At 35.0% G+C, this 72,089-nt stretch overlaps 1 long non-coding RNA gene across 1 annotated transcript; it reads left to right on the top strand.

Moving 5' to 3' along the window:
* Nucleotides 1–31,521: 31,521 nt before the first annotated feature.
* On the top strand, nucleotides 31,522–48,192 carry LOC141488172 (uncharacterized). Its single transcript, XR_012468599.1, has 3 exons — nucleotides 31,522–35,544; nucleotides 41,418–41,444; nucleotides 44,099–48,192. It is a non-coding gene; the product is annotated as an uncharacterized LOC141488172 (long non-coding RNA).
* The last annotated feature ends 23,897 nt before the right edge of the window (nucleotides 48,193–72,089 follow it).

Here is a 72,089-nt window from a genome sequence, read left to right as displayed (position 1 = left end):
GTCTGTGATGGATACAATATTTTTCTTGTGTTGTAAAACAATTATGATTCATCAAAATAAAGTATATGAAATGGTATTACTGTTAGGATGTTGAAAATATAGCAATGTGTTTTGGGGAAATATGAAACAGAATGCCATTACAAAGAGGGAAAATTGGACTGTTTGAGGAGCTGAGAAGAAAAACAATCTAATTATATGGCATATGCTATTTAAGTAGTTTCTCTGCTAATTACTTGTGGGTTAAAAAAAACAAACTCAATAGATTCAAATGCTAACTCTATAGATGGTTTGGACCTTTAAAGTCCTCTTTGGCAAAAATGCAAATAACAGATGCATTGTCTTCTACTGGTATAAAGCTGCTTATTTTCAGCATGTATCTTTTTGCTCCAGGTACGTTATAATAATATTAGCCTTTTTTAAAAAAAAAGGATGAACATTAAATTTTATTACTGTATTTAAGAATTATATGGAATGAGGGGGCAGCTAGGTGGCACAGTGGATAAAGCACCGGCCCTGGAGTCAGGACTACCTGGGTTCAAGTCTGGCCTCAGACTTGATAATTACCTAGCTGTGTGGCCTTGGGCAAGCCACTTAACCCCATTTGCCTTGCAAAAACCTAAAAAGAAAGAATTATATGGAATGGAAAGACAAGGTGATAAATGTTATAACTTTACAAAAAAAATTAATTTTGGATTTGAGACCACTGCTGGATTGTCCCATAATCTGCAGACTAGTTCTCTAGAGGATGACCAAGGAATAGTGTTGGGTAGGTTTATAAGCCCTGATCGTTTTTCCACTAAAGATACTGACCAGGATTCTCCACTAAATCTGAAAGGGTCATTTCTTTTTAACTAAAAATATTTTTTTTGGCAACGAACAATTGAACACTTGGCTGTCTGAACTCTACTGAATAAATAGAAAATTTGTTTCTAGAGAAAGAGAAAAAAGTACAAGCTTGTTGACTTTCTAGGAAATTTCAGGTCCAGTGTTAGACATGCACATCCAACTCTTGTCTAAATTGAGAACATAAGCCTTAACTATAATCCTTAATAACTATTATTTGCCCTAAGACATCTCTTAAAATAATGCTCCTGGACCCAGTTGATCAAACTATGACAAATGACCATGAAAATTTGTTGAATATAAAACAGACAGAAAGGTGAAAAAAGTTGAGGGCAGAAGGAGAATGAGAAAATATGCAAGGAGATGTATTTGGGTGACTGATTTCTCCTCTGTTGCTCAATTTTCCAGAGAGGGTGTGAAGGCAGGGACAGTTTGGTGGCACAGTGAGAAGAGTGCTAGACTTGGAGTCAGGAAGATTTAAATTCAAATCTAGCCTCTGTCACTTGGGAGCTGTATAACCCTGGACAAATCACCTAAAATGATTTGCCTCAGTTTCCTCATTTATAAGATGAGCTTGAGAAGGAAATAGCAAGCCATCCCAGTGACTTTGCCAAGAAAAACCCAAATGAGGTCAACAAAAAGTCAGACGTGATTGGGAAAATGACCAAATAATAATGGATGAAAACAGCGCTCAGATGAACTACGAACCTTTAAAGTCCATAGACTACTTCAGACTACACTGGAAACATACTAGTGAGCCCATCCCTATTTCTTAGATTTGACTCAGGATTGGAACTGCCATTCTATACACCCTCTATGTTCCAAGTTTTAGGTCAGATCTGATGGTGAGTTGGGGGCATCTTGCCACTTTCAATGGATGAATCAGTTATAATCTAGAAGAATTTAGCCTGTCAATAACAAAATTTCCTCCTCAGCTCAGCCATATGACTGCATGCTCACTTTCACTACATCTACTCCTCTGCCCATAGTCTGGTGAGCAAAGGACAGATATTTATGGCACTCATTTCAAACAGCTAGAAAATTATCAAGGGATCAGTTGCAATTATGATAATTCTAAGCATAGCTATGTAAGCAGGCTTTTCTCAGGAGTTTCCTGGGTATAGGAATGACTATTACTGACTCAGAGCTATTCTCCCTTTTTAGGAGGAAAGGGCAGAATGGTTTTTCTCAGACTGTTGTAAACTTAACTCCTAATATATGTAACATTTTTTCAGAATTTCAGAATATCAAAGCTGGAAGAGACCACAGGGGTTATCTAATCCAGTTCCTTCATTTTTAAAAGATGTAGATATGAAACCCAGAACTTCCCTGAATTCATACATATTTGGATATGTGTAGACCTCCTTGGAAGTAATTGAGGGAGCTTTCTCTGTCAGAAGATCCTTTCTTTATTCTGAGAAAAAGTAAAAATGTGAGTAATGTCATATTTTTCTCTTTCTGCATAGATGTATATACAGAATATCAACATTTTTCTTCCAGATATCACCTGTTTTGCTATGTTCATTCTCAGTACTTTAAAATATTTGGGGCTACTTATGGTGCCAGTTATCATTCTTTACCTCAGGTAATGAGTTAAGTAACCTCAATCTTGGAGTTACCATATATATATGATAATTATACCTAAGTTTCTTTCATAGCATTACACATCTTATTCTTGGTCAATTAAGCCATTCTTTCAACATTCTGAAAATCCTGACAATTCCTGTTGTGGTGCTCTTGTGCTCTCAGAACTGTTGTTGCTTCATAGACTTACTCTTTTTTCAATCAAAACTTTCCAAACAGCATAGGTAACAACTATTTATTCAAATGGAGGCATTTTCGATGTCAAGGTATTCCCAAGAAATGTCTTTGTAACTGTGTATTCCAGGCTGTAGTCATATGAATTAGCTTTTCCTCATACCTGGGTACAAACTTTCTAAGAAATAATCTGGGACTGTCCTTTCTCTTTGAATGAAGAGATTGATCTTTATTCCTCTCTTTTGCCCTCCACAAAGCCTACCCAGTGCAATCAAAGTAATCACTTTGTTAAGTAAATGAATGAATAAATTAATGAATGAATGATGTTTGTCCTTCATTCTTGAAAAAGACCAAGATGATGCCATGGCAAGCACATAAATTAGATTTGAGTGAGATGGTGCTGTTCCAAGACACCAGCCTCACTATCTCCTCCAGAGCCATCTGGGTCCAATGGCCATATATAAATAGGGATGACTGGGGATGGCCCTACATAGGAGACAGTCAGGGTTAATGAATGAGTGACATTTCTGAGTACTTGCTGTAAATCTGGATAACAGTTGCTTTCTTAACAACCCTCACTACTTACATAGTTTTAAATGAATTCAAGAATATACAGTTCAATTGACAGATAAAATTCTTGAGTTCCTTTTATTCTTTTAGTACTAGTACTTATCAGGACATTGTAATAAGATCTCTTCTAAGCATTCAAGAAATAAATTTGTAAACAGAGCCATAACTACCCTACTGAGGCATTTGGGAATATTAATACCAACTTGGGAATGCCAAAGCTTATGGCGGGCATTATTTCTTCCTGCTCCTCTATACTGTGCTGACTCCATGCATTTTCTGTACCTTCTGACTATAATTTGGGCTTTTTTTCATTTGATCTTGTGAAGGAACAAAGGGAATTGACTAATTTCAAGAGGAAGCATTTTTTTTGAGGTAAAGAGCTCTTCCATAATAAACCAAATTGCCCCATCTCTTAAGATTGCCAAATGTCACCATAATGAACTATTCAAATAGTGACAGGTTCTCACATGAAATGTCTGGAATACCAGCATCCTATTTCCCTTTTTTTAAATAAAAAGAAACGTTATTGATTGTGTCAATAGATAGTTATTATATGTAATAAAAATATTTTATCTGTGCCTTATTTTAATATTGTCCAAGTGCAAAACTCAAGTGTTATTGGAGGCACAAATGGATATGTCCAAACCACTGATGGCTCAGAGGCCGCTCTGTTACTAGTAGTCTATATCAGGCAGTAATCATCAATGATCATCTCTGTTTGCTTTTCATTTTTTCTCTCTGATTAAGATTGTCCTTTTTATTAGTCCTAGACAATGAATGTACAAAAAAAGATATTAGATCTGGAAAAAATAATAATTTCCCAGAGGTTTAGTCACCTCCCTCCATTTCTCTGCTCCCTTTCCCACCCCCTCATCTCTTTCTTTTTGTGCAGATTTCCTATTGACTTCAAGTATGGAGATAAAGGGGTGAGGAGGTGAACACATAGCTTTTGAGGAAAAGGAATATCAACACACTCTCTAAAATCTCTAGTGTTCCTAGAGAGCACAGAAAAGAAAATATTTGTTTCATGTACTAGTGACTCATATGTTTCTGGTCTTCCCCTTTCCCTCTTTTCATGTTTATATTTCAAGTTAATATAAAAAAACAGAAATGGGTAAAAACATGCTTCTAATGTCTGAAGGAGAAGCCATGCACAAAACTGACACTGAGTGACTCCTGCTGTTTATATCAAGGTAGTATAGAAGTTTTTGTTTTTCCTCCTATGACTTAGGAGAGGCAGAGTATAGGGGGTGGCAGAATGTGAGAAGCCTAAAAGGAAGGCAAATCTAATTCAAAGATGCCTCAGAGGGCATCTAACCCAATTCTTCCATTTTACAGGGGCTAACACTGAGGTCTAGAATTGGGTAATTCCCTCAGGTTCAGACAGGTACTCAGTATCAGAAGCAAGATTTTAACACAGATCCTTGATTTTAGAACCAGTGGGTTGTTTTTCCCCCCACTATATTCAACTACCATTTAAAAAAAATCTATTATATAATGAACTATCTTAAAAGAAATCTACTTAACAGGCTTTTCTAAGGGGAAACTCTAGGGAATCAAAGGACTTTTTCCAATGATCTGGCTGTTTGAAGATTGTTATATAAAGCTAATAGTAAACACCATTTTGCAAAATAGGATGCAGTTGCTTTAGAGATAAATTATTTGAATATTTCTGAAACTTTACTCTTCAGTATAACAGTGTGGGCATTCCCTCTACCAACATATTGCAACTCCAAGATATGGCAGCTGATTTTCCGAGTTGATCTCCCAAACTTACCTCACTGATATCAATCTGGTAAGAAGTTCCTCTAAATTGTGTAAAATACATCTAATCTATTGGCTGACAATGGTCTTTTCAGCCTGGTAAGATCTTCCTAAATTGTGCTTTGTGCACATTAAATTCAAAGTAATTCAGCAGTTGTTAAGAATTAACTTTATGCAAGGTTTTGTGCTAGAACTGGTAGCATGGCTAGGCAGCAGTTCATCTCAGACAAATCTTGGGGATTTTAGTAAGGTCTTTATGTTAATTGTGTGATTTAGAATGAGAAGTCTAATATTGTCATAGGGTTCATTGAGTAGTCAAGAATAAAGAGGTGATTGTCTCTCTCTCTGCTCTGTCCTTGTCAGATCACATCAGCAATATTCTGTCTTGGTCTGTGCATTCTTTTGGGAGAAGGATCAGTTAGAAAGTATCTGGAGGAAGACAATCAGGCCACATTGAGTAATGGCTGAAAGGGGCATGTTTAGCCTGTACAAGAGAAACCTTATGGGGAATATGATAGCTGCCCTCATTCATCTGAAGCACTGTCTTGGATGGCCCCAGAATCCAGAACTTAGAGAAGTGGGAGAAATTTCAAAAATGTAGGCTCAATGCAAAGAAAATTTGTCCAGAAATCTAAGTAGTGTGACTTCTTTGGAAGGGAGTAGATTCTCTTTCATTAGAGATCTTGCAGGACTGGATGACTTCATATAATGTTTATTATACAGAAGATTCTTGGATTTTTCTAAATGATTCTGAAGTTTTGTGTTTTGTGATTCTGTGATATTCAGCTGACAGACACACATTCCTTTCTTGGGACCATCTTAGAAGTCTTTCTAATTTGGTAAGCCCTGAGAGAGTTTGGATACTGAGACCTTAAACTTGGAGAATCCAGGGTCACTGCTCTGCTATGATGAATCAACCAGAAGTTCTCCTTAAGTCCTCCCCTCTTTATTGTAAACATCCCTAGTTCCTTCATTTAGTTTTCTCATGGCAGTATTTAAATCCCTTCACCTTGATTGGTGGATTTGTGGCAGATTGCAAACATCCTGTCTAAAATATGACACCCAGAACTGAAGAAAACTCTTCTGAATGTAGTCCCACCATGGTAAAGGTCAGCCAAACCATTATCTCTCTTTCTTGCTTTAGGGAAGCCTAAATGCACATTAGTTTTAATAACCACACATCACATTGCTACCTATGGTGAGCCTGCATTTCCAGGTCAACATCAAATTTATAAAGTTGCCTGAGACATTGATCAATGACTGAGTTAAGATCAAACAAAACCCAGATCTTCCTACCTTCAAGGCTATATTACATATTTTACTAACTTTCATCTAGCTTATAACTACATTTCTGTTGTTTAATCATTTCAGTAATGCTTGGTAACCCCATTTGAAGTTTTCTTGGCAAATATACTGGAGTAACTTGATATTCCTTTCTCTAGATTCTTTTATAGATGGAGAACTGAGGTAGACAGGGTTAAGTAACTTGCCCATGGTCACCTGGCTAAAATTGGTCTGAGGCTGGATTTGAACCCATGAAGAGGAGCCCTGTTCTATCTACTGCATTGCATTGTTTATATGGGACTTTCTAAGGCTCATCTAACATTTTACTCAGAATAATCCCACAAACAAGGTATATGGCATAAAAAATATTTCCAAGGGATAAGAAAGTAGAATCTCAATGAGTTTAAATGGAATTATTTTGTACTTTTCAGGGACTCTGTTAAACCCTGGTGATACAATGTTCAATGCAAAACAATATCAAGCCTCACAGTGATTATATTTTAATTTATGAGATAACACATATACATAAAAGCATATACTAACTTATACAGAATGACTGTGAGGTAGTTTTGGGAGGGAGTGAAATTGCAAATGGGGGAAACCAGGAAATGGTTTGCTTAGAAAATAGAAAGATAAGTCTCTCAGTGGATAGAGTGGGCATGGAGCCAGGAAAACATGTCTCCAATATGCACTAGCTGTGTGACCTTGACCAAGTCACTTAACCTCTGCTAACCTCAGTTTCCTCATAAGAGAGTCTACCTCCAAGGATTGATCAAATAAGATGCTATTTGTAAAACACTCATTCTTGGTACATAAGAATTCCCATATCTACCCCCATCTCCATTATCACCCCTTGAAATCATACTTGAAGGAACTTTCCAGGCCTGGACACACAGTCAGGGCAAAGGCATGGAGATAAGATGCAGGAAGTTGGGGGTGTGAAGAGTGAAAAGTTAAGTATGGTTGGACCTCAGAGCATGAGGAGGTGGATAAAATATATGAAGACCAGATAGGCAGGAAAGGATTAGGTTGTATGGTGAGGGTTAGACTTCTCTTTCCAGACTACTTTTTGGCTCAGGTCAGATGATCAGATCTAAACCCACCCAAACAGACAGTCACATCTCTCTATCTTGCCTGCAGGGATATATGAAGAGAATTTGTTAAATGTCTTATGGAAATCCACTTCATTCTATTCCCCGATCTACTTGTCTGAGAATTCTGTCACAAAAGGAAATGAGCTTAGTCTGGTTATGACTTGTCCTTAATGATCTCATGCTGCAAGAGAGTGATCACCTCTTCCCCTTCTATGTTTTCATAATTTTTTCCCCCTTTGGAACTGTGATTTCTTTAATGTAGGGTAAGCCCAAAGTAAAAACTTTCTTTACAAATTCATAACTGCTGATCTGCATTGGTAAAGGGAGTTTTTACACCAGTAATACCCTCCTCCCTCCAAATCAGAGTTCTGATAACTGCCTTCTTAAAGGTGTTACCTGGAACAATGAGGGGTCAGATAATTTTTCCATGATCACACAGATACAACTTGAGTCCAAGCCTTCCAGATTCCAAGACCAGCTCTTCACTAACAATTGTCTCTAAATTCTCAAAAATATTCCTTTAATAATACATTCTCAAATTTTACCAGGTATATGCATCAGGCTCACTGAACTATTAATTGAATTATTCATATACTTCCCCTTTTCTGATAATAGAAGTATTTATTTAATTCTACTGAGCCATGGAAGTCACAAGTGAGAGCAATGTGTGAAAGTGGCAAGAGGTAGATTTAGGTTCTCTATAAAAGAAGTTATATCAATAAATCTTTTCAGTACATTTTTTTATTTGACATGTGGAAAGTAACTAGATGACTCAGTAGATAAAGTGTTAGTCTTCAAAGTCATGTTTTCAAATCCTATTCCAGGAACTTTTTAGCTGTGTCCCTTTGCACAGTCACTTGACCTGTTTCAGTCTCAATTTTCTCATTTATAAAACAAGGGAGTTGGACTTGATGGCCTCCAAGGTCCCATCTAATTCAAAATATGTGATCCCATAGACTTTCATTCTGTAATTGTCTGATTCATGTCTTTTTGTTTGTTTTTGGTTTGTTGTTTTTTGTTAGTTTGTTTTTAACTATCCCACCACTGTACTATGTCTTTTTTTCTCAGCCACAAGTTAGGTGGTGATGGGGGGGGGGGGGGGGGAAGAGTCAGCCCCAAGGTAAGTTAGATGGGATTCCTAGGTATTAAAAGCTCTGAGTCCAAGCAGTTCTCTATTACTCTTGGGCATGACTCAGTTTTGACTGCTAGTACCCTGAAACATTCTTTGTATTGGGTCACTTGGCCTAGCACCTGAGCAGAGAGAACCAGTCAAAGAACAAATATCTTTCCAAAAGCATGCAGGTGATACTTTCCAATCGCCTCTTATTCTGAGAGGTGCCAGTCAAAGGAGATTTGGGGCACAGAGTTTCAGTGATTGTTGGGATTCAGAGTCCCCTCCCAGCTCACTCTCTAAGGCTGAGAATTCATCATGATTTATGTCTTTTCTGGAATGGACCATATAGACCATTACAACTTCCTTCCATAGTGAAGGATGTGGATTTGGCTTCTCCTCTCGGAAATTAACTCCTCATGAATTCTATAGACGTTGAAGTGCTGTACTCATGTTGGCTTCTTTCTGCATTATCTGTCTTTAAGCTGTTTCTAGGGACAAAGCTTTTTACTTCCAATATGGAACAAAAAAAAATTAACTTGACCTTTCAAAAATAAAGTTAGTATTCTATTCAGAAATGGTAGTTGTTAGGTTGGGCACTGCTATTATCCAAATCCCCACAAGATGTTTTTTTTTTTTGCATTAGGGATTTCTTGGACAATATGGTGAAGTCTAAGCATTCCTTTAAAAATAACACTTTTAAATACCTAAGATTAAAATACATGGGATTACAAAGAAAAGTTTAAAAAATTAAAATTAAAATGTAATTGTTATTCCTGGATCCAAGTTCACAAAACCCCTGAAATATATCTACTGACTAAAGGATCTGTGGATCCCAGATTATAAGAGAAAAAAGGGCAAGTGAGAAGGAGTGAGAACTTAGTTCTCCTGTGTGCTCACTGTTGGCCCACATCCTCCAACTCCCGAAGGGAAAAAAAAAGCTTTCCATCAAGCCCCACCAAATGTTAAATAATAACAGTGTGCCAAATAGCCTTTGCTTGTTCCATCCTCAAATGACTTCACAGGCCCTTTAAGTAAGTCTGAATCTTAGGTTTATGTTTTAAAAATTAAGTAGAGCGATTTATTTAATGTAATGGGAAAATGTAAAATTAAAAAAATCTATACAACAGTAATTTGTACAAATTTTATAGTTTTGCTGGTAAAGACTCGGTGTGATTTTTTTTTCCCTCCTGTAATGGTTACCGAGTTAAGTTCATTAAAATTATGTTAACGATGTGAGCATAGTCATACATGAAAATAGGAAAGAAGAGACAGTGAACCTAGGAAATTGATGCATAAAGGTTAATTGACTTGCCCAGGGTGATGCAGCTATTAAGTGTCTGAGACAAAATTAGAACCCATGTCTTCCTCACTCCACTTTCCATGTCCTATCTACTATACCAAGAAGGCTCACAATAATAAAAAATTCTCATGAGTGTACTGAGTACATGGGTATATAGGTATATACTTTGACTATGCATAATCACCATCTCCTGGACCATGAACTTTGTGAATTAGGGAAATATGAAGGGAAAATTAGACTCAAACTATCCAACATGGACCAGAGAAACTGAAATATGAACACTACTTTAAGACTAGTTCTAAGGGATCTGGACAAAAGGTGTATTACCAACTTGGGCAATGACCCATCTATTACCTGGTTGACTACTAAATATTCCCACCATCAGAAGGGTTGTCTCTTTTAACCCACTCCCAACTTTTCGAGGACCAAAAAAAATTTCAATTAAACTACAAACATCAAGGCATAGATAAATGTTAAGACTAATTTAAGATGACCAAAAAGATTCTTCACTGGTGGTTGTGATGGGAGGGAGAGGGAAGACATAATGGAAAGGGAAGGAAGAAGAGTACTATAGATAAAAGAAAACTAGAGATAGGAAGTAAAATTCGTCCCCAAGGATAAGTAAATGTAATAACTTTTTTTAGATAGACAATGTGGCATAGTGGAAGGGCTAGATTTGGAGCCAGGAAGACCTGGGTTCAGGGCCTCCAACTGGTTGTACAACCTTGAATAAGTCTCTTAATCTCTTGTACGTCCCGGGGCTATGCTCTATGCCTGGAAAGATGAATTATCAATCATCATCATTCTGCACTGATATAATCACAAATTTTGATCCAAACCAAGTAATTTTATTCCATAAAGTTCAAGGTGTTGGTCAACCTGATCAGGAATTATTTGTATAATTTTTACTTAGCAAGTACTTACTGAGCACCTTCTGGAATATTAAGTCTTCATAGCTTAAAAATGTTAAAAGCTTTAACAGACTGCTTTTGGGACACTAATGAGGAGCATATGATCTTGTTAGAAAATAATCAATATAGATAGCACATTGTCAGAGCATCATCATCACATAAATCACCATCATCACTATAAACCACCATCATCACCATTACCACCACTATCATCAACATCAACAGCATCATCATCAACATCATCATTACCATCCTCAATATCATCATCATTATCACCAATTTCAGCAGCAGCAGCACTGGCATTATCATCATCATCATCCTAATGGAAGCAGTTAGATGGGTATGAGTTCAAAAATGCCTCCAGACAATTACTAAATTACTAACTGTGTGATCCTGTCCAAATCACTTAACCCAGGTTGCCTCCCTGCCCCCCAAAATTAATGATAATGGATTAATTTGATTTAACATTTTAAGGTTCACAAAGCCCTTTACAATTATCATTTCATTTGATCTTTACAACAACCCTATCAGGGAAGTTTCATTTTACAAAGAATATAAGAGGTTAAGTAACTTGCCTCTGATTACACAACAAATAAGCATTTGAACAAGAATTTGAGTTCAGTTCTTGCTTCTTCAGAGTCCAACATGGTCCTTGATGCCATATAACCTTGTATTTGCTTATAGATTACTTTATGAAACATTATGAGATTAAAAAAGTGTCTAATATGCATAATAGAAATTTTACATAAATTGCTGGGAGAGATAGTATGAGGTAACAGAGCTAGTCTTAGAATCAGTGGCCTCAGGTTTGAATCCTAACTCCAATCATTTAAGTCTGGGTAATTTTTATTATTGCATAGGCTTTTCTAACATTGAACCTAAATCTGCCTCTTTTAACTTTGAAGCATTACTCCGAGTAGAATGAAACTAATTTCTTTTCCATGCCCTTGTTGTTGTTTAATTTTATCAGACTCTTTGTGACCTAAGTCCATGGGATTTTCTTGGCAAGCATACTGGAGTGTTTTGTCCAGTGTTGCCCCATTTTACAGATGAGGAACTGAGGCAAATAGAGGTTAAGTAATTTACCTAAGGTCACACAATCAGTAAGTGTCTAAGGCTGTGGCTGAACTCAGATACTCCTGATTCTAAGCCTGTTAATCATCCAATGTATTGCCCAACTGACCCTTCCAATTTTGCCACTATACTTCTTACTCCTCTTGATGTACTTTATGATATAGTGGCACTAACTTCCTTGTTATTTACACAAGATATTCCCATCTCCTGACCCTACATTTTCACTGGTCATCTGCCATGCCTGCAATACTTACTTACCCTCTTATCTCTGCCTCTTGGCTTCTCTAATTTTCTTCAACTTTCAGCTAAAACTCAACCTTCATCAAGAAGCCTTTCCCCATCCTCCTTATTTCCAGTGCTTTCTCTCTGAAATGATCTTCAATTTATCTTGTATTTATCTTATTTGTACATAATTTTAAATTTTATTTATTTCACAAATATTTCCTAATTACATGTAAAATATTTTGAACATTTACTTTTTAATTTCACTTTATGTATTTGTTATTCCAACTACATGCAAAGTCAGTTTTCAGTATTTTTGTAATATTCTGAGTTCCATTTTTTCTTCATCCCTTCTTTCCCTCCTCTCTCTCCTTGACAGCAAGTAATCTGATATAGTTAACAATCTCTTTTTAAAAATTCTGAGCTTTAAATTATCTCTCTCCTTCCCACCTTTCCCCACTCCTTGATTTTGATTACATATGCGGTCCTACAAAACATATTTTCATATTAGCCATATTACAAAAGAAACACAATCTAAAAACAATATGAATTAAAAAGTGGTATGCGTCAATCTACATTCAGAGTTCATCGGCTCTTTCTGGAAGTGGATAGCATTTTTTGTTGTTGACTTTTTTTGTTGTTGTTTTTGTGGGGTTTTTTTAAATCAAAGGTCCTTTAGAATTGTCCTGGATCATTGTCTTGATGAAAGTAGCTAAGTCTTTCATAGTTGATCATACTCCCAATATTATTGTTACTATTGTACTTAGTTGCTTACATGCCTCCCTCTATTAGAATGTGAGCTCCTTGAGGGCAGCATCTTTCTTTGCCTGACTTTCTCATGGTATCCAAAGTAAAAGAATGATCAGTATGGCTGAGTCAATCAAGGGTAATGAGCATTAACCTTGTACTTGAACAGACAAATGAAAATGAATTATCAAAAAAGGAAGCAATAAGTTGTACAGCCTCATCTTGCCTCTCCTGTTAACCAGTTATGAAGTTTTGGGCAAACAACTTCATTTTTCTAACCATCAACTACCATGTTTGTTTTTTAATTTAAGGTAATTGGGTTAAGAGTGACTTGCCCACTGTCACACAGCTAGATAATTATTAAGTGTCTGAGACTGGATTTGAACGCAGGTCCTCCTGACTCCAGGGCCAGCACTCTATTCCACTGCACCACCTAGCTGCCCCCCATCAACTACCATATTTACAAAATAAGCAGCTTAAATTAGAGTCCTGTAAGAATTCTCACAGCATTAACTATGATTTCTTTTAATGCTTCCTGAAAATCTCCAAGACTAAGGAAGGTCACCTCCTAGGTTATACCTTAACTCTGGAGTATTTGACTACATTTTTGGACAGAATAAAAGGTTCATCTTCGTACCACATCAAGATTGTGTCTAGAGGATAGCAATGTAAAGATGAAATTTATTTATAAGTCACTTAAATACATTATATCATCTGAGCTTCACAAAAATCCATGAAACAGTTACTACTATCCTTGTTTTACATATGAACAAACTGAGGCATAGAGAGACATCACCCAGGGTTATACAGCTAATTAAAGTGTCAGAGTCAGGATTTAAATCTAAGTTTTCCTGACTCCAAACTCAGCAATCAGTTAATCAATGTATATCTTTTAAGCCAGACACTGTGCTAATTGCTTGGGATATAAAAAGAGGCAAAAGACAGACTTTGCCTTGAAGAATCTTACAGTCTAATGAAAAAAAAAAGACAATATACAATCAAATAAATACAAAGCAAGCTATATATTAGGATAATTAGAAATAGAATATTTGTCTTTCATTCTTGAAGAAGACCATGACTTCAGGGAGGTAATGTCATGACAAGCATATGAATTGGATTTTGAGTGAAGGGATGCTGTGCCAAATCACCAGCCTCACTTTCTCCTGTAGAACCATCTGGATGAAATCCCATATTTTATTTAGATGATCACTCTTAATTTTAATATCTTCCCTCTCTTAATTGGGGTAACTAGATGGTGCAGTATATAGAGTACTATGGGATTTCATCCATTGTGTCATACCCCCATTAAATTAGTCTCACTATGAGTGTCACTTCAAGAGTAACTTGTGAAGGTCAGTCTCTGTTGTTGGCACCCCCATGAAAGTGGCCTATACTGGTTCTTCAGATTGTACATTGCTATCAGAACCATCCAGAAACCTTACTGTCACTGTGCTTATAGACAGTCGAAAACTGACATCTAGAGTGACCACATTAACTTTAAAAATTGTTTCTTTCACTTCACTATTTGAATCACATCTTTGATGTGCTCAGGACTCTTCTTTTTACTTTAAATACTTCTGTTCTCAACTTCAATTCAACTTATGGGACCTCCGTTGAAGATGACTTGAGCCTTCTGATAGTCATTGAAGGATCAATCTAAAGCATAAGTTTTTGAGGGTGCACATAGGAACTCCTCAGATATAAATAGCTTATAAAGAATGAAAAAGAAAAATTGAGGAAACTATAAGAATTTCTTTTGTGTTTTGTATTTGTCACTTTTTCTTCTATCAAAACTATTTATGATATTTCTCCATTCTCCATTAGATTGCAAACCTCTGGTAAGTCTATTTGTATATTCCCAATGCCTATTATAGTACCTCTTAATATCAGACACTTAAAAAAATCATAGCTGAATTGAAATGAACAGCTCATTCTTTGATTAATAATAAGACTTCAGAGATACATTGAAGTCTTGCTTGAAATCTTTTGTGTTGTCAGATTTTCTGAATTATCTTATACAAGTCACTTGACCTATGTATCCCTAGATATTCACTTGCCAGTAATTTTATCTAATAATAATTTTCTATCTTAAAAGAAAATTTATAAAGTATATTTGAAGAATCTCTACATTGAAGTAGATGAGAATTACAGAGCATAATCCCTCCACATATAACTTCTCTGTGATTCTAAGTAGAAAAAGATAGGAGCAGTGGTTGGGTTACTTTAAGAGACTGAGTTTGTGTGATACTGAAACATCTGGATGAAAGATGAAAACTTCAGTTGATCATAGTGATGCTTAGTGTAAAACATATTGCATGTGAATTTTTGGAAATATTTGGATGATTTACATGTTACAGTTATATGTAGAGTTCAAAAAAGTTATCTTTCATATAACATTTTAAAGCTTACAAATTACTTTTCTCATATATCATTTGTACGTGCAGCAACCCCGTGAAGTAAATGTAATTTTTCTCCCCCACTTGTTGTCATCTATCAGTCATTTCAGTTATGTCCAATTATTCATGACCCCATTTGTGGTTTTCTTGACAAAGGTACTGGAATGGTTTGCTATTTCCTTATCCAGTTCATTTTACAGATTAGTAACCTGAGGCAAACAATTAATTGACTTGCTCAGAGTCATATAACTAGTAAGTGTCTGAAAGCAGATTTGAATTCAGAATTCCCTTTCCTGCTCCCTTTTCATGTCTGATTTACTCTTTTTAGGTTTTTTTTAGGTTGTTTTTTTTTTGCAAGGCAAACGGGGTTAAGTGGATTGCCCAAGGCCACACAACTAGATAATTATTAAGTGTCTGAGACCGGATTTGAACCCAGGTACTCCTGACTCCAAGGCCATTGCTTTATCCACTATGCCACCTAGCCTCCCCTCTGATCTACTCTTTAAGGTCTAGTTCAAAACCCATATCTTTGATAAAATCATCTCAACATCCTTTAACCTCTGTGTCTCTGTTCTCCATCGTACTTATTATTACATATATATGTTTTATATATATATATGTACACATAAAATTTTATCACTTATTCGACAACTTATCTTATTTCCTTTATCATATGTATATAGCTTGTCTTTAGGATAATTTCTTAGGAAACTTTTATACACATATAACTTTCTGCATTGTGGGTATGCAGTAATTCCCAGATGAATTGGATCAAATATGTTCATCCACTGATTTAGACCTTTTCTTTTCCATGATAACAGAAGTACCAACTCACATAGTAAACACATTATATGTTTCTTCTAAATATTTATGACTTGCTGTCTCTAAATCTGGTGTCCAATAATAGTGCTTTAAGATGTAGACCACATTTTGAATTCTACTTTAGAAATAAAGTTGGCAGAGATATCTGGTAAAGTATGTACAATTATCTTTGCTTTTTAAAAATGATTGATTTTGTACTGGTTGTGAATTGTGATACCAAATTTTATATCAATTTTTTTGGGCCTCTTCCTGGGCATATGAAGATTACTTTGGAAATGAGACATGTCTTAACCAGCCACTGAAACATCTTGTGAGAAAGAAAGTTGCCAGTGTAAATACTTCATATGAAAGACTTGTGAAAAATGAAAATATAAGTCTCCAAATTTTCCACAAGCTTGTGACTGAAGCCAAAAGGCTTCCAGGCCATAGGACTTTAAAAAAAATCATCTGTTCCATACAGTCTTAGAGTCAGATGGCTTCCCTCGCATATGTGCATATATTTTATCAAGACTTTGCAACCATTTTGTGGTTGCTGCTCCAGACAGCTGGAGTAAGCTTTCTATTCCTTTCAAATAGGCACGCTCCTGAATTTTTTTTTTAGAAATTCCTCTTTATGTTGAGAAGACACATTAAAAAAATACAGCATATAATATTCCCATTGTTGTTTTCTGTTTTTCATTAAGAGCAAATCCTTTTTTTTAAATTTCCTTATCTTTTGCCAAATATCTTAGGGCACCTTTTCTAAAATATGTATGTTAGTCTTGTTCTATGGAGTCACAGAAAAAAAGTAAAAGTTATTTTAATATCCATCATTCAACTCTAACTTTAACCCTTTTCTTCTTATTCTAATGTCCCATATTCTGATCTTCCAAACAGACCCTGAATGGGGTTTAAAATTGGGAATGCCTGATTTTCCCAGAGCTCCTTTGTGCTTTGTAATTAGAAAGGCCATGAATAATAGAGGAGATTAAGTATTTCAGATGCATCCATCTAGACATAGGTTACAAATGTCTGTCCAGAACCATTGACCAAAACATTTTGGTCAGACACATTTTTGCATCTATCTACATAATAGCAGTCCATAATATTTTTTAGGGCAATAGCCCATTTATTGAGGATATATGTACCTGCCTCCTGAAAATGTGATGTGTTTCCATGTCCTTGAAATCCAAAGAAATTTTAGAGTTTAGGGATGCATTCTGGGATATTGAAGGTTATTTAAGGGGTGTTAGGTATGATTTTTCAAAGTTATGGAGACCCCTTAAAGGAAGCAGCCTCAATAGGTTTCAGTTTCAAGTACTATCAAAATGGCTAGTTCAAAGTGTAACCTAAAACAAAAAGGTTTACATAACAGGTTAAACCAATCTGTTTTTTTTTAATAGAGCTAAAAAATTGTTTTCTACTAAAAATCTTAGCTATGAAATCATTAGTGACATGTCTTTATAAAAATTTCTAAAAAAAATAACATTTAATCAACCCAGGAGACTTTGAAAAAAAGTGTTGGTTTTCAAAATTCCTTCTAAGATCCAGTGTTAACCTTGGATTACCTGTCTTCTGTTTTTCCCTTAATTGATAAGATATGATCCCAAATTCTTGTTGCTTTGTGACTTTGATGCAATTGAGATAAGGCTTCTCTGGTGAGAAAACAATCTATATATGTCAACAAATGAGTATTAGTTTTCAAGGGTTTTTTTTCTTGATTAGCTATAAGTATCAAAATGATTCAGTAGCAAGAAACGAGACTAAACATTTAAAATATTGATGCCGTTTTATATATACATATATATATAGTTAATATATAAGATTGGAACCTTTTTAGAAGTCATAAGAATAAAAGGCTGTTGAAGTCCTAAATGACATCTGAGTCTATATGACTATGACACATTCAACTGCAGAGATAATATATGAACAAACAGCAGAAGATTGACATTGAGCAAGGGACAAAAATATGTGTTTAACAAATATTTTCACTAGTGTCATGGAAAAATGATGACTCTTCTAGCCCTGTTTCCTCATTTGAAAAATGAAGTTGATGAACTTGGTCTAATGAATTCAATTCTGACTTCAGATGCAAACTGATCCTATGACCCTGACCAAGTCATATAACATTTTAAGTGCTCTACACAAGTTTTTAAGACTACAAATTGCAAAGTAGGTGCTGGTTTGTAGTGATGGTAGCAATTTTCTCATTGAAAGTTCCAAATCCTAATGAGATCATAAGTTGGGTCTATAGAAAGTAATACTTATGTTATCTACCTTACAATTTTGTTTTGAAAAAAATGCTTTGGATAATTTGGGGCATTATATAAATGTGAATATTGAAGACAACATTGCTGATTTTCTACATGAAGTTCAAACCAAAGAAAGAGAGCATGGTTATCCAAATGTTTTTAATTATATATGACATTTTAGAAATTGTATCAGCTCCTGGAAAGCTAAAATTATTTTTTGTGAAATCCATAGATTATGAAAAAAGAATAGTCTAACCATTCATACTAAAAAAAATAGCTATTAGAAATACATTGCCTAGAAGACATGCAGCTAGATGAGCAGGCTATCAATATAACTCATCAATATGTAAATCATAAATGGACATTGCCAATGCATAGTGAGCTGAGTTCTTATATGGGCAGGGGAAAATATAATTGGATTACATTTGGACAACAATACAATACTTTCAATGATTTTTCATTGTTTTTATCTTTCTGTTCACATGAAAAGATCATCTTTTTAGCACTAACAATACCTACAGTTATTGGTAATAAATCATATAATATTACAACCTTGGATTAAAATTATAAGTAAATCTAAGGTTGAATGAAATATTTAGAATGGGAGTAAGATAACTGCAAAATGTAACTAGTGATGTCTTGCACCAGACAAATGATCAGGGGCATATATTTTTGGAAAAGGAGTTAAGCTGCTCAAGAAACAAGAATCAGAGAAAAGGTAGACAATTTGAGTGTGACAGATCCTAAAGAAGATTCTAAAAGAATAAGAGGAATCGCTCTATTGCTCTAGGTAGGTCCTCTATGTAGGATGTAGTTAGAAAAAATGAAAAAGAACCACATGAAATGCAGTGATGAAAAGATGGCACCATTTCATCAATTGCCCCTTTTAAGTTTATGTATTACAAAGCTAGAAACTGGAAAAAATGTTCTATTTTTTCCACATAAAATATAAAATAGAACTTAAAATATGAAATATGTTCTACTTTCATAAGTAAGATGTTTCTGAGACTAGTCACCTAAAGAAATGGAGAAAAATGTAGGGGATTCAGATTTCTTTCTTCATGTACACAAATACATAAAAAATGAATTTGATTGTAAAATAATATAGTCCTTCCACTTTTGTCAAAGCAACCATTTTAATAAATTTTGTGGCCTAATCCATCCTTATGAATGATTAACAACAAAAATAATAGGTTAATGTCTATTATGGAATAAGAATTGACCATCTAGAATTTTTTTTAAAATCTTCCTTTAAGTTGGAGTCTAAATGGAGTCTAAAAAGTTGGAGTGTAAGTTGGAGTGAAAATCTCTTCATCCTATTGCTTGCCAACCTTTTCTCATCTGATTGCGCACTTTGAATTATTTGTGTTTATCATAGTGACCTCCTCTCTCTTAAATACTGTGTAGATATTTTACATTTTTATGAATGGAAAATCTCTCTCATCCTGACCACCATAATGAAACAATAAATGATATGCTTTTCATTATGCTTTTTGTAAATACTGTCTTTTTATTTTCCCATCCTAAATTGCAAGCTTCATGAGGGCAATGCATTTTCTAGGTCAATACATTATTTGGTAGAATTAATTCATAAATTATTCTTAAATTTTCAATATTGCTAAGCCTGCCCTTCTAAATTCAAAGAATGCTAACAGTGGTTGAGGGAGTGTCTTTTCACTACAATAGCTACTAGTTGAACAAATTCAGTTCAATTCCAAGTGAATTTATGAGGCAGAGCAGTGGGTTAGTCACTAGGTAGGTCAAGACCAGAGGAAAAAATAGTATATGCCCTTGCAAAAACTCTGATAAGATAAAGTATTTCAAGTTCTCAAAAACCAACATGCAAAAAAACTCTCATATTTTTCCTCTGATTACAGCCCTCTTCTACACTTCCCCATTTTGTTAAGGGGGGCTACCATGCTTACAATTCACCAGTTTCATAACTTCATTGTCAGTTTTGGCTCTTCTTTCTTCTTTTGACCTCATCTCTCCCATATATAATGAGATTCCAAGTTTTGTTGGCACTGAAATTAAAAAAAAACACAATAGCATAAAAAACACTATAAGATCAGATGAGGAAAGACTGGCAAGAATGATAGTGGAAAGTTTTCCTCTTCCTCCTCCCCCAAATCTGTCTATTTACATGGCTACCATGGAAGCATCTGGTGGCCAAATGGATGGAGTACATAATAGTCTTGGAGTTAGAAAGACTTGATTTCAAATCTCATCTCAGAATAGTTACCAGCTGTGTGACCCTGAGCAAGTAACTTAAACTCTAGTTACTCTCGCTCTCCCCCTCCCCCAAACTGAGATTTGAAGCCCTTGAAGTCAAGGGCTGTTTTTTTTTTATTTTTATTTTTATCTTTCTGTTCAGATTATCTAATAAAGTGTTTTGCATGTAAAAGCTTATTATAATTTATTGGATAGATTTACAGGTAACTATTACACGATATAAAAATTTAAAAACAAAGTGTTACATGAGATAGAGGGGGGACTATTTTCAAATGGAGAGATAAGAGATAGTTTCTTAGATTGCTTTTGAACCAAATATTAAAAGCTGGCAATCATTCCTGGAACAGGGAAGAGTGTGAACGAAGACATAATGATGGGGAGTGTTCTAGGATTGACAATTTTATTGGTGCATAGAAAGTGGTAGGGTGTGATATTAAATCGGAGTGAAAACATAAAATGACACAAAATTTCAGAGGGCCTTAACTGCCAGCAAAGGAGTTTAAGCTTTATTTAGTTAATGAAATGGAGGCACTGAAAAATTCTAGGCAGGGGATCAAAAACCTAGGGTTTTGCAGGATAGATGAGAGAGGGAGAATAGAGAAGGAAGACTGGTCTGGGAAGCTATTGAAAGAATGTCTGTAGGTGAGTGATAAGGATAACGATGTCTGTTTAGGGGCAGGGAGCAGTGGAAGGTGCAAATGATATTGCAGAAAATGAAATCAATTGAAATTTGGAAGTGATTGGATATGGAAGGTGAGAGTTCAAAGAGACAAATCAAGTTTTCAAATGTACAAGACTAGGTGGTATTACTGACAGAAATGATGATGTCAGGAAGAGGAACAGGTTTTTAGCGGGGGATAACTGTATTTTTGACTAGTTGAGTTTGAGATGCTGGTTGACAATCATTTGAAAATCACTTACTGAGTGTTTTATGTATATCAAACACTGTGCTGAGAGCTGGGGATATAATGAAGCAAAAACAGCTCCTGTCCTTGAGGTATTCTCTCATTCTAATGGGAAATATGATATATATATATATATATATATATATCATATTTTAAGATATGGATTAGTACCTCTGAGGGAAAGTACTAGATAGAAGAGAGGCGATGTCCAGATAGGACTGTGAGAAACCTCTTGCAGAAAGCAGAGTTTGAACTGAATCTAAAAGGAAGTCATGGGAAATAAGAGGCAAATACGAGGGAATAGAACAAGTATGGGAGACAGAATTGCCAGGTTTGAGGAAATACAAGTTGGTAATTGTAACTAGTTCTTAGAGAGCTAGGCAGAGTGAAGTGTGAAAGAACTGGAAAGGTAGGAAAGAACCAGTTTATGAAGATCTTTAAAAGCCAAACAGAAGTTTTAGATTTTATCCTAAGGGTAATAGGTACTAGAACTATTAGAGGGGAGGAGTGACATAGTCAGATTTATACTTTAGAAAATCTTCTAAGCAACTGAATGGACAATAGATTGATGCCAAGAGAGACCTGTAGGCAAGGATTAGAAGGCTATTACAATAATCCAAGTGAGAGGTGTTGTGGGTGTTAGAGGGTTATGGCTGTGTGAATGAAGAGAAAGAGACATATATGGGGCAGAGCCAAGATGGCAACATGAAGGGATTGAGTCTTAGGAGCTCTCTGATAAAAACTCATAAGCTAAGGACTCTAAACAGAACCCGCAGAGGGACCCAGGGAGGCAGTTCTCCTACTCAAGGTAACCTGGAAAAGAGCAGAAAGGCTCTGCTCCCCGGGGCCGGAGGGGAGGCTCACCAGAGGGGTGGACCGCCAGAGCGAAAGAACTTCAGCCTCCCCGAGGCAGCCCCAGGGCTCTGGGAACCACGGCTCACAGCAGCGGGGGAGTCTCCTGAGCTGCACCCTGAGGAGCACCGGGCACAAAGTGGGGGAGCAGTGGGGGACCTCTGCCAGAGTGAGCACATGGAGCCCAGCCCTCAGGGCATATAGTTGGCAGCTTGGTCTTCCAGTAGCCCAGACCAGGAAACAGAAGCAGGCAGAGCCAGTAAGCAGGAGCCCCCAAGGCATGAGCCCATAGAGCTGAGGGAGGGGAGTGAAGAGAGAGAGACTGCCAAGCTCTGTCCTCTGCCCCTGGAAAAGGACTCTGGGGCTCTGACCACATTCAGATACTGATCGCAGTCTAGGCCCCGCCATAGAACAGCAGGGCCCCCCCACCTCAGTCCTGTGGCAGAGGGAGGTGCTTATGGTCATTCACAGACCAGGAGGGAGGACAGAGCCTCACACACTGAGACCCTTGTGGGAGTGTCCCAAAAGCTCAGGAAACACCCCCAAAAAACAGGCTTAGGCTGGGAAAATGAGCAAGCAAAGAAACAAGAGGAAGACCATTGAGAAATATTTTGCAAATGAGCCCAAGAAGGATCAAAATACTCGGTCTGAAGATGAGGAAGCACAAGCTCCTGCATCTAAAGACTCCAAGAAAAACAGAAATTGGGCTCAGGCTATGACAGAGCTCAAAAAAGACTTTGAAAATCAAATGAGGGAGTTAGAAGAAAAACTGGGAAAAGAAAGGAGAGAGATGCAGGAAAAACATGAAAATGAAGTCAGCAGCTTAGTCAAGGAAATCCAAAAAAATGCTGAAGAAAATAGCATGCTAAAAACCAGCTTAGGTCAAATGGATAAAACAGTTCAAAAAGTTATTGAAGAGAAGAATGCTTTAAAAAGCAAAATTGGCCAGATGGCAAAAGAGATAAGAAAACTCTCTGAGGAGAACAAATCCTTCAGACAAATAATAGAATTCAGGGAGATTGATGAATTTACCAGAAATCAGGAATCAATACTTCAAAAACAAAAAAATGAAAAATTAGAAGAAAATGTGAAATATCTCATTGAAAAAACAACTGATATGGAAAACAGACTTAGGAACGATAATTTAAAAATTACTGGAATACCTGAAAGTCATGATCAGGAAAAGAGCCTTGACATCATTCTCAAAGAATTACTACAGGAAAATTGCCCTGATATTCTAGAAGCAGAGGGCAAAATAGAAATGGAGAGAATCCACCGATCCCCCCGAGAAAGAGATCCCAAAAAACCAACCCCTAGGAATATTATAGCCAAGTTCCAGAACTCCCAAGTCAAAGAGAAAATATTACAAGCAGCCAGAAGGACACAGTTCAAATATCATGGAGCTGCAGTCAGGATCACACAGGACTTAGCAGCAGCAACTACATTGGAAGCTCGTAGGGCTTGGAATACAATATACCGGAAGGCAAAAGAGCTTAGAATGCAGCCAAGAATGAACTACCCAGCAAGGCTGAATGTCCTCTTCCAGGGAAAAAGATGGACTTTCAATGAACCAGGGGAATTTCAAAGGTTCCTTTTGGAATGGCCAGAGCTGAACAGAAGGTTTGATCTTCAGATACAGGACTCAGGTGAAGCATGGAGATTGGAGGAGAGGGGGGAAATATGAGGGACTTAATAAGGATGAACAGCATGTATAGAAAAATGATACTGATAATATTCATATAAACCTTCTCAGTTAATAGAGCAGGTAGAGGGAGCTTTTATAGTTGAAGCACAGGAGAAAGCTGAATTCGAAGATAAAATATGGTGTAAAAATGGAGTCAATAGGAAAAAAAGGGAAATGGAATGGGAGAAAGAAAAAGGAGAGGGGGAATAGTCCCAGATATTTCACATAATAAGATTTTTTTATTACAATGAGCTATTGCAATGATATGGAAGGGGGGAGGCAAGGGGGAATGAGGGAACCTTTGCTCTCATCAGAAGTGGCTAGGAGAGGAAACAGCAAATATACTCAATGGGGTATAGACATCTGGAGTAAGAAGGAGGGGGGAGCAAGGGGAAGGGGTGGGGATGTAAATAAAGGAGGAGAGGATGGACCATGGGGGCACAGTGGTCAGATATAACACATTTTCTTTTTTACTTCTTGCAAGGGGCTGGGATTGGAAGGCCTGCCCAGGACCATAGGGCCAGGTGGATGCTGGGCCTTAGGGGTGGTATGGGGGCTTAGGGCTTCTTGACTCCAGGACCAGGGATCTGTCTTCTGAGCCACTCAGCGACCCTACAGCAGAGTCAGAGTGAAAGGAGAGAGAAAATAGAGTACATGGTAGTGGAGAAATAAGAAAGGAGGGAGTTGTGATCAGCAATGGCAGCAGTGGAAAAATATGGAAGTAACTTTTACCATGGACTTATCATAAAGAATGTGATCCATCCATGACAGAGTTGTTGGTGTTTGGAACAAAGACTGAAGTACATTTTTTGTTATTATTATTTGGGGGAGGGTGCAGGGCAAGTGGGACTAGGTGGCCTGCCTGGGACCACATAGCAGGGTGATCTTTGGGTGTCTGGGGCTGGATTCGGACCCAGGTGCTCCTGGCTCAAGGGCCAATGCTCTGTCTGCCACCCAGCCACCCCTACTATTATTACTATTTTATGTTATTTTGGGTCTTTTTTTTTTCCTTCTTTTTGGTTTTTGCAGGGCAGTGGGGATCGGGTGGCTTGCATGTCACATGGCTGGGTGATTATTGGGTTTATGAGTCTGGATATGGACTCTGGTGCTCGTGGCTCCAGGGTTGGTGCTTCATCCATTGCGCCACCTGACCATACCTACAATTATTACTATTATTTTTTTAATTTTAATTTTTTTCTCTCCCCTTTACTTTTTTCACCCAAGCAAGTCTATCTATATTCATGGAGGAGGGATATTTTGTTTACTTGTAAACAAGAATATTTTATTAATGTAAAAAAAATTGTACAAAATGAGAATAAAAAATAAATTAAAAAAAAAGAAAGAAAGAGACATATATGGGACATATTAAGATAGCAGATACAGCAAGTATTGCCAATAGGTTGTATTTATGGGGTGAGTGTGATTGAGGACCTGAGGATGACATCAGTGTTGTAAGACTGAGGGATGGAAAATAATGAATTGGGAAAATGTAATTGGGAAATTTGAGAAATGAGATAATTTGGGGATCGAGTGATGAGTTTTGTTTTGGATATATTAAGTTTGGTTATAACAAGGTAGAAGTGTTCTATAAGAAGTTGAAAAATCAGGTGGCTAGGTGGCGCAGTAGATAGAGCACCGGCCCTGGAGTCAGGAGGACCTGAGTTCAAATTTGAACTCAGACACTTAATTACCTAGCTGTGTGGCCTTGGGCAAGTCACTTAACCCCATTGCCTTGCAAAAAAAAACCCTAAAAAAAAAGTTGAAAATCTACATTTGGGAGTTTAGGAGAGAGGTAAAGGCTGGTTATATTAGGGATCTATTGTGTAATCTCAAAGCAATAGGAACAAATGACATTCCTAAGGGAGCAATTGTAAAGGACAATATATAGCTGGAACCTAAGATATAATTATTGGTCATTCCTGCATTAAGAGGCTGAAAAAAGTAAAAAAAAAAAAAAAAGAAGTCAAACTAGACAAGAGAGCAAAAGAAGTTAATGGAGGAGAGGAGAGTGAAGGTGAATCAGTCACCAATCTCAGTTTCTGCAGAGAAGTCAAGGATCTTGGATTTAAAACTAAAAGGAAGCAAAAAAGTTATTAATCCAATCTCTTTATTTTACAGATGAGGAAATAAAGACAAGCAGGGTTAAGCAACTTGCCCAGAGACGCATAGCTAATAAATGTCTGGAGGCTGGATTTGAACTCATTAAGTTGAGTTCCCCACTCAGGTCTGGCACACTAGCCATTTCGCCACCTAGCTGTCTTTCTTAATAAGTCTGATTATTATTGTTCAATCATGTCCAATTCTTCTTGACCCCATTTGCAATATTCTTGGCAAAGATGCTGGAGTAGTTTGCCATTTCCTTCTCCAGTTTCTTAATAATAAGAAATATCTAAGAATAGAATGTTCTATTTTGGGGAGTAGTGAGTTGCCTGTCATTTGGAGTCTTCAAACAGAGCCTGGATGATCAGGTAGGGGTGTCTCCCAAATTTGAAATTTCATTCCTGTGTGTGTGTGTGTGTGTGTGTGTGTGTGTGTGTGTGTGTGTGTGTGTGTTGGAGTATTCACTTGGGTAGTAAGGAAAAGGTTTGGAACAGGTTGTGCAGGAAATGGGATCAGGAGTCAGTAATTATGGAATAGAATTACCAAGTAACTGTGACAATCCAAGACTTTTTGAGGGATGAGGATGGGAAATACTTGTGTGTTTTAAATCTAAACAATGAATATGGGTCAAAACCTGAATATTTTTAAGGGAAAATTCAGGTCAACCAAAAAGTGCCTCTTGAATATAATATTTTGTCCTTCATTTTAGAAGAAAACCACAACATCAGGGCAGTGATGCTATGATAAACATGTAAATTAGATTTGAGTGAGAGGGTGCTATGCTAAGTCACCTGCCTCAATTTCTTCTTCAGAGTCAACTGGGTCGAGTGGCCAGGTATGAATCAGGACAAATAGAATGGCCCTGGATGTGGGGCAATCAGGGTCAAGTGACTTACCCAAGGTCACACAACTAGTAAGTGGCAAGTGTCTGAGGTTGAATTCAAATTCCCATATACAGTATAGTTGGTCATCCACATGGCATGATTTTTAGCTTCAACAGAGTAGTCTTCTTTCTTCATCTCTTAAATATCTACTTCAATAGCTTGTAGATCCCTAGAATTTCATGACTAGAGATTTATTTCTTTGAAACTCCTTATCAGCTAATAGTACCTCAATGCAAGTGGATTTATCTGATTATGTTTGGTAGTATGTCTTGATAGATAGAAGTTAGAGAAAGAGTTTTAAGTTGCTGAGGGCAAGGTGAAGCACTCCCAGGAATTAAATTTAATATGTATTCATTGAGTGCCTATGAGATGACAATAACTGCTTGATATGCACTGTGGATAAAAAAGCAAAAATGAAAGCAGTCTCTACATCAAAGAGTTCACATTCTGTTGAGGGACTGTAGTATTTTCTTCTAAATTTCCAATACTGGGGCAATGCCCAACTTATATAACTGCCTTGGTCATAGTACTCCCTAGAGGCATCAAAAATTAACCTCACCCACCTTACAAATTAATCTAGGGGTTGCCCCTCATTCCACTTAGACTTTTTGATTTTTTTCCCCTCTAGATATATAATGGTCCACATTTGTAGTTTCACTGGCATAGGAGATTCATGGTAAAGGATCTCTTTCTTCCAAAGTAGATTATCACCTCCTCTGCCACTTACGATCTTAATAAGTTACCTGATACAATGGATAAGTGACTTTGCAAGTGTCCCATAGGGAGTGTGTCTTGGAGGTGGAACTTGAACCAGATCTTGACACTGATTTTATCAACTATACCATGCTTCTGTATACATAATACACAGCCATTTCTTCCCAATCCAACCTCTTTCTAGGAGATATTCACACAATATTAGTCATTTTCTGCAAACCCATTATGACTGGTTTCTTTTCCAGCATAAATAGTCTAGTGGTCTCATCCTAAAAAGTGACATTATAAGGTACAGCTCATAAAGGGGCAGGTGCATAGGGAAATTAATGTATTTCAACTTATCTTTTATCTCAGATGATTGTTGTGAAATTATTCAGGTGATTCAATAATAAGGGGCAAGTTGACATTGATATGCATGGGCAGCTAATGATATAAAATGACAGAAGTCATATTCAGGAATGATCTGGGGGACATGATGAAAACAAACTGGAAATGAGTCAGAAATAGGATACTGTTAGTAATGGCACAGCATACAGAGAAGCAATAGGAAGGGAGTCCTCAGTATTAGACCATTTTCCAAGAAGTTTATTTTCAACTTGAAAATCAGAGATTTAAGAGGACCAAAGAAGAACAATAATAATGACATAAGGGCAGGGAAAATTGGCTTTGAAACATCAAGATTTAGCATTGTTTATACTAGTAGTTATCAAATAAGCATTGATTAGGCACCTGAGATATCCAGGCACTGTTCTAAGTAGTAGAGAAACAAAGAGAGGCAAAAGACAGTTCCTGCTCTCAAGTAGCTCACAGTCAAATTCAGGAGAGAATGTGTAAACAGTACAAACAAGATGAACTGGAGACAGAGGAAAGACACTAGCATCATAGGAAATGAGAAAAGGATGGATTGAGTGCCAGATCTGGATTCTGGAAGATATGAGTTCAAATTCAGTCTCAGATACTTATTAAACTGGGTAACCTTGAGCAATTCACTTGACCTCTTTGCCTGCCTCAGTTTCCTCATTTGTAAAGTAAGAATAAAAATCACACCTGCCTCCCAGTATTATCATGAGATTAAAATGAGATAATATTTATAATGTTTTCATTTTGCAAACATTACAGTGTGGTGTCAATGGTAACTATAAATTATAGTTATCATGAGATTTTAACATGACTTGAAGAAAGCCAGTTGTTAGAAATGAGCTGGGAGAGTAGTTGAAATTCTTTCATCAAGTATTTACTTAGAGTAGAGGAAAGATAGGCATCTGATCACCTATAACTAGTTATCTCTTAAAATCTACATGAATAAGACTTTGCTTGGAGAAATTCAAGGGTGGTATAGTCACACATTTTCATGAAAAAGAAGAGCAAGCTGCTATCCTGTGTAGGTATTAAAGTAAATAGCAGAAGCATGTGATTTACAACATTGATGCTTTCAGTATATTTGGTAAGAGCAGATTTCCTGTCATCTGTCTTCAAAAATAAACCATTATCCGTATCTGATTGGAAAGTTAACAAGTACTTGGAAGACAAATTATCATTTTGTCATTAATGTGTTTTATTTTTTCTCCAGAATACAAAACTTCCAGATAACTTTTCACATTGTTCACATTGACAATCATTTTGAATGTTATTCCTTAATGGATTTTATACATGGTCAAAAAAAAGAACTATAGAAAAGGGAGTGTTGACAACAGCCTAGTTGAGGCCATTTTTTTGAACATTCTTCTTTCTAATAAACAAAAGATTTAATAGTTAAAATATTCTAAAGTTGAGTTCCTATCAACAGAGTAGAGAAGATATCCTTTAATATGAAGGAACTATATTACTGGAAAAAAACTACTCTAGAAACCATTGAAATATATTCCTTCTTACTACTGACTATCAAAAGGCAAAGAGGAAGGGAATAAGTATTTATATAAGGGCAGCTAAGTGCTATGGTGGATAAAGCACAAGTGCATACAGATCAAGAGGATCTGAGTTCAAATCTGCTCAGATACTTGATGCTTATTAATTGTGTGACCTTGGGCAAGTCCCTTAACCCTGATTGCCTCGCATCCAGGACCTTCTCCAGTTGTTCTAATTCATATCTGTCCTCTGAACTCAGTTGACTCTGGAGGAAAAAAGTGAGGCTGGTGACTTAGCACGCCCCCTTCACCACTCAAACTCAATTCACTTACTTGTCATGGCATCACCCCCCTGATGGCATGCTCTTCTTTGAGAATGAAGCACAAGCATCAAGCAGTTGTATAACTGCTATATGCTAAGCATTTGTTACTACAACCCTACAAGCAAGTACTTATATTATGTTCATTTTACAATTGAGGAAACTGAGGAAACCATATTAAATGACTTATAGAAGGAAACATAGCTGGTAAGTTTCAAACCTTTCTCAGGCCAGATCCATCATTTTATGCAGTTGGCCACCAATTGTCTTAGAATATTGAAAAACGTGTAGAGAGGGGCTACAACATAATCTTGGCTCTGTGGAGAGATGAATAGATGGTTCAGGACATTAGACTTCAAAATGTGCAATCATATGTATAGTCATCAAAACTGAGCACTGATATAGTTCTTATCAGTCTAAGCAGTCTAAGTAGAAACTTGTTGAAGATATTGAAGTCCTGAAGTAGACTAATCTCACTGAAATTATAAATACTCAGGGCCAGCTAGGTGGTACAGTGGATAGACCACCAGCTCTGGAATCAGGAGTATCTGAGTTCAAATCTGGCCTCAGACACTTAATTACCTAGCTGTGTGGCCTTGGGTAAGCCACTTAACCCCATTACCTGCAAAAAAAAGAAAGAAATTATAAATGCTCAACTAATCTTCCTTTTATGTACTTATATTATAAAGCTGATTATAACTTTGTCTTGACCATCTTCAATGTCAAATTTGGTTTATTTGAGGCAATATGAGAAGACTTTATTGTAAATTTCACTTTTAAGGTGATGATCTAACACATTGGATAAGAAGTTTCAGAAATTGGAGTGTTGATATTAGACCATAGTGTTGTAACATCTACAACAATGCATTCACTTGCCCATTGATACTTTTTTGTGAAATTTAAATCTTTGAGCAATATGTAATGGGGTTGCTGGGCTATTTTCAAAAATTCATTAATTTTTTATTCTTAAAAAGAAGAAGAAGAATGAGGAATCTTATTATGACACATCACAAGATCATCAGAAATTTAATAATAGCTAATATTTATAAAGCACTTAGGAAGTGTCAGATAGAGTTCTAAATATTTTACCATTATCATCTCATTTGATCCTTAACCATTTTTTAACATTTGAAGAAAACGAGACAAACAGAGGTTAGTGAACTTGCCTGTGTCTTATAGCTAGTAAATATCTGAGGTTAGATTTGAACTCATGTCTTCCTGACTCCAGGTCCTGCACACATAAAATATGCATCTAGTGTGAACTCTGCTTTGATTGCTTTAAGATAAAAATGAAACTGCCTAATTGACATAAAACTCCTAAGTCTATCTAGAAACAATCATATTCAATGGGTCATATTCAGTTTCTTAGTAGGAGTACTTGAGAATGGAGCTAAAAGTTGTCATCAAATAGCCTTTATCTTTAACACAATCCTACTTTTATCATCAGGAAATGTGTTATGTTAGATATCAGTAAACTGGCAAGGGATAAACAACGTGTAATATGGCTATTTGCTGTAAAATGACTGTAGAAATCAGTGTAGCATGCATTTATGGTAGTATATAAAGTAAAAATTTTAAAGAATTGAAAAGGAATACCTTGACTGAGTTCTCCATAATCTATGTATAAAACACAAATAAACTTATATTCACAGTATATTTATAGGAATTTTTCAAGAGACATATGAAATGGAATGAAAAGTTAAGATACAGTAAATTATCTTCAAATGAAAAATATTTTTAAGTGCATGATTGGTTTTAAGAGTTATCCAAGGGGCGGCTAGGTGGCATAGTGGATAAAGCACCGGCCTTGGAGTCAGGGGTACCTGGGTTCAAATCTGGTCTCAGACACTTAATAATTGCCTAGCCGTGTGGCCTTGGGCAAGCCACTTAACCCCATTTGCCCTGCAAAAAAAAAAAAAAAGAGTTATCCAAAGGGATTCTATGCAAATTTTAAAAAACAAAATAATATTAGACATTACTATTGAAATGACTAGATACTAAAATCTTTGCTGTTTATTATGGGAAACTTTTGGCATTGAATCTCTAGCCAAATGCTGAAATTCACAACTCCTTTAATACCAGTGAATTCTAATTTCATTTTCATAGAAATGAATGTTGATTTGGCTTTGTACTACATGAAAAAATTAGTAAAAATTTGTTTTTCTTTCCATTAATTTGGAAAGAAATGTTTTAAAAAAATAATTTTGATATGATGACAATGAGCCATGATAGTAGATTCCTGTCCTATAAGTAGGAGAAATATTTATTTTATAAATGCATTTTATTTGATATTGCTTTCATGATAGACAGGGATTCAAGTAGACTACTATCCAGGGAAGGCGGAAGTGAATTATGGGTAGTATATTGAGAATAGTGAGATGGATGGAGTTAAAATGGGAATAGCCAATGCAGAAATCCATTATCCATAGAGGAAGGGATCTAGCTTATTATTTAAGCTAATGAAGAGAAAACTAGAAATGAACCTTTGAAAATTCACTATCAGAGCATGATTGAAGATTAACTTTGGGTGATTTCCCTTTTAGCTGAAGGCAGCATGGAAAAAACCAGTCTTAGAACTGTGTGGCCAAGGATTCTCTAGTTTCTCATCCCAGTCCCCAGGATCTAATGCTAGTCTGAAGTATCCAAAAGAGAGAACTCTTTTACCACTTAGTGCAGAATCAGTAGTTAACAATCTAAATAATAACTTTTGGGTTTGTTTTTTGGGTTTTTTTTTTTTTTTTTTTTGCTTTTGATAAACCACCTAGGAATAGGAAAAAATATCTGGAGAGTGAGAGAAAGGACTTCTAAGAGCCAGAGAGCACTGAAGTTGAAAGAACAAAGGAGATGTTAGGCTTAAAACCCAAAGGGGGGGAGGCTAGGTAGTACAGTGGATAGAGCACCACCAGCCTTGGAGTCAGGAGTACCTGGGTTCAAATCTGATCTCAGACACTTAATAATTACCTAGCCGTGTGGCCTTGGGCAAACCACTTAACCTCATTGTCTTGAAAAATCTAAAAAACAAAACAAAGCAAAAAAAAAAAAACCAAGGGGAAAATATCTTGAAAGACCAGGAAGAAAAATCTTTTTTCATGAGACCCAGTGGGAGCAGATTCCTAAAATTTATGAACAGTTCAACTAAAGTGAGGCATCTCAGAATGGCCAAACTGGAGTGACTGTAGGAGAAAGGTTCCTGTCTCTGGCCCCACACTAATAGCTGAGGAAATGGAATGGATCCTTCTAGAACTTTTCCCAGTAGTCTTGGTAAAACAAAGATCTAACTGGAGACTGTCCTGAAAAAAAGAAAGCAAACAAACAAAAGAAAAAAAAGCAACATTTATATTTTGAATGTAAAACCAGAATTTTCTTGTAAAACTAACTTCTATTGTGGTGACTTACAGAGCCAAATTAAACATATCTAACAAGCAAAAATATATATTAGCTATGCCAGAAAAGAAAATTTTGTGTACAATCTGACCATCCAACTGTTGTACTCTAGGTGAGAGAAGGGAGAGGCAGAAAGGACTGCTTTCTTGTTCTTATCATTGGTTTTGGCTGCTCTGTTACCACCTAAGACATAACCAGTAATTAGACCTGATCTTAAATTCCAGTTTTCAACACTGATACTTACTGACCCAGTTGCAGAGAGGAAAAAAAAAACTGCAGGTTGGAATCAAGCACAGAATTGGGACCTGGCTTTTTGTGATACTAACACAGATATTTTACCTTTTGTCATTCTGGCAACTTTTGCACAGACACACTTTTGGTTCAAACAGCTTGCAAATCAGGAATTGGCTTTCGTTCCAACACCACTACTAATGACATTTTTCTTGTATATTTAAGCAGAATAATTATACATTCCAAAATTAATGTTCCCATAGCAATGCTCACTCAACCACACTGTACAAATAGAGCTTTCCATTGATGATTATTCTTTATTTTCTTAATTTAAATCTCAAAATAAACCACTTAAATGTAACTGATATCATTAAGCTGGTCTTCAGATATACTTATCTTTTGAATTATGACTTTTTTTACCTTGAGGATTAGATCTGAGACCTTAGATCTGAGGATTTTCAAAAACACAGTCGAAAATAGAAATTAAAAAAACGTTCAAAGGTGCAGTTGGAATCATTCCTGTATTTAAACGAAAGACATTGGGCATGCTGAATCATTGGATTATGATACACTAGAAGAACAGAGCCAAAAGCTGTGAGCTTCATAAACGACCGTGATAATTCTGAGGGTGACTAAGTTCCACCAAGGTGGGGAGAACCCTTTTGACTTAGAAAAAAATATAGCAGAAAATATTGCTCAACATCCAAGATGAATACTACAGTCTTGTGTGCTATTGGATACAGCAGAGGTGTATGATGAGTCTTGGTTCATAAATTTTAGTTCACTGTAATACTAGTGTGTGTTATTTGCATCCAAAACTATTCATAGAGTAAAATGGTTAATAGTCAGTCATATAATTTTTAGTAATTATTTTTGGGAACTCCATGTGCACTAATATAAAATGAAACGTGGCAAAATCAATTAATAAGAAAAATCCTTGTCAAGGATTTGTCATTTTGTCATTTTGTAACCATAGTTGTAGCCATAATTGTAATTCGATTTATCTCATTCTAAGTTAATTTTATGGTATTTGTTTCATTTAACTCATTCTTTCACTTATTAGGTATTTCCTCCCTCACTAAACAGAAAATTCCTCGAGACTGGAGATTGTGTCATAGAATTTGTTGGAGACATGAGAGCCCAATACGGTACCTGAAGTCTTCTTTTGTCCTACATTCAGATTTATAGAACCTCCACCACCTAACTACAGATCCTTGAGGAATAATCCAATCAATCATCAAAAGTTTATTAAGCACTTACTGAGAGACATACATTAATGCATAGAACCCAAGGGAGGTATAGGGTTTCCTTTCTAGTTCTGATTAAGATATTTCAGATTGAGTTTAAATATCCCCAAAGTTCTGAAATTAGTTTTACACATTTTTATATTTCTGCTGTAGACAGTAGAGTCATTAAATGTACTAAAAAATAGAGATGAAATGAATATAAACCATCTCAGCTGCTTCATGGAAATTATTTTCTTGGATGCAAGAAAGATTCACTTGAGTAGGCTGGAAAAACCGCCTTGAGGTCATCTAGCCCAACTTTTGAAACTTAGCACCAAAGCATATGAGACCAAAAGAGGTCAAGTGATTTGTCCAAGGTCACAAAGACAAGTGGCAGAAACTGGATTTGAACCTAGGTCTTCTCTGATCCCAGACCCAAAACTCATTCCATTACATCATGCTTTCTCATGTAAGAGTATTTTCTTCATCTTTCAAAATGTTTGCTACTGCTTTCAACTGGTGATTTCTTCCCTGGGCATCTTCCATCTTGACCTATCCCCTCTCTACATTTGTGCAATTTGGGACATATTTCTGTTTCCCCAATTCACAGAGTTTCAGTTTGGGCATCTGTTACACAGCTGTGTAAAAATCTCCTTGGGCTTTCAGAAGCAGTTACTCGGTTAATATTTAGAAAGTATTTTGAAGATGAAAGGTATTCTCTATGAGTGCTTAAATGCTATAGTTATATAAATGAATCTGTGATTTCAAAGGAGCCTCTCCAGAGTATTGCATCAAAGATACACTGGTCCTGGGAAAACTCCAAGAACCACTTTAGAGATGTCAGGTGATATAGCCAGCATGGGAAAATCCACTGGTTTTTTTAAGTTGAGCTCATTGGTGACATCATAAGATCACAGTCACCTAGGAAATAGGATCTGTTGTCATGGGAACCTCAAGGCTGCATTATTACACAGCTTCAAAATGTTGACATTTTGAAAAGGTCCCTTTCTGATACTTGCAAACCAAGAGGTGTTCCAGGTGGGTCTTTTTCTAAGTTTCATTTTATTTAAAATATTATTGGTTCATATTAATATAGAAGATAGGGAGGAAGAGAGGTAATATTTCATAAATGAACTATTTAGAATATTAAATCTTTTAGAAATTGTTCATCAACCAGCTGTTTTCAAAGAAAGTTACTGTCTTTTAGGCTTCTTGGACGTTGGAATTTTTATAAAGAAGTAGTAAAAAATTAAAATGAAAAATATAAATATAAAATATAGAGTTAAAGTACTTAACTGTTTACTGGAGAGTTTCCAGAGTGGAAAGCAGGACAAGGAGGGTCCTTGAATTCATGGTATGGGAGTATTGGCTGAAGGAATTGGATATGTTTAGCCATAAGACTAGAGAACACTCAGGGGCAAGAAGTAGGCTGCTTTCAAGTGTCTGAAAGGCTTGTCCTAAGGAAGACAAACTGGTATTTTATTTGGTACCAGAGGGCAGAACCAGCAGACATGTGGTAGGAATTGCAAAGACAAAAGGTTACAGTAAAGAAATTTTGCTAATAAGCAGAGGTACCCAAGGAGGCAGCTAGGGGTTGCCTTAGTGCACAGAGTGCTGGGCTTGGGATCAGGAAGACTCAAGTCTGAGTTCAAATCTTGCTTCAGACATGTACTGAGTGATCCTGAGTCAGTCACTTAACCCCATTGGCTTGAGTTTCCTCATCTGTAAAATGCAAACCACTCCAGTAGTTTTGCCAAGAAAACTCCAATAATAACAACAAAACTCCAATAACAACAGAGGAGATCTAACACAGTCTATCATTTTACAGATGAGGATGCTAAGGTTTGGGGAAATTAAAGGACTTGGCCTAAGCTAAAATACAGGCAGTCAATATCAAAGGCTAGGATTTGAACCCAGGGCTTTTGACTCCAGAGGCAGTACTCTTTTCACTGTACAAAGCTTCTGAATATGAATATTATTATGATTCTTGAAAACTATAAAATGACCATAGAATTGTCTATTTTATGCATTTATGTTTTAATTTATCTCTAAAGATCCTATTGCAACAGTCAATATCTTATAGTGGCCATCTTATAATCTAGAAATATAAATGGGGAAATTAAATAGCTTAAGTATCTTAGTTTTACTAAAGGAAATGCTACCTTTCCTTTCCTAAACCAATTTAGACCTCCCCTCCTCAACAAATCAAACCAGCGTCAGTTTTAATACTTCTAACTCATTAAAAGGAATACTAAAATATGTTTTTTATCTTTAGAGTATCTCTTAAATTGTTACAATCTATATAAATTTGTTATCTTGTGACTCTCTTAAAAGATTCACTGTGCTTAGCAAATTTGTCAGCAATTTATTTAGATGCAATGTGACTATCTGATGAGCAATCAAAACATTCCCATCTGTTCTTGGATGGGGGTAGAGAGGTTTTGATAGACACATATAGCTTTAGCCAATCAACTCTCAGGCCCCATTTAAGAACTTTATGAAGTTTCTAACCAGTCTATTAACCTTAGTCTTTAATAGGTGATCTATTCCTTAAAGATTGTATGATCTTTTTAATCATGCTCATCTTTAGGTCCTGTGGCATCACTCATTTATAGTACTTTTCTTTCCATCTTAGGTGTTATTCTGAAACTTCTGTGATATATCTTAGTAAAACCCATTAGCTTTATGATGAGCATTCATAAATGGGTAGTAATAGTGCTCAAAAAATAATTAAAACCACCAGGTGCATTGATACTTTAGAGCAAAGTGATACTTTTCTTTCAATGAAATATTACAATCAAAAATTATTTGTTGAATATATCTGTGTTCTAGAGAAATATGAAAGACTGCTAAGATATAGACATAAACATAATCACAGCACTTGAAGGGACCTTAGCAGTTCAGTCTCCCAGTTTTATAAAAATTTAAATTCACCCTTCCCCCATATTCCAAACTCCTTTCCTGAAAGGAATCACAAACTTTTACAAAGTAATTTCTTGAATTAAATTCATCTCAAAAATAAGCTTTGATAAGGCCACGATTAGCCCAAAAGAAATCTGACAGTAGATCCAATCTAATATGCTATTACTTTTCCTTTGACATGTAAGTCAAATTGAATTTTCTGGGCATCCCTAGAGTTTAGAGGATTGGGCAATAGCATACTAAAACACTGCAGGCCTATATGACTTCCCATAAGTCTTGGTTATAACAGATAATATCAATTATTGATAATCACCATTAAAAAAGGTTCTATTATGTGTCTACTTCATGTCAGGTGCTATTTTAGACATTATAAAATAAAGATAATAATTAAGCAGTCCCTGGAATATGGCTATAGTAGCAAACAAATCATAGTGCCTATGGATAAAAAGAAAAATAATGGAACAGATATTATCTCCAAAAATATGATTTTTCAAGGTAATGCACATTTTTTCATCTATTGACTCTGGTAAGATTAAAATTCAAATTGTCCACGACTAAATTTTCCAAATATCTCCTAATTCAGAGGAAAGTAAATTAGTTTATATATACCATTGAGCTGATTTCACTTAAAAAATGAACAGGAGGGGCCGATGTCAGCAATTCCAGGGTACAAACTTATCTCCACTGCTCTAGTGTATAACCCAATACCTGGCAAATAGTACACATTTAATAAATGATTGTTGACTTGGTACATAGGTAATTTGCTTAATCTCTTTATAGTTTAAAAAATGATCTGTGTAAGATACTGAAAACTATCATCAACCTTCCTGACAATAGTGTTGAAGCTTATTGCAGGAAAACAAAACCAATAAAGTACCCTCAAATTATTTCAAAGTAATACAAGGACCTAAGTTCCTGCATGTGAAGATACTCCCAAAACATTTCTATAGGTAAATGATTGCTACATATTTTTTAAAAGTGTAATTTAATTTGTTATTGGATACAATAATACAACTTACCATTAGATGAACCATATGGTTCTATTGATATTTTGCAGTTTTCTTTGACTTTGTGGTCCATCTCATTCACAAATATTGTTTAAGCTTAATGATTAAGAGATACTTTATATTGTTATGTGTTCGTCAAAATTACAAGTTCATTCTTCAAATTTAATGAAATTAAACATTTTCCAATCCCAAGAACCCACTGTCATTTAGACTATTGAGATATTTCCTATAAAAAAAACAATCTAATCACTTTTTCAGCTTAATGAGTAGAGTGATAGTTCAATGAGGAAGGGAGGAATTAATGAAGGAAAGGGCATTAACTAAGGAAGGACAGAAATATAATTGGAAATTGAAAATACAATTGCATCTGAGACAAGTTTCATAAAATGTGCATGATAGAAATAACATGAATTATAATCAGGTTTTATGAATGATCTCAATTCTATGAGCAGAAAATCTCTTGTAAAACATAAAGCCAATGATAAGAAGACTGTGGTAGGGCAAGGTATAGTTCACATGGGTATGGCCATTGAGTCACTAGAGCTAGAAGGGACCACAAAGATCTTCTAGCCCACCTGCTAGCTTCATATTTTAAATAATTATCCTTCCTCAGAGTCTGAAGTCAAATGATGTCAAGATAAAATGATGCTGCACACTTCCTCTAAATTTCAGTGATCTGTGGCAAAGCTCCAGTTACTGTCCCCTATTGATAGCTCTGCAAGGAATTTGAAAGATCAAAGCTAGACTTAAATCTATTATAAAGCGATTTGTCTGTTTCAAAACTATCCCTTGCCCCTGCTCTATAAGAACCTTGATAATAGTTATATTTAAATGAAGTTTAGGTGTTACATTCCTAGAAGGATCTATCATTTTAATACATATACTTTTGTATGAAAACCATTTTTACCTATTTCAACCCTCCAAGAGATGTTGTCCATCCTTAGTGGAACTCTACAATAAGGGATCTCTTGGTATTCAAAAAGATAGCATAAGGGTGTCTCTGGGATGGAAGTGAATTACTATAAATAGGATATTGGAGGACTTAAAGGAAGAATAAAGATATTTTTGGTTTACTTCACAATTTTGTCTAGATATTCTAGGTACAAATAGGATCTCAGAGAAGAGTAAGTGAAGAGATTCAAAAATTAAGGCAGAATTAGGGAAAGAAGAAATTCTATGAGAAAGGGTACTCAGGAATGAGAATAGAATAAAGAAATTGACTTGAGGACATGGTAAAAAGAGCTTGATAGAATTTTAGACATCATCTGGAGTGACCCATTTTGCAGATGAGAAAATGCAGAGTCAGAGATGAAGTGACTTTGTCCAACAGGTGGTAAAGAACATAGGTGGAATTTGAAACAAAGTCCTCTGACTTGAGACTCATCTGTCTTTCTTATTTGTCTTGGGGAAAAAATAAATAGAGAAAAAGGAAAATCAAGAAATTAAATGCATTAGAGAAAGGGGAATGAAATTTCATTGTGTAAAAGGAGAAGATAATAACCATGTAAGAACAGAAATCACAGTATGTAAATGTAATGTTTCTGATGTAATTTTTTTAAGTTTTATAATTTTTTCTTTGCATTCAAAATTATTGTAATGATGAAAGTAAAACAAGTGATAAAAATTTTGAGTATCTTAGTGTCTTTCACCTAGGACTAGGCAACCACAGCTTTACTACTGAAAGTTTCTCATTTTTTATTCTAAAAAAGATATGAAATTCATTTTATAAAATAACATATTTTATATATTATAGCTGGTTGCTGCTTTTATTGCCAGAGGAGCTTTGTTTAACAAGAAAGTAGAGTTATGGCTGGTTTAAGTTCACATACCCTACTGATATCCTTTATAGAAATACATGATGATTGATTACATAAGATCTTTCCAATTCCAGAGCACAAATTTATTATTAGTATTTGTCATTTGACTAGCAGCTTAATTTGAAAAGTACTTTATTGATGGTTTTGTATTATTAGCAGTTATTTTATAAGAAAGGTTTGCTACACAAATTCAGTTTGCACAAAATTGCCTATAGCATTTCATCTCCTTAAAAAAACGTTTTTTTTTAAAGGATCTGGGTTCTTTTTCATTGTTTGCATGCAAGGTGAGGCTGTCAATTGCATTGAAATATTGTTTTTCTTTGAAAAAATGTGTTTTATAATTTATTTATTTTGTGTACATATAAGTAAGACAACTTTGCTGCCTTACCAAATCATCATTGAACATACTCTTTGCTCCTGTGGTGGAGATCACAATTATCTTCACAATTCCTTCTGTGACTCTTGTTCATATACTCAAATAAATACTACAGGAGAGTTTTCCTTCAATGTGCTAGTGACCTTTTCCTCTATCTCTTGTCATTCATTACTCAAATAGTGATGAAGCACATGGGTTGTAAATATTGTATTATGAACATTTATAATTAAAATTTTCACTGAATATGAGAAAGTGAAGTTTTATTTTGATAATATTATTGACTTAATAAAATGCAAACAAGATTTTATTGGTTTAGTGTATGCATAGGACATGGTTGTTATTTAGTCATTTTTCAGTCATGTCTGACTCTCCATGATCCTATTTGTTGTTTTCTTGACAAAAGTACTTTAGTTTGTCATTATCTTCTCCAATTCATTTTATAGCTGAAGAAACTGAAGCAAATTAAGTTAAGTGACTTGCCCAAAATCACAAAGCTAGTAAGTGTCTGAGGATGAATTTAAACTCAGAAAGTCTTCCTGACTTCAAGTTGGGCACTCTAGGTGCCAAGGATGGGGTTAGTTGTTGGGAAATGACAGGTTGAATATGATCACAGAAAAACTAAATTAGGTGCAGCACTGACCCTTGAGTCAGGAGGACCTGAGATTAAATCCAGCTTCAGATATATAATATTTATGTAACTGTGTGACCTTAGGCAAGTCACTTAAACCCACTGCCTAGCAAAAACCAAAAATAAACAAATCTTATGATTTTGTTTTTTTCTATCCATAGCAATTACTGGGGGATACTATAAACATGGTAAGTATGGAAGTTGTCTTATTATCATCTGAGCATCTTTTTTCAGTACCTAATACATTGATGAAGAGTATCTGTTGCATAATAGATACTCATAAATATTTGATTGATTCATGCATTTTAGTGGTTCTTTGAATATTCATTGAATTATCAATGAATCCAGGTTCAAAAGAGTCTAGCACTATGGAATATATATCATCCTTCAATGAGAGAACCCTGATAGAAAATTCATGGGTGGACATGGACAAAAGTCAAACATGTTGAGAAAATAGGAATGGTTTGCATTAGGCAATGGTGGAGAGAACACCTAAAAAGATGAAAGTGCCTATGCATAATATCAATAATCAAAATAACACTAAGTTCTTTATATTCCTGATAGCATATTGATTAATATCAATACCAGTAGAATATGCTATATTTCTGTATCTAGAACATATAAATAACTTTAGGTGCGTATTTTCTATCCAAGTTATAAAAGTTTTAAAACTACAAAACTGGTCATCATTATTATAGTAAATTATTAAATAGTAATCAATAAAGTAATTTTAATTACTCAACTAATTTTAATTAGTTAAATAAAGCAAAACATAAGAATCATTAAATAATACTGATAACAAGGAGATGTCAGTTAAATTATAGGGTTTAGTTGTTTGGGGTTTTGGGGCTAAGTCAATGAAAAAGGAAAAAATGTACCTCACATGATCTTGAAGTCCTTCCTACATCAACTTTCTTTAACTCCTACCACATGCACCATTAACAGTTTCAACAGAGTATTTATGCTCCACTGAGTAAAAACTGGAAATTGAAATTGAGTGGAAATTGAGGAGTCTTCATTCAAGGCAAATGAGGAAATCCTGATAAGTACTTTATTATGTTTCAGTCTTTGTTATGTTATCCAAAGTGTTTCTGTGATTCCTCATGTACTTAGGCATAGTTAAATTATCTAAATTTCCTGTTACTATTTTTTATGTTTTTAAATAAAATATTCCTTTAGAAATAAGGTTTTAAGTTGGAATATCTGAAAAGATGTGGTGAAACTGGGTGCGTGAAATGATCTTATTAAACTGGCAGATCACTTATAACCCATATTGATGTAGCAAAAGGTTTAGACCTTTGAGGATTTCATCTATTGACTAGTAGCTATGGTGGGTGTAATTATTATCCAGAGATCATCAACTTAGGGTGGTATGGTGGACACAGAAAATATTTAATCAATCCATAAAGTTTTTGTCATTATTTTTTTGAAGAGAATTCAACTAAGATGGCATTCCAGAATCACGATGAACATTCCAGAATCTTTAAAGAAACAGAGTACTCCTAAGTGAGGTGGGGTGCCCAATTGACATAGAGACAGTTTCATGTTCTATTGTCAGAGATACAGACCTAGTTTCTTTTTTCAATTTTGTCAGTTAAATGAACTTAGATACCTAAGGATCACAGGATGAGAAAAGATGTCTAGGAGATAGAGGTATACTCTCTGGCCCTTTTTCTAGAGTTTACACATCTCTGTGTTTTTTCTAAACTTCCATGATATTCACAATCATTTTGTATACTACCTTTAACAAGCTGTCCTGGTTGCACTTTCTTCATATTCCTGGTGGATGTTAGTTATTTCCTGTTTATAACATTCTACTGATACAAATTGGTTCAAAATGCTTGGCATAGCTTCTCATATGATATAAGGTTAAAATACAGTTCAATTGTTTCAATATGGTGAGCTGGAGTGGGTTCATGTCAGACATTTTGAACTGAAAAATACTTTGATGTTACACAAGCCATGTGCTTGGGTTTTGCTATAATCCCAGGCATTGAGTACTTGGTCAACTCATATAGCCTTGCTGCCAGTAGCATGCAAGATGGGGAGGGCTGGTGAGTGGACTGAAGGCAAGCAGCAGTTCATGAGTTTTTAAAACTATTTTTGGACTCTGTGTGTCCTAGATCATGAAGACAATCATAGCTTGGAAATTGAAAAAGGCCTTAGGGATCATCCAACCTGTTCTCATACCCTGCAAAGTAAATTTCAGATTGAGATCCTATTTCTTCTAGAATATTTCCAGGAATGGAACATTTAGTTCTTTGTAAAGCAGCCTAATCCATTTTTTTTTAAAAAAATCAATTCAATGAATTATAATTTAACCAACATTTATTAAGCACTTTGTTAACAAATCCTTTGTTAGTCATTGGTAATATCAAGATAGATATAGCACAGGCTCATATTATAGACTATGGGTATAGAAGATGGGTATACAATATAACTATTGTCCAGGGCAAACATCTGTGTTTTCTTTTTTTTTTTGCAAGGCAATGGGGTTTAGTGGCTTGCCCAAAGCCATACAGCTAGGTAATTATTAAGTGTCTGAGGCTGGATTTGAACTCAGGTACTCCTGACTCCAGGGCTGGTACTCGATCCACTGTGCCACCTAGCCACCCCAGCATCTGTGTTTTCAATAATTAAACAGCAAACCTTCCCCACCCTTTATTTTCTTCTGTGGAATCTCTCTAGTTTATTCCCTTTAAAATAGAGCATGCCAAACTGAACTCAGTCTTCATATGTGACTTGACCAGTGTGAACTACAATGGGACTCTAACTCTTACAAGAAGAACACTATAATTCTGATTCTGTAGAGTTTCCGATCATGCTTCATCTTCCCATGCAGGTCCCTGGATCAGGCATGTTTTGTATGGATGACACTTGTACATCTAAGCAATGTGGGGAACTGAACTACAAAGAGATGAAAAAAAATTCTCTATGAAGGCACTGAAACAACATCCAATAATATTTCCTGGCTGGGGATTGCTGGGGAATGTTGACTTTGGACAGATCCTGCAGACAGGAAGCAGTGAGGAGAGTTAACTGCCTGCCTTTGAGTAAAGACTGGAGAGATGGGGGCACCCAAGTCCTGGAAAAGGATTTAGAGCTTCAAAGCAAAAGCCAACTTACAATCATGACATTATGAAAAATAATGTTCATTCCTCCTTAATCTCTATACCCACACCATCAGATTGATCTGATTGCTGGTTGGCATTAAAGAAGAGAGCAGCTTAGCATAAGTCAGCTCCAGGAGCAGCCTGGATTCACAATTTTGTCTTGGTTATTTTTTATATTATAAGAATTGACTGAATGAATAAAAAAGTATTGTCCATGGCTCTGGAGATACAAAAACAAGCAAGATAGTTCCTACCCTCAAAGAGGTTTTATTTTCTCTCTGTCTCTCTGTCTCTGTCTCTGTCTCTGCCTCTGTCTGTCTCTCTGTCTCTCTGTCTCTCTCTCACACACACACACATATATATATATATGTATACATACACATATTTTATATGTGTATATAAATATGTCTATATATATCCTTTGTTATAAATAGGCATAACGAATTATTTTAGGCTGATATCTGCATTGCATTATTCACTACTATGACAAATAAATTGACAAAATCCAACATTTAGTCAAGACAACCTGTTTGCCACTTCTCTACTACCAACTCCATAGATAGATAGCAATCATTTCTGATATATAATGGGCAAAATCTGTCACTGAAACCACATGTTAGTCTCTAGTAATATTATTTTTACTTCTTATAATCTACTTCCCCACACATGTTTAGGGAGAGAGAATTATCTGTTTCTTCAACACAGGTAATGCTGGCAACATTCAGATATTAATAAGCACTAAAGTTTTCCATCAAAAGAGGTTGATGGTGACTAGCAGGGTCCACCAGGAAAGACATTGGTAGACATATGACTACTTAGAATTACATTTTGTTGTCTAGAACTAAGATAGTCTCTCCTTAAAGTGAAAGAATAGAGGCATCATAATTTATTAGCTACAACGAGCATTAAGTATAAAATAGATGCCAAGCACTATATTAGGAAGATCTGGGTCTGAGCTGCTATTTACTAATAATATGACTGGATAATTCAATTGACCCTTATGTACTTCTGATAACTCCTTCAACTCTTCTCATAAGTCATTCGATAGGCTATCATCTACTTTGGTGGAGCAGAATTTCCCATGTTGAAGAAAATTATACATTAAAGATACAATACATCATAAATAAGAGATGAAAAAAATTCTTATCAAGTAGTCACAAATTACACATACACAGTGTCTTGCTCCACCTGTTCTCTTGCCTTAATTTTATCTTATGAAAATATAAAGAAAAGAAAATAATGCTTCAAATATACCATTTTATTGACTTCAAATTGCATCAGTAAAGTTAGAAGAACCACTCATCCTCCTTGGTACAGGTTGTTGAATGACACAGCTTTATTTGCAAATGACATATCAGGCATAGGACAATTTTTTTTTTGTCTCCTACTACCAATAAGAGTAGACATACTAGACAGAGAGATTTATATGTAAGGCAATAGACAAACAGTATCTTAATGAGTTATCAGGCACTGAATTTTTAATCACTACTAATGTTTTTCTAAACTCCGGACTCCTACTGTTGAAAAGGAAATCCCACCAGGAGGAAACTAATTAGGGAAAAGAAGATATTCCATTTTCTCCTCAAAACTGCAAAGGCAACCTTGGTGAAGAGTGGAGCATTCACCTAAATCTGATAGTTGTATCCTGAAGTAATTATCACATTTAGGTTGTTTTGACAATGCCCACATACATAGATCAACTCAGTTTTCCTTCTCTTAATTTAACCATTCAAATGGTTAATTTTTCACAGGTACCTGTGTTTTTGATAACAGAGATCCAACATCAAGATACCAGGAATCCTTTTTTTTCTCTTTTTCTAAAATTTCTTATCCTTTTTGCTTATCTTGCCTTGGTATCAACCTTTTGGCTTCAGATTGTTCTAATTCTTCAAGTAGCCAAAAAGAAGTTCTCCCTGGGAATGCCAAAAATTAAAAAAAAAACTACCTGACTCAGGGGGAAAACTTGTCTCCCTGTTAGGAATGTGAGAGTAGCTAAATGGTACAGTGCATAAAGTGTCAGACTTGGAATCAGAAAGACCCCAATTCAGATTTGACTTCCTGTACTTACTAGCTGTATGACCTTGGGCAATTCATTCAACCCTATTTGCTTTAGTTCCTCAAGTGTAAAATGAGGTGAAGGAAATTGTCAACCACAGAAAATCCCAAATGCGGTCATAGACTGAAATGACTGAACAGTAACAGGGAATATGCCTGCCTCATGTAATGAGGCTTCAAGTTAGATTATCTCAAGAAAAAGGGATTTAGTATTCAAGCTGAAAATCAAAAAAAAAAATGTTTTCTCTTGGTTATTTATTGAAAATGAATGATTCATGACAGGTAATCCTGGTTTCAGCTTCTTCATTGAGTTTCCCTAGGATGTGCTGCCATCCAGTGGAGGGAAAAAAGATATGAATTGAGTCTATTTCTTCATTCATCTAATATAGTCATGTAAAGTGTCAGTCTAGTATCCCCTAGTGGCTGTTTAAATGACCATGGCTGTTTCTTTATCTCAGAAAATACAGGAAAACTCAATAGAAAAGTTTTTCAGGGCTCAATTTATAGGATCATAGATCTAGAACTGATCATCTAGTCATCTAAAATAGCTGTTTTACAGATGAGAAAATTAAGACTAGAGGACTTAATTTTTGTTAATTATCAAAAGTTCTTAAAACTTAGCTCGCAGGGAAGAACAGCTCAGCATATTTCATTATAAGAAATGTTCATCCTGGATTTTAGCTCCCAATTCTAGAATTTTGTTCAGATATTACTAGAGATTGCATGAGTCTCAAAACTGGGTTTGACTTATGAAATACATAAATAAGTCAGGAACAATAGTAAGGGCAGTTTATGTTGTGTCTGAATAAAAATATCAAATATTTAGTAGTATCAGCTTAATTTTAGGGTTTTTTTTAGATTTTTGCATGGAAATGGGGTTAAGTGGCTTGCCCAAGGCCACACAGCTAGGTAATTATTAAGTGTCTGAGACCAGATTTGAACCCAGGTACTCCTGACTCCAGGGCCGGTGCTTTATCCACTGTGCCACCTAGCCACCCCTTATGAGCTTTATTTTACCTGTAATTCATGTTTGGAAAGAGATTCCTACAATGATAGAAGAATAATGACTTTATAGGACTGTATATGAAGCAGTCATCTAGTCTTATCTCTTTCAAATAAACCATTAGATAAAAACATGTCAGCCTTGTTCTTAAGGAGCTTCAGAAAAGGTTCCATGGATGCCTCCAGAAATCTAGTTTGATGTTTAATAATTCTGTCCAGCAGACTCTACACACATTGATGGCTTCATCTCTCCAGTAGCACCTTAGTTTAGGGGAGCTTCAAAGGTGAATATGTTGGTTTATGATGGGAACTAGAATTTCAGTTCAGTTCAAGACAGTCAATAAACAATTATTAAATGACTATTATGGTAATAAGTGCTGGGAATTTAAAAACAAATAAACAATTCTGGTCCTTATGGAACTGAAAAATCTAAAGAGAAAGAGAACCCATGCAAAGGAAACTTCAAATGGGGTGCTGAGGCAGAGCAGGACAGAACCTCTCCTTAGCTCTGGAATCATGATGAAGTCCCAAGGAATGTAGCCCATATGGGAAATAACTATCATTAAATGCCAAGATACCACTCTATGCTAAGAAGATTCAAAGTCATTTTTTAAAATTACTTTTTTGTTCACTTTCCACAATTAAAGTTCTTGTCCCCATGCCCTCTTATTCCTGAAATGCTTGGCATGAATAGCATCAGACAACTCATTTTGCAATTCTAAGTTTTGTCTGCACAAATACAAACACTTTCAGAATTGGCAGTTATTTCCTGAACTAATAATTCAATTCAAATAACTAGTTGATTCATTCAAACAATTGTTTTTTCTTTTGTTTTGTTTTTATCACTGAAGTTCACTTATTGTTTGAAGGTCATTTTACTGTTATATGGATTTAACCTATGTAAGTTTCCTCAAATGTAAAATTTTAATCCCTACAATACTGAATCCTGTTTTATTGGGACAGGACTTTTCATTTTTGTTATTAGAGATTAATATAATCTCTAATTAGAGATTTATATTATTAGAAACTTTAACAAGTAGAGCATTGAACATCAATTTGGTTAAAACTTCCATGTTTAAATAGTACCATGAAAATTAATTTTCATAAAAATTACTCTAAATCATTACTTATTAGAGAAATGCAAATTAAAGCTTCTCTGAGGTATGACCTCACACCTCTCAGACTTGCCAATATAACCAGAAAGGACAATGATCATTGTTGGAAGGGTTGTGGGAAATCTGGGACACTATTACACTATTGGTACCTTTCTGGAGAGCAATTTGGAACTGCGCCCAAAGGGCAATAAAAAATGTGCATATCCTTTGATCCAGCAATACCACTACTGGGTCTATTCCCTGAAGAGATGATGAAAAAGGTAAAATCATCGAGTACAAAATTATTCATAGCAGCCCTGTTTATGGTAGCAAAGAATTGGAAATCAAGTAAATGTCCTTTAATTGGAGAATGGCTTAGCAAACTGTGGTATATGTATGTCATGGAACACTATTGTTCGATTAGAAACCAGGAGGGATGGGAATTCAGGGAAGCCTGGAGGGATTTGCATGAACTGATGCTGAGTGAGATGAGCAGAACCAGAAAAACATTGTACACCCTAACAGCAACATGGGGGTGATGACCAGCCTTGATGGACTCACTCATTCCAGTCAGGGACAATTTGGGGCTGTCTGCAATGGAGAATACCATCTGTATCCAGAGAAAGAACTGTGGAGTTTGAACAAAGACCAAGGACTATTACCTTTAATTTTAAAAAAAAAACTGATATCTTATTGTCTGATCTTGTTATCTCTTATACTTTGTTTCTTCCTTAAGGATATGATTTCTCTCTCATCACATTCAATTTGAATCAATGTATACCATGGAAACAATGTAAAGACTGACAAATTGCCTTCTGTGTTGGGGTGGAGGGAGGGAAGTAAGATTAAGGAAAAAATTGTAAAACTCAAAATAAATAAAATCTTTATAATTCAAAACAAATTAATTTTCATAAAGATGACCTTAGGGCATCCTCTAGGATCCTGAAGTCTTTTTGAGTTGTAAACAGAAGATTGAATTCATTTAATGAGATTTAGTAAGGAGTGCTTATTTGATACCCTGGTATAGCATTGATCTGCTTTTGGAAAAATGAAGCCAATCTCATAAAATGGAAATCAATAACATTTACATATCACTTTAGGTTTTTACAAAACTCTTTATAGGAATTATCTCAACTTCACAGACCCAATGTACAGGCATTATTATCTGATTTTAAAGATGAGGAAACTGAGACTGGAGAGGGAGTTAAGTGGCTTGCCCAGTGTTTCACAAATGTTAAGTGGAAGGGAAGAGCCTCAAATCCAGGTCTTCAGACTTCTAAGTCATTGTTTTTCCTACTATAACACAGTATGTTGAATCTTATTATTTTTTTTGTTTTGTTTTATCTTTAAAATGAGGGAATAAGATTAGATTGAACACTGAACAATTTATTCACTTCTCAGAACTCAGTATAATTTCTAAAAACCCAAACTTTTCTGTTAGTTTGATAAAAAATGAATTAATAATTGTACAAATATGACTGCCCTACTCAATAAACTCTACACTCTATAAACTCTCTAAAGATATATTACATATATTATATAATCTAGGGTCCATGAACTTTTTAAAAGGTATTTTGAGAACTATGTTTCAATAATGTTTGTTTGTTTTGGTGAAATTATGTATCTCATTTACGTTTTTTAAGTCTTTCTCAGATTTCTGAAGTAAGAGGTTTGAATGAGATAGTTTCTACGGTTAATTAGAAATTATCTTAATGAATAGAGCACCTGGCCCGAAGTAAATTTGACTTCAGGGACTTCCTAGCTATATGACCTTGGCCAAATTATTGACCCTATTGACATCGCTTTTTCATCTGCAAAATGTGCTAGAGAAGGAAATGGCAAACCAGTACAGTATTTTTGCCAAAAAAAAAAAAGCAAATGAGGTCCCAAAGAGTTGGATAAGACTGAAATGAATGAATAACAATAAACAACAACAAAAGATTATTTTCAGTTTCAATATTTTATAGGAATAGGGATTGAATCTGGTTTTATTGATTTTAGAGATTTCCAAGGTGAGAAAACTATTTATTAAAATGAGTCAATATGTTCTCTGAAATTAATAATTGTCTTAGAACATTTCCTAGTATACTAAAAATTTAAATATCTTGACAAAAGACATTAACTGAACTCAAGTCTTCCTAGCTTTGAGGACAGTTCTCTTTCAGCTATGTCACACAGTTTTAATAGTTATGTGTGGGCATGTGTGTATACACATTCATATATGGTTAATTTATTATAAATTTATATAGGACTCCCATTTGTTTGACTCCCATTGATACTCCTCTTCATATAATTTTGAAGACATATTAGAGTCAGGGAAATCTTTAAAGAGGTTGTTTCCTTTTATTTTATTTTATTTATTTATTTAATTTATTTTCTTTTAAAAGTAGATTGTAAGCCATTTGACAATAGGACTAGAATCTTGTTCCCTTTTTGCTTCTCTACTCCTTCCCTCCTCCAATACTTACCACAGGGTCAAACTGCTTAGTAATTCAATAAATATTTATTTGAATAAATAATTTTAGGTGGTACCTAGGTTTTGACCATCTTGGCTCTTGTGATGTTTTAAACTCCTTTAAAATAAGACCAATACATTCTTCATTAAAAACAAAACCAAAAATACTCTTTCTCTCTCTGTTTCTGTCTTTTTGTCTCTCTCTCTCTCTCTCTCTCTTTCTCTCGCTTTCACTCTCTGACTTATGGATAGGATCCTGCATCTGGGAAATAATCCAATGGGACTTCTACATATATCCCTTCAGAAATAATAGAAAATATATATTAAAATAATTCACAGAGACCCAGCACAAAGTCATTCCTTCTTTTTGATTCTTTCTATATTGTCATTATTGTGTACAATGTACAATCTTGTTTTGTCTTTGTTTTTGTGATGGTTATTGTGATGGTTTTAAAAAGGGGTGGGATTTGAAATATGTCTGGCCCCTTTACACATTTTTTAAAATGTTCACAATATTTGAAGTTGAAATTTTGCTTTTTTTATTAGTCCATACTTCCCCCTAGTGGGATATAGCTGCAAAATCATGAAGATTATAGGTCCTGCTACATAAATATAGAGTTGCTGTAAAATTCTATAATTATGCCCACATAGTAACTACAATATAGCTGAACCTTGTAATTATATGGGCCCTGTGCTGTCACCCATCTTTCCTCTGAGTATGATCATACCCTTCCCCTGTGTTATTTCCTGTCTGTCTTCCCAATTATTCTATAAACCCCCTGGGTAGAGAAAGTTTTTAATGCTGTGTTCTAAGCAAAGTCTGGCACATTGTCAGAGCTTAATAAGTATGACCAATTATTATTAATGATAGCAAAAGAAAGTAGGCAGTATCTATCAAGATGTGCTTGAAAATCACGTCTTTCCAGATGTCTGAAAGAGGATTTTTAGACCAAACTCTTTTCCCCACTTTGGTGTGAATAAGTTCGAAAATACCCACAACTGGTTGAAACAAAGAAACATAATTCAAATTTCCTGAAGTTGTGCATGTGAATTTGCATCATTCATATGTAGTATTGTTAGAAGTTTTTCAAGTTGGGGTTGCAACCTTTTTATGTATGTCATGGATTCCCCTAGCAAACTGGTGAAATCTTTGGACCCCTTCTCAGAAAAATATTTTTTTTTCTTTTCCACATATAAAGATGGTTGTCAACATTCATTTTTGTAAGATTATGAGTTCCAAATTTTTCTCCCTCCCTCTTCCCTCCCCAGACAATCTGATTTAGGTTATATATATATATATATATATATATATATATATATATATACAGTCATGTTAAATATGTTTCTACAAAAGTTATGCTGTGCAGAAAGAATCAGAACAGGGGGCAGCTAGGTGGCACAGTGGATAGAGCACCAGCCCTGCAGCCAGGAGTACCTGAGTTCAAATCCAGCCTCAGACACTTAATTATTACCTAGTTGTATGGCCTTGGGCAAGCCACTTTAATCCCATTGCCTTGTTAAAAAAAAACCTACAAAAAAGAAAGAAAGAATCAGAATAAAAGGGAAAAATCACAAGAAAGGGAAAACAAACAAAAAGTGAAAATCATATGCTTTGATCTGCAATCGATTCCATAGTTCTTTGCATGTGGATAGTGTTTTCCATCATGAGTCTTTTGGAATAAGTCTTGGGACAGTATTGCTGAGAAGAGCTAAGTCTATCATAGCTGTTCACCATACAATGTTACTGTTACTGTATATGATGTTTTGGCTCTGCTCACCTCCACTCAGCATCAGTTTTTCTGAAATCTGACTGCTCATCATTTCTTATAATACAATTACATTCATATACCACAACTTGTTGAATCATTCTCCAATTGATGGGCATCCTCTTAATTTCAAATTCTTTTGCAATTCTTTTGATGGGGATGCCCATTAAAAAAGAACTATTTAAATATTGTTTTACATGTAAGTCCTTTTACCTTTTTTATGATTTTTTGAGCTATAGATCTAGAAGTGGTATTGCTGGATCAAAGGCTATGCACAGTTTTATAGCCCTTTGGATCTCATTCCAAAATCATTGGATCTGAGCAATGTATTTAAATGCATAAAATAAAATAGAGACAACTATAGTGTTTTCCCTGGTCAAGACTTTGATTCAGATCAAGACTCAATCACTTGACAAACAACTTAACCTCTTTCTGCCTCAGTTTCTTAATTCACAAAATTTGGATTATCATAGCACTGATTGGGAAGACAAAATGACATAATATTTGTAAAGCATTTTTCTTACCTTAAAGTGCTCTAAAAGATCTAGGTATTATTATATTAGAATTCATAAGTTGAAAAGGAAACTAAAGGTTAGTGAAGATAAAGTTTTAATTTTTTTCCCATATAAGTTCATGTACCTGCTGAAATCAATCCCCAGGCTAAGTTGTTAAAAACTAATTGCATGCTAAGTTAAGAACATCTGTTTCAGAAAGCAGATGCAAAATCTAAAAAGAAAACAGTGTTGGGCAATATGGAGACCTACCATTAAACAAATCATTCCACTTTATTCCTTCATTTGAATAGTGATCATGTTGGTCTAAATGGCCTCCAAATCTCCTTCCAGCTCCTAAATGAAATCCAATTACTCACATAGCAGAGATTTAGAAGGGAGATATGAATCTCTATATCAAAATTAGGTGAGCATTTATTTTAGTTAATGCTTTCTCCCTATTCCCTACTATACAGATTAGAACCAGATATCTCTTTTCCCCTTCATAAAATTCTTTATTTTTAAATAGATTATTTTAAAAATATTTAATATTCCTTTATCAAATTTTCAATCTAAAATTCTCTCCCTCCTTTCAGTCCCTTCCCAAACCATTGAGAAGGCAAGCCATATGATACCTGTTATATGTATCACTAAATTCTTTATGGAAAGTACATGAATGAAATATTGTCCCATATTGTACTACCATGTCTTTCTAGTGACCCTTTTCTCACCTCTTCCTTTTTTTCATGGCTCCAGGAGAACAGATGTCACGGAATTCCAGTACAGATTTCCTGGAAAACTTGCATTTCTTTGAGTGACAACTGGCTCTTTTTCCTATAGGTCCCTGATGACCATGATGTCAGGGTCTCAATATGTTGTCAAGTTCGTTTGTTATTGCACATTCTTTCTCCATATCATACCCCATCCTCCCTCCCTTTATTCATTTCTATTCCTCTTGTTTTTCTTATGTCTTTCCTTCTTTCATATTTTTCTAGGTTGATGACTATTCCATATGTGAAAGCAAGGATTCCTAGAACATTAGGGGTCCATTCTAACATTTAGAATTCCTTCCTATTCTGTGATGCCTCTCCTGGAAAACTAATATGGAAGCAAAAAAAAAGGTGATATATTGAATCAGGGAATCCATTGAGCAGAGTTGGAGAACTTATTTTCTCCTTTTAAATTAATGCTTTAAAATTTTACATCATAATTACTCTAATTTATCATGACATATGATATGGCTGATATAGGGTGAGGCCATAAGTTGTTGATTTCTTATTTGGTGTGACCTTTTGATTTGTTGTATACACCAAATATTTACCCAAACCTTTCTGATATTTTCCTCCAATGACTTGATGGACTTGACTTTTTAGTTACAAAATTTAACCTGGTTGATTCAAAGACCACAGTTTTAGAGCTGTAAGGGATCTGAGAGACCATCTAGAACAATTCCTTCACTTTTCAGACAAAGAAGTTGAGTCTCACTAGCCTGACTGGGAAGTTGATGAGTTTCCCACTCTCAAGTAGGCTTTAACAAATATCAACAGTGAGGAAGTGCATGACCCATGGTCACAAGCCACAAAATGTACCAAAATGTGTCCATGCAAAGACAGGTGTGGGGTTGGGGAAAACCAAAATATTCAATCAGCAAAGTAAGGGAATTGATAGGATACAAACCAAGAGCAAAGCACTAGTGAATTAATCAACAAATATTTATCAGATATGTACAAGGTGCACTTACCACCTCTAGAGCCAATCAACTGCCAAGGACTACTGATTTTTACTCCATGAGATCTCTCATATTTGATCCTATTATTCCTCTGGTACTGACATCACCCCAGTGCCACCCATCATTACCTCACCCTTAGGTTATTGTCTAATTAATCTAAAATCTTTCTATTCAGCTATCAAATTAATCTTCCTAATCCTACCTCAATTTCCTTAAATCTAAATAGGAACAATACTATCTGTAATATCTATAATTTAATGTCAATATGATAATAACATCTTTAGCACTTACCTCAAAAGGCTATTATGAGGTTCAATATATGCAAGAAATTATTTTGTAAACTTTAGTGACCTATGTCAGTTGTCATCATTTATAAAACTTTAATTTCCAAGATTTTTTTATATAGTTCCTCATGAGCTATTAAGGGTAAGTGCTACAAGCATATTATCTATTCTAATTTTTATGATTTTGAGTAATTTGGGATAAACAGGCTTTTAACACAGATGGAAATAGAAGATGCTAAATTCAAAGCAAAGTCTTACTGAATTCAAGTCCATCATAATGCAATTTTATTTCACATCCACTGCCAGTATATTAAATTAGACACCAAAATAAATTCCTTGAGCTAGAACTGTAACATCAGGAAGCAATTTTAGATGATATTTGCTAAATAATATTTGTAAAAATTTTTCTGTTCACCTGCTTTCAAAGTTCTTTCACAAACTGTTCTTTAACTAAGCAATGATTGTGATTATGGATTCTATATTTACATTAAACCAGAATAAAAGTCTTTGTAGTATTACTGGAGAAGGATCCTAGAATCCCAGAGTTAGAGTGGACTTCAGAGACATCTACTGTAATCCGTAAGCAAAACCAAATTGACTCAACATTATTTCCAACATGCGATTGCCTTTGCTTAAATATTTCCAGTTAGGGAAGTATTTCCTCCAAAAATAATCCCTTTTATTTTGCTATAGATCAGTTAGAAAAATTGTATTTCTACCAAATACTCTATCCCAAGTCTTTTTTTCTTCCATCCTAAGCATCTCTAATACCATTGAATGAGCCTCATATAGCATGACTTCTTGAGCATTCCCCATTGTTTCCTTCACTCTATATTTTATTTTATTTTTTTTTAGGTTTTTCAAGGAAATGGGGTTAAGTGGCTTGCCCAAGGCCACACAGCTAGGTAATTATTAAGTGCCTGAGGTCAGATTTGAACCCAGGTACTCCTGACTCCAAGGCCGTTGCTCTATTCACTGCGCCACCTAGCCGCCCCTCACTGTACCACCTAGCCACCCCTCCTTCACTCTATATTTCCAGACATTGTCATCCCCCCTCAAATGTGGAAGTTTCAAATGATCAACATACTCCAGAAGTAGCCTGATCCATTGTAAATGATATTATTCTATAGTTGGTCTGAGACAAAGATCAAAACTGCATTTCAAGCTACTTTATTCTTGTTTCTAAGGAAGCATTTTGTCATCCCTAAAGTGTTATAGAAATAAACAAAATATTGTTATCATAAATGCAAGTTATTATCACTATTATTCTTATGTGTCAATTACTATATAGCAACAATGTCAAGACCACTTGGTGGAGGTAAGCCAGTTTGTATTGTTAAGAGTTTTCTTACCTGGGAGCTACCTGTAACTAAAAAATCACAAGTTTAGTCCTTGCCTTTATTCTAATCAATAAAGTCTGTGTGTGTGTGTGTGTGTGTGTGTGTGTGTATTTTTTGGAGTAGGAAAATATAAAAGATGAAGAAGAATGTTAATTTACTTCCAAGCTATTTGGATTAATCTCTACCTTTTTTTCTTGTATCTATTCCACCAAATGTTTTACTACTAATCTAGGTAACATGGACCTAAACAATCTCATCTGATTCTCATTATTCATAGTAACAACAAGCACTTATATAACATGTTGAGGTGTGGGGAATCACTTTACAAATGTTCTATCATTTTATGCTCACAGCAACTCTGGGACATGGTTGCCATTTTCACCTCCATTCTATAGAAAACTAAGGAAGAGAGAGGTTAAGGGATTTACCCAGGATCACAATTCTTCATAAGTGTTTGAGACTGGACTTGAATTCAGGTCTTTATGACTCTAGGTCCAGTATTTTATTCATTGTCCACCTAGCTCCCTCTGGAAAATAATTCATGAAATATGATTCAAGTTAGTATTTAATGAATTTTAAAATGTCTGAATGCAAAGGGTTTAAAAGCTATTTATTTAAGCAAATATGGTTTTGAAAGGATTATTTTGTATTCCATTGAAAAATTTTCCACTCCTCTCAGCCAGAACATTTCCCAATATTTTTTGTAAGGGAAAGATGGTAGATTGAATTTGGACAAAACTAGAACCAGTTTGAACTTCCAAGAGAACCTGATATCCAAATGAACTTGAATCTTTTAAACTCATGTTTTGGGAACTTTTTTTTAATTAAAGATGTGGCTTTCTTAGTTTGAGGACTAAAAGGCGGGGGAAAAGGTTTATGAAAGTACATAGAAGACTTGTTGGACATCAAAAGGCTCTTACAAAATGACACAATGATGAGTTAAGTGTGAATGAATGAAAAACATACAGATTAAATTTCCCGTAAAATGCACATGGGTTTAAGAATTAAGAGGAAAAAGGGTTTGGCATATTACACTTTGGGCTTTCCTGGGTATAGAAGGTTTGATAAATGACTTTTGGTATTCTGTTGAACCAGCCAACTACTAGCCATGTCTTTTTCCCCCACTGAAAAAGCCCTTATTTTTAATTTCTCATTATGATTTTGTAATTAGAAACTACTAAAACAAAAGAAAAATGCCATATATATAACAACAGCCTTTGACTAAGGATTAAGCATTTAGTGACCATATAAATGTTCATATTAGAATCCATAGGGTAATCCTTAGAGACCCAAAAAAAAGCAAATAGGAAAGAATGTTTCTGGGACATTCCCTGTCCTCAAAATCTACCTTTGCCACCATACCTTTGAATAGGTGGTCTCTCACATCTGGAATATATTCCTCCTTCTTCACTGCCATGGTGATCAATTGGCTTCTCCCCCACCCCATCAATCAGATAAAGTATATTGAAATAATTAGCTTTGACTTATGAAAAGATGATGATAATTGACAATATCCAGTAGGTCAAAATGAATTGTCTTTCCATAATGAAGATATCACTGGAGCACAAATTCAAGTGGTTAAGTCTTCCTCTCATTAGGAAACCAACCTATCTTCTCCTCTTGATTTTATAATTTATTCCACATCTTTTTTGTAAGTCCTTTTTTTGTATTATCTCACAATTTACACATGAAAAACTATATTTTTCCATTTTTCTCTCTCACTCATATTCATTTTCAGTTGCCTGAAAACTCTATTCTTACAAGGCTATACAACTATTTTGGTATAAAATATTGGTATAAAAATTTTGGTCCTTTGTTTAAGGGACAATATTGGAGTCATTAATAGAACTTCTAGATTTTCCAAAGATCACAGAGCCAGGCAGGGGTGATGCTACATTCAGAAGGTGCTCTCAGAGCATTATTTAATTTTCTTTGTGAACATTATGCTAAGAAAACTGGGAAACAATTAAAATTAGGGTTTGATTTGTGGGTTTGTGGATTTTCTAAATTTAAGAACATGATAGAGAAAATATTAATGATGTAGATTAAAGTTAAAAGTGTGCCTTACTTACTTTTTTGCCTCCACGGGGGCTGTATTTAAATATTTACCAGACACTCTTGCAACCAGTGCTCTTCCTTTTTTCAATTCTAAGTCTGATTCATTAGATATTTATAATGATTTACAAAAATATATTTACATATGTGTAAGTTCTTCCTCTAGCTGTACATCACAATATGGACAGTAGGCATTCTTCTATTTACAACTATTTTTGTGATGGTGAAAATTTCATTCCCATCTGAGATTTCATTGCTCTATAAAATTCCTAGTGAGGAAATCCCTTTAAATGCAAATCAACAATTGTTCTATAACTCAAAAAATTCAAGATTTCTTAGGTTATAAGACTTAGATGACTTGATAAGGAACATAAAGTTGATATGTAGCTTAAAGACATAACTGAGTCATTATCTGACAATCCTAGTGAAGTCAGTATGGTCTTTTTCCTGATATTTTCTTTCCCTTTATTGTGCCTCTTTCTCCTTAGAAAACAAAAAGAATTTCAAGTTAACTGGGGACTCTGAATAATGGAGGAATTGCTCCAGAGGATAGATACAGAAATGCAAAATATGAAAAAAAAAGTCTTGAATTTGAATCTGATGGTCTACCATTGGACAAGGACCTACACAAATTAGACTTAGAAAACTGAAGTTATGTGAAGTAAAATAAGTTTCTATGCAGATGTTAAGCAGCTGCTTCTCTTGGGGAAATATATAAATTTGGTGTCTGTTTTGCTTTCCTTTTCCTGAACTTGGCTGTAGACAGTGGGGAAAGGTTATCTAAGAGAAGGTTTATGAGAAAATTTTATTCTTTTGAAATGGTTAATAATGAATTATTCATGATTCACAAAATCCAATTTTTATCCAAAATGCCTTAATGTTGCCTTGGGTTATTTCTTACAGTGTTTATGAGCAAAAGTACTGTATGTTTCTCTTCATTTTTCAATTTAAGTACATTTTTAGAACTCATAATGAAGAATTTGACAGTGAAAAGAGTATTTCAGAGAACCTTGAATATGTCAATCCAACTATAATGACCCATGAGGATTTTTCATGAGACAATGACAAGATATTTATTCAGGGACTGGAGACACAAGAAGGAGGGGAGTATTTTTAAAATGTAAGAATAATACAGAGAAGGAGAAATACATGAGCACAACAGTTTCCCAACAAAAAGAGAACTCTGGTGTGTTATCTGAAAAATCCATTAACTGTAATACATAGAGTCACAATGAAGGTATTACCAAAAAAGGAAAAAGGAACCACATGTGTTTAGAAAGATAATAAAAGATGCAATTCATAGTGGTATTGCTTATTTTGAAGAATTTACATGAATAAGCTTGATCTCCAATTTTAAAGATAGAGTTTTCTCATAGATATAAACAAAAGTATTAATACCTGATTTACAGGATCATATTGTAGGATCACAGAGTAAAGGCTGGAAAATACCTCAGAGAGCATCTAGGCCAACTCCCTATTTTTATAGATGAGGAATTGAGACTCATCAGGGCATAGCAACTTTGTCAAAGGTCCCATATGAAGTAACTAGTAGAACTGTGATTTGAACTCAAATATTCAGATTCTCAAAATAACATGCTTTTCATGTCACACCACTTCCAACCTTTTACGCAAATTGATAATATCATAAATGTCAAAAAACACCCTAATTTTGCAATTCTAAATGAAAAACATGACATTGTTGATTTTTACACTATTTGAGATAAGCATTAGAGGCACTCATGGTCCATAGCCATGCATTAATTGTAAATTTTCTATAGTAATTTATCTTCTAACATCATTCTTCCAGTTTTCTGTATGTTCTCTTCCCCTCTTCTCTGTCTTGGCTTGACAACAAAGCTGAATAGGCACTATCTTTCTGAAGGTTGAGCAGATTGTAGCTACATAGTTGAGACTTCTAAAACCATTCTCACTAAAATGTTACAATTTGTTATAATCTGTTCCTTATCACAAAAAAGAGCTCTTAAAGAAGTGCAAAGTTGCTTCTTTTTAACCACTGAAGAACTCAAATAAGAAAAGCAGTCATAACTGTAAGATATACAGAGAAAACGTAATCCCATAAAATACTTGGGAAATAATTTATTTTTTAATACTATTTCACATATCCTTCAATTGCATGTAAAAATTAAGACTATCCCTCCTTCTCTCCCCTCCCCCCAAGATAGTAAGTAATCTGATACAGGTTATGCAATGTGCATGTACAATTATATGAAATATTTCCAAATAAGTCATTTTGTTAAAGAAAACTTGAAGAAAGAAAAAGAAAGGAAAAAAAGGAAAGAAAGAAAATGACAACTAGAAAGTTTCTTTTTGTTATTCAGACAACATCAATTCTTTCTCTGAAAGTGGATATCATTTTTCATCATGACCCCCTTTGGGGACTACCTTGGATCTTTGTATTGTTGAAAACAGGCAAGTCATTGACATTACTTCATTGTATACTATTACTATGAGCAATGTTCTTCTGGTTCTGCGCACTTCACTTTGCATCAGTTCTTGTAAATCTTTCCAGGTTTTTCTGAAATCATCTTGCTTGACATTTTTTTCATCATTCAATTGTATTCCATTATAATCATATGCTACAATTTGTTCAGCTATTCCCCATTTGATGAACATCCCTTCAATTTTCAATGCTTTGCCACAAAAGATGTGCAATAAATATTTTGTAGAAATATTCTTTTCCCTTTTATTTTCCCTTTTGGGATACAGTTCTTACTCAATCAAAGGATATGCACAGTTTTATAACCTTTGGAACATATGAGAAATTATTTCTTAATTCATTGTTTTTGTATCTATCAATTTCTAGTTTCTGTAGTCTTCACATCATAGATGAAAAATGTAAGAATTTAAAGTCATTAATTTTTCTTTCTCTTTTAAAAAAAGTTCTTCTTAATTACCCAAGGGATAGACATTGCTATTGTTATAGATTAACTCTAAAGCCAATCATTTTAAGTCTCTTTGAATAGAGATAGAAATGTTTTCCCAAAACTCTAAATATGAATTTAAATTGCTCATAAGACATACTTAAAAACAAAGACAATTTAAGTAAGATATCTTGAAAATAAGTTATTTTCTTTGTTCCTTATTAAGATGAATGGGACCTTTAAAATGAAGAAACTGCATTTGTTTCTTATTTATTTCTAATCCCCTTTCCAATATACCCATCATTTTAAATTGTGATTTTGTTCTCCTTAGGATTTGTCTTAATAATCGCTCAGGCTTACTTTTTCAACTATTCTGAAAATGTGACTTCATCAAACCCCGCATTCTTTCATGTGCTAAATACCTGCTTATTTAATGGAATTGTTTATCTTGTTTCCTCCTCTCCAGGAGGATAAACTCTTTTTAGAGCAGGGACTGCATTAACTAATTGAGTTGCAAAGCCCCCCACCCAGTACCTAAAACATGCTCTTCACTGAGTGACAATATATAATTTAATACCATTAGCAAATGGAACATTATATTGTTTTCCTGTTTTTCCAATGATTTTTCTTGTAGCTTAAAAAGATTCCTTATACTTAATAGCCTCTTGTACTTTTTTTTTGCTTATAGGCAAAATGTATTATGAAGTGTGGTATATCTATAAGATCTAGGGGTCCTTGTCCTAAGGCCCACTCTTGATGACAAATTAGATTCTCAGAGCAAGATTGTATCTTACCTACCTGTTCACCTGGAAGAGGGGATCGCTTTCTAATATGCTCTTTCTAATACTCTCAACTCAATTCTTATTGCCACTGTGTTCTCTGCATTATCAGTCACCAGTTAGGATCTCTCCTATATCAGTGATTGTCCTGGTGAATATTGGCCCAGTATCATTTAACTTGTTAAGATCAATGACATTTTACAATTTATTAAACAGAAGCAGAGTGGAGTAGCAAATAGAATACTTGACCCAAAGTCAGGGAGATCTGAGTTCACCAGGACCATGACTGATACAGGAGAGATCCTAATGAAGTCATGAAGAATTGTACACACTTAAAATAACAACAAAGTAAAAAAAAAAGAAATTTTTCATTTATAATTTCTTGAAATATAGGACCTATACTTTTTAAATTATTATTATTTTCAGCTAGGTCCATAATTCTTAGATTATCTCTAGCATTGAAGATTCCTTTCTGCCACAAGGCTCCAGGACCTCTCCAGCCATAGGGTTGGAATGAGTCTTTCTTTGCTGCTAGCATCCCATCACAGACTAGTTGGATTAAATTTTGCCAGGGGGCTCTCTCCTGAAAGTTGGCCCAGGTCATTTTGCTATGCTGGACCTGACTTCACATATACCTCGAGTATATTCTCTTAGACTGGGTTCCCATAGCTACAAATTTCAAGACTGGACTCCCCAGGCAATGCTGGACTTTGGTTCAGGGTGCTAGATCAGATCCCACCCAAAGCTTTTCAGGACTCCACCTTGCATTAATTTTAACTTGCCTGTACCAAGATAACTGTAAGACTGCAGAGATTCTTTCTACATTCTTAGAGGAAGTAGGGAAGATTACAGGTTATTCTTCCTAATTGTTTTTCTTCTCAGAGTGGTCCATCTCCAAACTTCACTATGGTGATTGCAGGGATCTGGGTTACATTGAATCTCAGCATGCTGCCCTCTTCCTCCAGTTGCTGATGACTTCATATAAACCTGTTATAGAAAAAGTAGGCTTCTGGCAGTATCCACACCAGGAGACTTACAGAATTTATTACTTCCTTACTTCAATACATCTCAGCAGGGTGGGGAAAGAGAGAACAGGGCCCTTCATTGTGGATCTGCTAGTCATTTAATTATTCTGTGATGTAGGTTGTTCTTGGTGACTTGAACTCATCAAAGATAGGTAAGTCATGTCTTATTATATGTCTAGTATTCAACTTCTTGCTAATTTATGTTGCATTGTTTTCAGTCAGATCATTCTCTTTGGCAGTAAAAACAAACAAAATAAGTACTGAAGAGCATAATCTCATCTCAGTCATCTATATTGTCCTTTACACCTGGGGCAGAGGAGTTCCTCATTCCTTCTATGATCTTCTTCCTTTCCTCAGTGTACCCAAACAAACAAAAATACACATAAACATGTTAAACTGTTTTTGTTTTTCTTAGATGTCCTTGCCAATTATAGATGCTTCTTAGTCTTAACAATCTTTAAAATATTATGACTGGGACCATACTTTGCTTTTGCATTCATTCTCTTTTACCTGTTCTTGCTTTCGTTTTCTGTACACGCATTTATACAATCCAAATTCCTTGATTGCTTTCCAGTGAATGCACATTAATCTTTTCAGACAAGTCTCTTTTCTTCCTAATCAAAATTATTTGTCTTGATGTTCTCAGAATTTCATTTTGGGAGCCTTCCATTTCTTTAGACTGACTTCCCTTCAGTCTATGATTGTAACCCACCCTTTCTCTGAACCCTTTGAAATATACTCTCTCAAAATCTAAGGCATATTTCAGATGATTCTTAGCTTTTCTCTTTCTTTCTTAGAAATTCTAAAATAGTGATCATATTCCTCCAAAGTTCCCATTCTTTCTTCTCTAGCAACACATTTTTAATTATCAGTAAAAATTGTGAAGAGACTAGCTGTTATTAGTTTCCTATAGTTTTTGAAAGACAAAATATCACCTTAATGACTCTTTACCAACATGAATTCCCCTTACATATAATGAAGTTATTCTTTATTCCTTAATTATCAATCAACAAGTACAAACAGGGCAGAAGAAAAGGATAATAGCAATTATATGTTGTTTTGAGGTTAGCAAAATGCTTTACAAATGTTATCTCATTTTATCCTCACAGTAACTTTGTAAAATGATGACAATAAAGGAATAATAATTATTATCATTTTTTATCATCTCCATTTTATAAATGTGAAAACTGAGACATTTACCTTGTGACTGAGGCTGTATTCAAACTCAGGTTTTCCTGCTTCCAGCTCTTATCTACTTTCCTACCTAGTACAAATAATGAAACTCGCAAGGAGACAGCTTTCTAATAGGAGCAAAAATTAATAAGATATTCGATGTATATGTATATATATGTATGTATATTTTGTATATGTGCATATGCATGTGTATGTATATGTAATTATACATGTGCATCTGTGTTTTGTATAAATATGTTTATCTAATCTATGTGTCAATATGTCTATATCATTAATGCTTACCACAGTATGTGGAAAAATTAGGCACTTAATAAATGTTTACTGACTGACTGACTGATGACTTTTCTGATATTAGACTTGGCATAAAAAAGAATACTCACTGCAGGTCTTCACAACTTTTATGCAGGAGATCTAACAGAATCCAAGCTGGAGAGGGATTACTAATATATAGCAATGTCCTCTACTTGTTCCTGATTATACATGATATTAAAGTCATTGTACCGGAATAATAGCAGGATTTCTTGGACAAAATTTATAATTACTCCAGAGTTTGACCTCATCATCAATACAGAAAATAAGTGGATAAAGAATACATATTGTCCAGATTACACCTTGAATCTATAAGGACAGCCTATAGAGTTCATTATTTCATCAGTATCTATATCTGTATTTGTATAAAGAATCTAGGATTATATCTGTGTACATCTATATCTATTACTACCAGAGATAGTTCATATGTGTGCATATGCACACACACACATGTTCAAATCCATATTTTATACACACATATGTATATAGTGGATAAACACTATGAATTTAAAAGCCATGCTAAGGATTAAGCAGGAAGAAATTGTCATTTTGGTTGCCTCTGACTCTTTGTGACTGGAATTTTCCTGGCAAGGATACTGCAGTGGTTTGCCATTTTCATCTCTAACTCATCTTACAGATGAGGAAATTGAGTCATTCATTTGCAAAATCCAGTCCAAAATCAAACAGCCAGTAAGTGTCTGAGGCCATATTTTAATTCATAAAGTTGCATCTTTCTAACTCCAAAAGTCATAACCTATCCATTGCATTACTTTCCTGCCTTAGCTTGCCTTTGGGAAATTATGAATCTCATTTGTATTCAAATTTTGTGACCTCAAAATTCTCCCTAAAACAGACCTATTATTTTTAAATTTTTTTTAAGGCAATGAGGTTAAGTGATTTAACCAAGGTCACACACCTAGGCAATCATTAAGTGTCTGAGGTCAAATTTGAACTCAAGTCTTCCTGACTCCAGGGCCGGTGCTTTATCCATTGAGTCACCTAGCTGTTCCTACAAAGATATATTATTTAAATAGCCTATATTCATTCATTCATTCATTCAATAAGCATTTATTAAATGTCTTCTATGTGCCAGGCAGTAGTTGTATCATTATGGATACAAAAACAAATGTGAAGTAGCATCTGACTTCAAAAATATATACCATATTAACAGAGACAAATCTCAGTATGAATATATTATACATATGTATATGTGTATAGATAGTAATTTGCCAAAGGTGAAGGCTGGGAACTGGTACCTGGATAGATCAGAAGCATCCTGTTACTAGAAGTAGCCTTTGAGTTATGCTTTGAAGGAAGTTGGGGATTCCAGCAGGTATAGATAAAGCAAAACATGTATTTCAGACATAGAGGAGAGCCTGTGCAAAAACAAAGAGAGAGTAATTGTAATCTCGCAAGTTTAGTTACAATTTAAGTGATGCAGACTAATATGGTATCAGCCAAGGAAGATAAGTGAAATTTTTGAAGAATTTTAGAAGTCATGCTATGGAAATGTTTATTTTATTTCATAATTTAAAAATAAAATAAATACTTTGAAAAAGCCTTGCTTTTAAAATTGTTTGCATTTTATCCTAAAAGAGGAGTTACTTGGAGCTTTTTTAACCAAGGCAATTAATTGATCAGACATTATCAGCTATGTGAAGGATGGATTGAAGTGGGGGATACACTGGAAATGAGATAATAGTTGAGACTATTACAATATTCCAGATGAAAAATGATGAGGGCCTATTTGTTGGCATAGAAGTTAAAACAATATATTTATGACAATTGTTTGGGCACATAGAGTAAAGGAGAAGGAAGTGTCAAAGGAGACTCTCAGACTGTGAACCAGGGAGATTAGAAATATATGTTATATTCTTGTAAGAACTGATAGAGAACATTAAAATCTACAAAGAAGTGAAGAAGAAATTCACTCCAAAGGTAGTAAGAAGGGGAGTGGGTGTAAGTACTAGAAAACTAACACATCACCAGTAAGGAACTAGTTTTACTGGAACACAAAATGTAAATATTTAATCCAAAAAGAAGTAGGGCTAATCATGTCACAAGAGTGCTGGCTAACCACGTGCTTTAATAGTATTGACATGATGTCAAGGAAAATCAAAATATACCTACCTAACTGATTGTGTGGACATTCTATGGGGAACTTGCAAGAAGGACATAGTCAAGAATCACAAAGGGCGGACAGCTCTGTAAATGTTGTCATCTACATAATTTAAGGGAAATTTTATATTAATGAGATTCCAGATCCATTTGAGTACAAAGTCTCTTCTGAACCCATTTACCCAATACCCTGAAATTGCACTTATAGCTTGGAGGTCCCCAAAGAGCCATTGACACTTCCCCTTTTGAGGTTCTTAAGGTACTGTAAAGGTTTAGGATTCTAGTACTGTTGCTCATGAGCCCCCACCAGTGTGTTTCACATTAACAATTAGAGCAACCATATTCCATTAGCTTTTAGAAAAGAGATTTAATAGGAAAGTATAATAAAAGTAGCTAGTATAAAACATTCATCCATTCCCCTATACATACAAGGTCTTTAGGTGAAGTGGGCTCAAACTTAAAGTACAATGGCAGTGAGGCATAGATTTAGACAATATGAATGACAAATGGTTATCTCTTACTTCTTGCCTTGGAAATGATTTTCTTCTTTCATGGAGTCACTATGGTGTAAAGCCAGAACTTCTCTCCTTCACTAGAGTCATGCTCTCTAAAGCTTTTACTCTTCTTCCTGACTGTCTTTTCATATCAATCTATATTGGCACTTCCATTGTCATCAGCCATCACTATTTTGGTATTACTACTATTATTATTAAGTTGCCAGTGAGACCTCTGTTGGTATCTCTGGATATCTTGAAAACCTGAATATTTCCATCTCATAATATTCATATGTCCAAAATTAGGAAAGAATAAACATAAAGAATTCCTATGAAATAAATGCAGTCCCTACCATACCCCAATCTTTGAACCAGTTCCAAGTCCTCCTTCTCCACCACATTCAGAATTGAGAAACAAAGATGTCTGCCTTTAAGGAATTAGTTCCTAAGAGGTAAGCTAGTTGGTGCAATGATACACCACTGGTCTTAGAGTCAGGAGGACAGGAGTTTGAATCCATCCTCAAACATTTGACACTAGTTGTGTGAACTTGAGCAAGTCACTTAACTCGGATTGCCTTGCATTCAAGGTCATCTCCAGTCATCCTGATTCATATCTGACCACTGGAATCAGATGGCTCTGCAGGAGAAAGAAAAACTGGTGACTTAGCACATCACCCCCCCACACTCAAATCCACTTCATGTGTTTGTCATGGCATCACCTCTTTTGATGTCATGGTCTTCTTCAAGAATGAAGAATAAGGGGGCAGCTAGGAGGCACAGTGGACAGAGCACCGGCCCTGGAGTCAGGAGTACCTGAGTTCAAATCAGGCCTCAGACACTTAACAATTACCCAGCTGTGTGGCCTTGGGCAAGCCACTTAACCCCATTGCCTTACAAAAAAGTAAAAAAAAAATGAAGGATAAACATAAGTTCCTAAGATATGACTTAGAAATTAATAATTAGATTAGAAATCTCCAAGTCATTAGTCCTTCTGACTCTATAGCCAGCTAGATGACTTTCTATCATCATACAGTACAAGTCCATAAGTAATTCCAATCTTCCACATGATCACTTGGATGGAATCCCAGGTGTGAGTGTATATATGTGTGTATAAATGTTTATATGTATATATGTTCTATGGACTACCCTTCCTAAAATTCTACCTCAATTGCATGATGTAAATATTTTTTACTAGTGAAATATTCCAGTAAGTGAGCTTGCTATCTCACCTTCTTTCCTCAATAAACTTGAGTTTCTCCCTATTCCTTCTAGAATCAAATATACATTCAACTATTTGGCAAATAAATATTTTTTTTTACCATCTGAACTCTTCCCCTGCCATTTCAATATTCTTATATATTATTCTCCCCCTTGCTCTTTGCAGTATAGACATTCTAATCCTCCATGAAATTCTATCTTCTGCTTTCATTCTTTTGCTCTGATTGGCCACCCCTCCATCACTTACATTTCTTAGAATTCCTGAATTCCTTCAAGACTCAGCTCAATTATTACCTAATATAAGAAACTTTTCATGATCCTCCCAATCTTCCATCTTGCATGCTCCCTCCCAAAACTAACTTGTATTCATTTTGAATAGATGTTGTATATACCTAAATGTTAGTTTAATCTCCCTCATTAGAATATCACTCTTTGAAGACTGAAACTGTGTTCACTTTTGTCTGTGTCCCTAGTGCTTAGCACAGTACTAAATAAATGTTTATTGTGTCAATTATTGATGTTTTTCTAATTTCCCTTTATAAAGACAAATTATGTGATCTTACTATCATTGATATACTGGATCCAACAGATCACCATCTTAGACCTATTCACCACAAGAGAATTTACCATAACATATTTCACAATGTCATGTCAATCTACTTTAATATTTTAGCCATTTCCATTTTTTCTATAGCAACCTAATTTTGTTATTAAAATAGATTACCATTTTATCAAGTGAATACATTAGTATTTATATAGGACAGTGTTAGCCTATAACTTTAAAGGTGGGAAAAAAGCAATACCTTTGCCCCTGACAGCACATTTGTAATAATCCTCCAGAGATTCATACCCATACAAATCAACCAGGTTGTTTGTTCTGGAGAAAATGGAGACTAAATGAAAAACACTATGCTATCTAACAACCCCACTTTTGATAAAAGTATTATTGTAAATTAGCATGTAGCCAACAAAATAATAATTGATTCACTATCAAGCACAATTCTCTTTATATTTCTGTTAGCTGTTAATTTCAATGACTGAAATCTATTTTTCCTGTATCAATGAAAATCAAATACAAATTATTATCTTCTCATTGGAGTGCAGGGTGGTGGGAGAGGGGGTGTAGAAGAGAATAAGCATTTATCAAGCACCTATTATAGACTAGTCATTATCCCCTTTACAAATATTATCTCATTTGATCCTCATGACAACCTTGGGGGATAGGTGCTATCTTATCTTAGTAGTGAGGAAACTGAGGCAGAAATAATTTAAGAGATTTACCCAGGGACACATAGCTAGTATTTGAGATTAGTTTGGCCTCATGACAACTCTGAAAGGTAGTTCCTGTTATAAATCCCATTTAAACAGCTAAGGAAACTATGTCAAAAATAGTAAAAGTGGGAGTGGCTAGGTGGTGCAGTGAATAAAGTACTGGCCCTGGAGTCAGGAGTACCTGGGTTCAAATCTGACCTCAGACACTTAGTAATTACCTAACTGTGTGGCCTTGGGCAAGCCACTTAACCCCATTTGCCTTGCAAAAAAAAAATAACCTAAAAAAATAGTAAAAGTGATTTGCCCAGGATCACAAAGCTAATATGTGTCTGAGACAGACTAGACTCACTGCACCACTTAGCTCAATTCTTAATTAAAATTTAAAACTTTAAAAATATATTACTATAACAATAACCAATATTTAGATAGCACCAAGTACTATGCTATACTCCCTTTAAATTTGCAAATCATTTTTTTATTTTAGAATTCAACTCAAATAGACCCTATGGTCTTATTCCTGCAGATGACAGACAAACCTGGAGAGTTTTTTATGTTTCTAAATAGTTGCAATGGGGCCATGACTACAACATTCTTTTCCAGAGCTTTTGTCCATTTTCTTCCTATAGGAGTGGTTTCTGGTGTATATTTTTCAAAGTGAAATGAGAATCAAATTAATGTTCAAATTAAACATGGAAGTACAGAATCCATTTAATTCTTTAGGTTGGAAAGATGAGATTTTCATTAAGGCAACTAAGTTAACCTCTCAAATGACTTTCTTTTGGTTTCTGGAAACCTAATCTACTCATCTAACCAACCTTACTCTTTGAATGTATTAACCTCTTCATCTGAACCCCCAGCTTTTGATTCTATGGTGTTTTCTACCCAGAAATGTTTTGAAGAAATGATAAGTAAGATCATCTAATAATGGCTAAAAGAATACACATTGTATATCAATCAAGAAAGAAAGTTAGCACCAATATGTAAGTACATCAGTTACACAATATAATTGGAAATTGCCTCTTCTTTACCTCTAGTGAAAACAATATAAGAGAAAATTGGCTATAGGAAAAATAGATTCATGTTAGCTGCTATCCAATTATCAATCAAATAATCAATAAATATTTACTAAGAGCCTACTGTTTACCATCACTGGGCCATGTTCTGGAAATAAAATACTAAAAGTAAAATAAAGTTCTTGCCCTTGAGTTTCCTGAGGTACAAGGAGATATAAAAATATCTCTGTGTATGTGTGTATATATGTGTGTGTATGGGTATATATAAAATAAATACAAAGTGATTTGACCTGAGAAGGCACTAGATCTGGGGGACAATCATGTGTCTTTTTTTTAAATTATCTCATGACTTTATGCCTACTATCTTTTGTCCTTTATCACCCAGACATGGTTTTTGAATTAAAGATACTTTGCTTTCTTTAGATTCCCACTCTCCCTTCTCAGTAACTGATCTATCAATACAATCTGATGAGCCTAGTTTAGAATTAATGACCCTCTTGACTTGACTGTTGTCCAAATCTGAGCTCTGAGGGCTGAGGAAATGAAAATAGTGATAAACTACTTTTTCATATCTGGACAATACAACAGAAGACTTTTGACATCCCTGTGTGAAGTAAATCTCTCATGTTGGATCTCTGCATATGCCACTGAGAATTTAATGGAATTTTTTGAGTGAATTTGAAATGTTTTGAAAATAATTTTCCCCTCTACTTCCTAATTTTAATTATGAGTGCTTTGGACTGGGAAGACATTGGTAAAAGTTAATGAGAGAATATTAAACAATAGATGCTTTTTAAAAAAAATTTGCCTGAAAATTTAAGTGTTTTACAGAATTCAAATTATGATACTTGATAATTTGGTAGAGCAAAACTAATGATCTTATCATATCACAGAAGGAAGACACTGAAGTATGAAAAGAGTCAATATCTTGGCTATCATCTTTCAGGACTGAGAAAGGAACTATAAGAGTCCAATTGATATTTTGGAGCACAGTGTGTTGTATAAAATGAACACTAGTCTATGAACAATGAAATACTCCTCTCAAATATGCCAATTTTCCAGAGGAAAAATAGATGATTACGTATAAATATTTTAAGGCATAATAGATTGTATTTGACTATTGTTCTTTAATGTACTATGAGGTA

Source organism: Macrotis lagotis, chromosome 5 (assembly GCF_037893015.1).
Source record: "Macrotis lagotis isolate mMagLag1 chromosome 5, bilby.v1.9.chrom.fasta, whole genome shotgun sequence".
Lineage (NCBI taxonomy): Eukaryota > Metazoa > Chordata > Mammalia > Peramelemorphia > Peramelidae > Macrotis > Macrotis lagotis.
The sequence above is the reverse complement of the archived record's forward strand: the minus strand, read 5'-3'. Positions and strand labels throughout refer to the sequence as shown.